This window comes from Rhipicephalus microplus, chromosome 10, assembly GCF_043290135.1.
Source record: "Rhipicephalus microplus isolate Deutch F79 chromosome 10, USDA_Rmic, whole genome shotgun sequence".
Lineage (NCBI taxonomy): Eukaryota > Metazoa > Arthropoda > Arachnida > Ixodida > Ixodidae > Rhipicephalus > Rhipicephalus microplus.
The window spans coordinates 103,773,412-103,845,500 of record NC_134709.1 but is presented as its reverse complement, the minus strand read 5'-3'; the positions used below and the strand labels follow the sequence as shown (position 1 = coordinate 103,845,500).

The 72,089-nt window shown below is 46.1% G+C and overlaps 1 protein-coding gene, 1 long non-coding RNA gene and 1 pseudogene across 2 annotated transcripts; 1 reads left to right on the top strand and 2 right to left on the bottom strand.

The window, feature by feature from the left end:
- Positions 1-41,800: 41,800 nt before the first annotated feature.
- On the top strand, positions 41,801-45,011 carry LOC119161646 (uncharacterized; annotated as a pseudogene).
- A 10,159-nt stretch (positions 45,012-55,170) lies between these two features.
- On the bottom strand, positions 55,171-55,757 carry LOC142774498 (uncharacterized). The gene is made up of 3 exons (XR_012886418.1): positions 55,687-55,757; positions 55,518-55,631; positions 55,171-55,222 (listed from the first exon to the last, which is right to left on the bottom strand). It is a non-coding gene; the product is annotated as an uncharacterized LOC142774498 (long non-coding RNA).
- Positions 55,758-69,920: 14,163 nt separating this feature from the next.
- On the bottom strand, positions 69,921-70,469 carry LOC142774350 (uncharacterized). Its single transcript, XM_075874740.1, has one exon. The coding sequence runs from the start codon at positions 70,467-70,469 to the stop codon at positions 69,921-69,923; it is 549 nt and encodes a 182-aa protein (XP_075730855.1).
- Between the last annotated feature and the right edge of the window lie 1,620 nt (positions 70,470-72,089).

Here is a 72,089-nt window from a genome sequence, read left to right as displayed (position 1 = left end):
ATATACCTTTTTTGTAGTTAGTATTCATTACTCAGACATTCATAGAAACGGCAGCATTACAATAGAAAAATGCAAATATAACACATTTTGGCTAAGTTCTTGAAGAGGTGGTAGACGAAGAAAGTGCTTAACAGCGCAAACGACAAGAAGGGAAAGAAGAGACGAGAACAGAGCCCTGAACAAACAACCAAAGTTTATTGCAAACCAGCTGCAATATATAGAAAACAGAATCTGCGCATAATAAGGAGAATTGCACGTACATGCATCATATACGGCCTACCTTATCAACAACCGGTCATATAAGTGGAACCCAGACAACTTACTTCACAGCAGTTAAGCAAAATCGAGGGTACGCTAACACAGGAAGCACCAAGTTGTTGAATATAGAAGGGTTCACTAATCTCGTGCTAGCACCGATTTTTATATCCCCCGTGATGAAACACTTGTCAAAAATTGGCTGACAACAAGACTTATTTCTATGGTCTGCCAAGTGGCCGGGAAGGAAACCTTTTAGAGAGTTAGTGTGCTCCCTCAACCGATGATTCATGCATCACCCTGTTTCGCCAATGTCCACAAGTAAATAATATCTTGTAGAAAATTGCTAAAACACATTCAACATGGCACATAGCGTGTTTCTTAGTGCCTGCTTCTTTTTTAGCTTCTTCACTGTTGACCCTGCGACATAGGCTAGCGAGCTTGTCGCGTGCGCAGAACGCAACTCATACACTATTTCGTAGCGTTAGCTACACTGACCTCGCTGAGCCAATTTCGCGTGACACTGGTCTGCGCATGCGCAATGATACTCCGCCGCCGCGCGCGGCTCGCCGCTGGTGTGCGCGCAATTCGATGCGCTGCGCAGACGATCAGTAGTGTCACGCATCGGAGCCGGCACCTTTTCCAGCGACCTACTTTAGCCTATGGGAAACTGCGTGTACGTAGGGAATAAAGCCTTGCTAGAATGAGGCTTGTTGTGTTAGCTGTTGCTTTGTGTCTTATCAGGCAATTTTAGTGACGTTAGGAGATTCTAGGCACTAGAGGTTAGCAGGGGATTATAAAAGCCTGCTTGTTGAAGGCGGTGAACTTAGAGCAAGAAACTGCACTCAATCTGGTGGTGACAAGAGCCAGTAGGAATTGCCTTTAGGAAGGAAAAAGTGATGCTTCACTTGACTAGCTTAGAATGGGTGAACGTAAAAAGAAGGTTTTTGCTTGAGCAAGGTTCGTACCGCCAATATACATGGTCAACCAAAAAAAGCATTTCCAAGTCAAGACATCGTAACTTGTCGTCATAAATTAAACTCATTTGTTGGCTCATTTCACGACGAAAAACGTCAAATATCTCACTGGTGCAGATGTGTGCATTGGCTTATGTTTAGCACCGGTTCTTTGTGAACTTTTACTCGCGTGGTATGAAAGAAATCTCATGGCTAACTTTGATCACACGAGTACAGGTAAAGTGTTCGGCTGCGTTGACGACTTTTTAGTGTTTTACCGCATCGATCCATCTGACCCTCGGTGAACTACCGATGAGTTATTTGACGTATCAGGCGTGAAATGAAGAAACTAGAAATAACGTAGGAGTCTATTTCTGACGACAACCTACGATGTCTACAATTAGAAATGCTTTTTTTGTTGATCATGTATATTGGCGGTACAAGCCATGCTTAAGAAAGAATCTCCTTTTTACGTCCGCCCTTTCTAAGCTAGTCAAGTGAAGCATCGCTTCTTACTACCTAAAGGCAAGTCTAACTGGCTCTTGTCACCACTAGATAGAGTGCAGTTTCTCACTCTAAGTTCACCGCTTTCAACAAGCAGGCTTTTCTAATCCCGAGCTAACTTCCATTGCCGAGACTTTCCTAACGTCACTAACAGTGCCTGATAAGAGACAAAGCAACAGCTAACTCAACAAGCCTCATTCTAGCAAGGCTGTTATTCCCTACGTACACGAAGTTTCCCAAAGGCTAAAGAAGGTCACTAGCAAAATAGTTGTAAGAGTTTTGTTCTGCGCACGCGATAAACTCGCTGGGCTATGTCACAGGGTCAACAGCGAAGGACCTAAGAAAGAAGCATGCACTAAGAAGCACGCTATATACCATGTTAAATGTGTTTTAGCGATTCTCTACAAGATATTCTTTCTAACTTTTCGGCACGGTTACATTGGCAAAACAGGGCGATGCATAATTGATCGGTCGAGGGAGCACACTAACTCTCTAAAAGGTTCTCTTCCTGGCCACTTGGTAGACCATTGTAATAAGTCTTGTTGTCGGCCAATTCTTGAAAAGTGTTCGATCATGGGGGGATATAAAAACTGGCGTGATCACAAGATTAGTGAAGCCGTCCACATTCAACAACTTCGTGCTTCCTGTGTTTGCGTAGCCTGAATTTTTCTTAACTGCTGTGAAGTTAGTTATCTGGGGTCCATTTATATGACCGGCTGTTGATAAGGGACGCTGTATTTTGCCTGTATATGCGATTCTGCTTATGGTGCGTGGATATGCGCAGATTCTGTTTTCTATATATTGCAGTAGGTTTGCAATAAACTTTGGTTGTTTGTTCAGGGCTCTGTTCTCGTCTCTTCTTTCCCTTCTTGTCGTTTGCGCTGTTAAGCACTTTCTTTGTCTATCATACAGCACCAACCAGCCGTATCAAGAAATTTGTTAGACTTGGAGGCGCATGTGCCAGTGAAATTGCACTAATATTACTGCGCTTTAAACATTTTACACATGAACGTGTACTTAACATGTAGACAAATTTTGGTATAGAAGTAAGCAGCAGTACTTTTAAAATTAAATTTTGCACAACCAAGAATAAAACGACATTCCGGTAAGTTCATGAGGCAACTACGTGACCAAAAATGTTTTCTTTCGGAAATATTTTACTGTTCCACTGTTTTCAATGCAGTAAATCATCACAATTTTTAGAATACATTGGAGATGGTCACTAAAAGAGCTGGCATGTTTGACGTGGAATGACCCATTTGTGAATGAACCTTTTAAGCTGGAGACATCTAGGCCGTCTCCAGTTTATCATAGAGCTCTAACATAATGCATCGTGCACAGTTTTCTACACGCACTGCTGTTAATCTGGTGGCAAACTGATACTCATATTGGAAAAATAAATAGGTATATAGGACACATAGCTTGAATTGAAGCCTTCCCATCAGCGGCATGTTCCAAAAATATACAAGATAGTTGGTGGACCCTATGAGTAGCGTCCACGACTTCTACAACCTTTTGAGTGAGGTCGTGAGCCCGGAACAGCTGCTTTCATGTTGTGATGAAGAGTGCACTGCATCGTCAGCACCCAGTCTATCGTTGAAGACGTAGTGTGCTTTCCTCTCAACATTCTGCATGTAAGAGATGCACAACATTCAACTAAGCATTTAAAAATACTGGGAACAGTCAGAACCGCATTACGATGTGTCATATAATAAAAAGCTCAGGCTTCCCTACTTTCAGCTTTACCACTATTCACGTTGACGTTTACAAGCATCTGTGCATATTACTGTACGAATGCAAGTGCCATGTTTGAGCCTACATCATGGTGGTGGTAAAAAAGTGCTTCTCTCTTGAATAATTCATTTACCAAGAAGTTCGAAATATACTGGGATGCTCAAATTTCAGCGTTTTTGCCAATTTTTCTTGCTTAGCTATAATACCCTAACCTGTAGGCCACTACGATGGGTGATACAAAAAATTATATAAACCAATTCAGACAGAAAAGTATCAATATTTATCATTTTCTTTGAAGGATCGTTTTGTAGACATGTACACATCACAGATGTACAATCTACTGTGTGAAACTAGTCTAAAATATCAAGCGAGCCCCAATCTGAAAGCATCAACAGCACTTATTAAATGACAACTGCTGCTGGAAACACAGCATTGTGTATTTGTGGAAGCTCACCTCTAAATTTCTTCTCCAGTTACATAAATTTGGTGTACTGGATAAATTTATAATATGTCTTTCACAGCTTGCTTATTGGTCAACAAAATGATTACTTAGGCCTTGAGTAAAACTGACTACTTTCAAAAATGAATAAGACGTGCTAATCTTATTCTTCGAGTGCAGGCGTAAGCAGCTCATTTGCAGTTGATTTTTTTTTAATTCATAAAAACAGCCATGCAACAGATAATGTATCACAAGTAAGTTAAATATATGCTCAATAAGGTCTGAGCTGCTGGACTATAAATATGTATAATTAAAAAAATGCACGACTATTGGAGAAGTAGCTAACAAAAATATATGCATGAAGGGCTTATTAGTTGGATCAGTGTGTTTGCATTCGTAAGGATGAAACCTGCACAGACAAAATGCATCAAGCAGACGAGAACTGTTAGGTCTGCCTTCTTTCATTTACAGCCACCTGAGTTGCCATCCTCATTTCGTTTTTCGCGAGCGTGTTCTTTAGTGGCTAACTATGCCTACACCATTATCATCTGTACTGTATCAGCTCAACTGAAAGTTTTGTGTGGGTGTTTGTTGGTATAGTTTGGCTAAGCTTTGATATATAACCACAGCGCCAAAACCTTACACCAAAATATACTGAAGTATTCTATTCTACAATATTCTATGGGCCGCACTACAATGGTGCAAAAATGCAAAATGATGTGTGCAATTGAGTGTGGCTGTTCAATACCTTATTAAAGCACATAAATATTTCTATATCCTGATTATCTACGATATACTAGTATAAATATAAACAAACCTAACAAGGCATGAAAGGCGCAAATCGCTGACCAAACAAGGTATATCTAAATTTTTTGGTTATCTGCACGATTTTTAACAAAACACATGTCACGCCGCTGCAAAGCCCAGGCATCAAAGGGGTACTGATACAGATTTTATGTATTTTTGAATTGTTGCTTTAAATGGCGTATTTACTCGCAATTAAACGCACCCCTATCTTCAGTCATTGAAATCTGTTTTTTTTCCCGCGTAATAAACGCGCCCCATTTGTCCACTGCAGTCCCGCTAACTGACAACTGGCGCTTCCTTTACCGTGGATCTGCTTCGTTTTATAATTATTATTATTATTGTTGTTGTTCCTATTATTATTACTATATTATTATTATTATTATTATTATTATTATTATTATTTCTTTCGCCCACCTCGGCTCGCTCAACCTCCCACCCCTTTTTCTTTTCCTCACCCGCTGCCGCATGCCGTAAGGTCTATCTGTGCGCGGCACATCCCCTGTTTTCTTTAACCATGTGCCACAGCGATGTTCACGAACACTGCGACTGTTGAGACATTGCAGCTGATAAGCACACAGCGAGCGAAGGTCACGAAGCTACCGGCGCCAAGGGAAGGTCGCATCCTGCAATTACGAGTATCGCGGGCAAATCGGGCGTTGGCTGGCAGGCACGCACTTCTGCACTTCGTTGTTCACATGCACAAAAGCTTACCTTTTCAGCAATAGCACGAAATCCAAAAGCATTCTCCATATGTAGCTTCCAGCGTACACTCCGTTGATTGCTTGATCAGAAACACTCTGCTTGCGACGTGCACAAGCTTCAACAAAAGCCTTTACTCGAGCTACGGGTTCAGAAACCCAAAGAAATGGTCGCAATGTTCGCTGAGGACATGGCCCGTCTCTTCCGTAAAGCTGACCCGCACATGACCGACGACAAAAAGTTGCGCTACTTCTTGCGCGGCGTTAAAGAGCAATTGTTCGCCGGACTTTTGCGGAACCCGCCAAGCACCGTGACAGACTTTATCAAAGAAGCTACGGCTATCGAACGGGCGCTTCACCTACGATGCCAACAATATGATCGCTTGTCCAGCAGCGCCGACATGCAAGTCGCCGCTACGACTTCTGACAATCAAAGCTCGTTGCGCCATTTAATAAGAGATTGTTCGCGAAGAGCTGCTGAAGGTGCGGAATCTTGTCACGGAACCACCCACGGCGTCTGTCACTGAAGTCGTCTGCGAAGAAATACGCCAAGCGTTTTCAACAACTGATCCTACTGACGATCAGCGACCTATGAGCTACGCAGCCGCGCTTCGCCGCCCACCGCCCGTTGCGCCGTCGTACCGCCAGCCATCGGCAGCCGTTCCTTGGTCGCCACAGCAAGAACAGACACCGTGGCACCCTGGCGTCGTGCCGCCGTACGAAATGTCGCCGTACCAGGAGCCGTCTCCCAACGATACACGGCACTTGCCACATTACGAGCTATTGCGGCGTCCACAGCTTCGTAAAACATACGCCTGACGCACTGTTGATGCGCGTCCGCTTTGTATTACCTGCGGAGGTGTGGGCCACATTTCGCGCCAATGCTGTCCCCCCAGGTAGATATGTTTCGACCTCTTCGGCAATGGTCTGACGATCGACGCGCCAACGACGGCTCTGCACCACGCTGGGACGCTAATTCTGAAGGACCCTCCTTGTCTCAGTCCCATTTTGACAACTGTCGTGCCAATAATGACGACAGTGTGCCTGATTACCAGCCAGGTTTGGGACGTCGACCACGCTCTCTGTCTCCGACATATTCGCCTTCGTCGCGCCACCGAACTACAGCCGACGTCAGTGGAAGGAGGTCACCAAGTCTACGCCGGGGAAACTGAAGGCGGCGACCTCCGGGGGTGAGGTTGCAGGCCGGCAAGGCGACAAAAAAAAAGCCACCGATACTTGTATCACAAGACGCCATAAAGCCGAGAAGTTGTAACACCGACGAAACTGTGACCACAGATCTTACCATTTCGGTAGACGGACAGCAAGTAACAGCCTTACTTGACACCGGCGCTGACTTTTTTTATCATAAGTGAAAACCTTGCCGTACGCCTCAAAAAAGTGAAGACTACGTGGACGGGACATCACCTGAGGACAGCAGGCGGCCAGCTCTTGATGCCTGTCGGAAGGTGTACAGCAAGACTCGACATCGGTGGCTCTACTTTCGTGGCAACGTTCGTCTTCTTCACCTCATGTTGCAAGGACTTGATCATAGGGATGGACTTCTTAAGAGAATATGGTGCCGTCATCAACATCCCGGACCGTTCAATTACATTCCGCAACAGCCCTGGTTTAGTTGACTGTTCAGACGCAATACGTAACACTTAACGTATATTTGATGATAGTGTGGTCGTCCCGCCCCGGTCATGCACTCTTGTTTCGGTAGAAGGCCACGAAGCGTTTGATGGCGAAGGCATTGCTGACCTAATTCGCTCACTGCTATTCAGCCAGGGCATTTCGGTTGCACGAGGTATTGTCCGTCTCACTGGTGGACGCACGAATTCACTTCTGACGAACTTTAGTGCTGAGCGCCGTCACCTTCCGAAGGGCACAGCTATCGCTTCGTAGGACAATATTGTAGCAATGCGAGGCAGTTTATGTTTATCGGTATTGGACGAAGCGCCTAATCAAGAACCATAACCCGTTCTCGATGTTGGCACCACTCTGTCAAAGGACGAGCGACAGAGACTTCTTCAGCTGCTAGCCTAATTCCGCGACTGCTTTTCAACGACATCACGAGTGGGTCGAACATCTTTGACAAAGCACCGAATAATCACCGAGGACACAGTGAGACCTATCCACCAGAACCCTTTTCGTGTAGCTTCGAAGGAAGGCGAAGGCATACAACAACAAGTCGCGAATATGCTTGCAGATGACGTCATTCAACCGTCAAAGAGCAACTAGGCATCGCCTGTAGTGCTAGTAAAGAAAAAGGACGGCACCCTGCGTTTTCGCGTAGACTACAGGAAGCTGAATCGGGTAACCAAGAAAGATGTGTACCCGCTCCCACGTATTGATGACTCTTTTGACAGACTTTGGCACGCTCGCTACTTTTCTTTCATGGACTTGAGGAGAGGATACTGTCAGATCGAGGTAGACCCAAGAGACCGAGAGAAAACCGCTTTTGTGACGCCAGATGGTTTATACGAATTTAAAGTCTTGGCTTTTGGTTTGTGCTCCGCGCACGCGACTTTTCAAAGGCTTATGGACACGGTACTTTCGGGATTGAGGTTGAAGACGTGCCTAGTCTATCTGGACCACGTTATAGTGTTTTCGACCACTTTTGACGAGCATCTCAAAATGCTGGAAGCTGTTTTACGTGCCATACGGTTCGCGGGCCTAACATTGAAACCAGAAAAGTGCCATTTCTGTTTTCATGAACTTCAGTTTCTCGGTCACGTCGTCAGCAACGCACGCGTCCGGCCCGATCCTGGAAAAATTGCCGCCGTCGCACAGTTCCCAGTACCCTCCAATAAGAAGGCTGTCAGACGCTTCCTGGGCCTTTGTGCCTATTATCGCCGGTTTATCGCAGACTTCGCCCGCATAGCGTCGCCACTAACTCGTCTCACAAGAGACGATGTTGCCTTTGAGTGGAAAGAAGAACAGGAGGCTGCCTTTAATGACCTGCGTCAACGTCTTCAAACGCCTCCGGTGCTTGCCCACTTCGACGAAGAAGCCCCGACGATGCTTCACACAGACGCTAGCAATGTAGGTCTTGGGGCTGTGCTTGTGCAACGGCAAGAGGGCACAGAAAGAGTGATCGCCAACGCAAGCCGAACGCTAACACGCGCAGAGGCTAACTATTCAACAACAGAGAAAGAATGCCTCACCGTAGTATGGGCAGTAATGAAATTTCTCCCGTACTTGTATGGCCGGCACTTCAAAGTTATCAGTGACCATCACTTCCTTTGCTTGTTAACTAATCTGAAAGGTCCCACTAGCCGATTAGCGCGTTGGAGCCTAAAACTGCAAGAGTGTGACATGACGGTCGTGCACAAGTCAGGCAAGCCACATATGAACGCTGTCTGTCCCGTTCACCTATTGAGTCGGCAACCCTACCTGAGGAGGAGAAAACGGCATTTCTCGGTGTCCTTGACACGACAGCCATTGCGCAGCAACAACGTGACGACACTGAGTTGCTTGGCTTAATTAACTACTTGGAAGGCAGATCTCAGAAGGCGCCAAGAGTTTTCGCAAGAGTGTTGTCATCGTTTTGTTTGCGGGGCCAGGTACTCTACGAAAGAAACTTTTCGTCGACAGGATCACCTATCTGCTCGTCATACCAGCAGCCCTTCGTACCGAAGTACTCAAAGCATGCCACAACGAGGTGACCTCTGGCCATTTGGTTACATGAGAACGTTGACCAGAGTACAGCAAAAGTAGTACTGGCCGAGACTAACCACAGCCGTGAAGCACCACGTTCGCACCTGTCTCGACTGCCAGCGACGCAAGTCACCACCGACTAAACCAGCTGGCCTCCTGCAACCCGTGCAGGTCCAAACAGCTCCATTCTACCAGATAGGCATGGACATTTTGGGCCCACTTCCTCTTTCTACTGCAGGGAACCGCTGGGTTATCATCGCGATGGATTATCTGACCCGTTATGCCAAGACAAAGGCTATCCAGAGAGGTACAGCAGCGAAGGTGGCAAGATTTTTCATCGAAAATATTGTACTGAGCCATGGTGCACCAACCGTCGAGATCACAGACACAGAAACCGCATTTACGGCAGCTATTTTGGATCACGTCCTGATGCTGAGTGGAACAACGCATCGTAAGACCACTGCCTACCACCCAAAAACGAACGGGCTGACGGAGCGTCTCAACAGAACCATTGAAGACATGCTTTCGATGTACGTAGACATTGAACACAAAAATTGGGATGAAATCTTGCCATAACGTTTGCGTACAACACGGCCAAGCAACAAACGATCCGCATGACCTCGTTCAGCCTCGTTCATGGACGAGAAGTACGAACTATGTTAGATGCGATGCTACCGTACGAAAGTGAAGACATTGACTCAGACGCCAACACGTTTACGGAACGCGCGGAAGAAGCTAGACAACTGGCACGTTTACGGATCCGCCAGCAGCAAGAGTACGATGCAGGCTGTTACAATGCTCACCGCAGAGCAGTTGTCTACGAAACTGGCGCCAAAGTATGGGTTTGGACACCCGTACGGAAATGAGGACTATCAGAAAAGCTCTTAAGAAGATACTTTGGGCCATACCGAGTGCTGCGACAACTGAGTGACGTCACTTACGAAGTCGTTCCCGACAATTCGTGTAGTACCAAGCGTCGCCAGCACCATCCTGAACTCGTTCAGGTAGTGCGCATGAAGCCTTACGTAAGCGAGTGATTGCTTGAGACTTATCTTTTAACAAAAACTGCATTATTGACTTCGCATCGGGTCGATGCTCTTTGAGAGGGAGGCAAATGACCCGTGTCTACATGTGGACAAAAACGATGTTGGGGGGATTTAGCGGACACCAGGTAGTAGGCCTCTGGCTAGACTCGAGAACGAAGAAGAAAATCTTGCAGCTGAGCTGTTGAGAACTCGCTGCTTTTGCTGTCTCAAGGCGTACTTGTGCTTTGTTCGCGTTGTACTGCGACAACATCAAATTTCTCACGAACGGTTTCATTTACGTTTGTACATATCCACCGAGAGCTTGGTATTTAATTACTCCCAAGACGATGCCGCTATGGCGCGGCTGTAGTAGTGACCTGAGATAGCGATTTTTTAAGACGTAGTAGAAAAATAAAAACAACACTAGCAACAAGAAAACTTTATTGGCGCAAAACACAACAGTGTCTTTAAAGTACATGGCTGCAACGAGAGAGGCATTAAGAGCAACGGCTGATCTTCGCATGCAATTTTTTTACGCCATTCATGTCGCATTTGTTGAGCCCTTTTACATGAAAATGCAGCATGGTCAGCACATTGAATTTAGTCAACTCTCTCGTGAGCGCGTCTGGATGCTGGCTGCAACCCAGGGCATTAGAAAAGTTCTCATTCACCAGCAACATGACGTCCACTGTGCTGTCCTTGCAGAGTTTCTCTCGGCTGTAAATCACAGTGAAGACGTCTTAGGTTCCCTAAAAAGCTCCTGTGAACGACAAAACAAGCCTCCCTTGTCACATATCCTAGTGAACTCAGTGTTTCAGCTTTCTGTATTAGGGGCTTCTAAAACAAGCGTCTAGGGCATGAAGTCATAATCCTTCACAAACTTAATTTCGAGCAACATAACCTGCCATATAATTTATTAGACGGTCATCGCTGTTCTGCTCTACCAACTCTCTGTGCTCTGCAGGAATACTACGAAACATGCGTTCAGCTGATACTAGGGCTCCTTTCTCAATCATATGGTCCCGCACTCAGGAGAGAGCTAGTTTTGCACTAGCTCCATTAAGGTCAACTTTGGCCGAGCTTACGGTATGAGCAAGGTTATAAATCTACAGGCAATTATTGGCTACTAGAAAATGTGTAGGTCTAGGTTGATTGCTGGGTGCACTCATCTGTCTGTGCTTGCGGCTGTTTCAACAAGCGTGCGAACCACCGGCGGCAGCCACGACAGCCAGCCCACGCGACTACAGCGCCGCCACCAGCATCTGAGTCTCGTCCGCTTTCACCGCCTCGCTTTAATGCGTAGGGCGCTCCGGCTGCTGATCCCACTACCCCCTTTTAGAACACTGTAATACTACCACCCAATTCAAAGTCTGCCTTTTGACGATGGCGATGCGTAGTTGCCCCGAGACCTCAAAACCGAAACCGAAATTCATAGCAGCACCGTTTTATGATATAATTTCCAAGCTATGTCAAGCCTCTGAGATATAGTGTAAATTTTATGCTTAACAACATATTTATTTGCTAGCAAAGCTTCAAAGTCGTTTTTTTTTTTGCCACTGACGTGTGCAGGCGCTAAATGCGTAGCCTTCGTAATGCACATTTTTCTTTTCCCGAGTGAGGCATGATTGTGGCGTTGTTTCGACATTTTGGAGTCAAAATTTGTTACTTGTGCAACATAGATATAAATAAAAAGTTAGGGAAGGGCGGCCGGGAGATTGTTCCATATTTGACACATTTCCACCCCTTTCTTATGTTCGTTTGAGGAGCTTTTTTTATTCAAAATGGGGCAAATCTAGAACCGAAGAAAGCTCCACTAACGCTGCCTTGGCATACACATGCTATCAACGTTTTTCTAGAACAGTGATAAGTATGAATAATGTTTTAATATTGCTGTTTTAGAGGAAGGTGAACGTATGGATGAGCCAATTGAGTGTCATTTGAGCTTCTTTCGGGTCAGGATTCGACCCATTTCGCACAAAAAATGAAAGCTCCCGATTTGGTTTCTCAAGTATGCAACCACAGGCAAAAATGTACATGCAATTGGGTCAGGCCTTTTTTTTTCTTTTTCTATCCCCTTGGATATCCTAGCTACACCCCCGCTTTGCTATTAGCTTCTTTTAAATAACACTCTGCCATTCAGCAAGAACCTCGGGACTATGCTTTTTTTACCGACAAAGTATGAATGACGCTTGCTTTTATTTCAAGTCTTAAATTGTGTGTGAGCATATCAATGTGTGATTATCAGTGCATTGTAACGCCACAATAACAACTATCAATTACAATGCTGCAACTAGTCAACTAATCGCCATTCTTGTGGCACGGGTACATTGCGCTGGTGTTGTCTACGATCATTCACGTGTATATTAAGTGACACGCAAGCGTTCATATCAAGGACGTAAAAAAGAACAGTAAGTGCCCACAGAGTGGTGCATGTCATTGGACGAGTTCAGCCGTGCTTAGCGGATGTGCTATAAGCTTGTCCTGCGGCACGGCATGCGTGCGCAGCAGCTGCATTAGAGTAAGCTTAGCCTGTTATTTGTAAACATGCCTAGTTTCATGGCAATGCGAATGCTGAAAACAATCAATTTGAACTCATCTATGTTTATTAATCTAAATATAACTCACTGAATAAACTGGGACTTGAGTATTGATGCGAAATACTTCAGTGTGAGGAAATATGTCGACCCTCATTGAAAGAAATGGCCCCGTATCTCCATGTTTCTGCAAATGTCGTCGAAAGACGATAGCGTGTGGACAGAGTGAACAGGACATATATTTGGTGTTCTGCGCAAGAAAATCGGTGAGTGGTATTCTGGAGGCACTGTGTTTGAGTGCCTCGAGCGTGCAGCGGAGGCGAACGAGCGCATCAAGTCACGTCACACATGAGAGATGAGCGTCATCTGGCAGTTTTCTGAAAAAAACAAAGCGCATGGCTGTGAGACAGGTGTGCGTGCCCATCTCAGAGTTCATAACGTGTAGAACGCAAGGCGACGGTAGGTGTCACCACCGTCTCGTCTTAGCAAAGCGTTGGAAACACTACTCGTTCCGTGCAATCATTGCATGGTCAGCGCAGCGTGATAAACGCTACGGTCCTTAAAATCACCTATGTATGCTTTTTTCTAGTAAAATACGCACATGCAGAATATATACGTGTTTTTATGGTGCTGCAGACATGCGTAATAATTGATTTTTAATTGACGATTGCACAAGCATGAACGCTCAATCTTGAGCAACATTGGTGGGCGCTGCGGATGGGGTCGGTCGTTTCAAGTACCAGATGCCGTATAGAGTGGACAAAGAGACAAATATGCAGGCGGACCGACAGAGAGACCAAAATTTTGGTGTCGAAGGTTCCTAACAAAGACTATCGTTTTTAATAGACCAGGAGCTCTGGTACAAAAAACTTAGTGTGATTTCAAATGAGAAAGCACGCGCGATAGCCTGTCGAAAAGCTTGTGTAATCGTTTCATGTTATGTTTAAGCGCAACATAATCTCTTTTACCGATGTGTGTGTGAGAATTAGGGAAGAATGGACATGAGCGGCAGCAAAATACTTTTGTAAGAATCCCCAAAACGTAACCCATGAATTAAGTCGTTGAACATGTGAGAAATATTCTGAATAATGTAAATATGGGGTGTATAATAGATATAATACATAGCACGATAACTTTTGGCTAATGAGACGGGAAATGAAAACAAAGACCGAAACATCAATATTTTCACTAGGACTTTGGCATGCGGTTTGATTGCATCCGTTGAGTAGTGGTATGTATTGATTCTCTAAACTATATGCATATATGATAGGTGTAACATTCAAGGAAACACCCTTTGGTGTAATTTGCGAACATACAACCATAGCACACCTAAAAATGACAAATGGGTGTTCAAAAGTTGGAATTGCAGAAATTACACCCGTGCAGATGAGTTTGGCAGAAATAATAGGTGTAAGATGGATGATTTATTTAACAATTCACCCTTAAGGGTGTGAAATGATTTGCAGTGTAACCCGCTCGTAAACAGTTGTCTCACAATTGCCTTTGCGAAGCTTCTCTTCGCAGTGCAAGTACATTATTTGGCTAATAAAACAACTTTGCTTCATAATCTAAGTTGTTTTTGTTTCTTGTTTCTCTCGCATGCAATTAGCGAGTCACAATTGAGGTGCAAAAAATCACGTAATCCTAAAGGCAGGTAGCAGGCTAGCAATTCACAAAAAGTTGATTTTGTGCCTTGTAGGGCGAATTTGCGACGTCACTAGCGCTTCCAGTAGTTACGTCATATTTCATGTTTTTGTTTCTTTTCTTTTACTTGCCTTCTCCTCACCTAGATGGTGCCGGTGGCAACGACCCGCCGACTCCGGGATCCATGGGCTTTGATGAAATTTACGCTACCAGTTTACATATACCTTCGAGTGCTCGTATTGCAGCGCTATGTGAGGAGTTGCGCTGCTCGTGTCACACGTGATTCCCAGCACTTTCCCCCTCAGATGTGACAGACTCGTTTTCCTCTCTAATATCACTCGTCTACCAGAATTGTTTCTACGGAATCCTTCTTTGTGGATCGAAGCAAGGCTACCGCAGCGTCACAGTTTTCTAGAATTCGGCACATAGAGTGCCGACTTCTAGAGGCACATGCATCCGTTGCAGTGATGTATTCTCCATTGGTTGCCCACATAGGGCCCTGAACGGAGACATGCTATGTCAAAACACCTTATTACTTATTGACTCAGTGTGGTCATCAACATTGTGATCATGAGCACTCCAAGACGCCTATCTATGAATCTGTACACGACTGAACGAAAAATTTCTTTATATTAATGCCGTCGTGAAGCACTGCATGAGGGGTCGTCCTCCCAATGACCGCAAAGCACACGTGAAGGTTGGAGATGGGCGAGAGCAGGAAAGAAGTTAGAGGCGAGGCTGGTGAATGGCTAGATCAGGCGCATCTGACTGGCAACAATAAAATAGAGGAGGTGCTGCCTACGGAGACATTAAAGAGCTTGAGAATTGGGGGCCCAAGGTAATGAGTTCCAAGCTTCGTTTCATAGGAAGCTCTTGTGTTCGCAAGATCAGAAGAGGTTTAGAACTCGTTCCAACGCAAGCAGCATTGGGTCAAATGCACGGAGTAGGATGAAACATATTGATGGCGAATTTTAGCATTCATTTGTTGCCGTCAGCGCAGTGAGCGTGAGCAAGAGCAAATTCGAATCGAAGCGAGCAGCCCGTTCGGAATGGATGCTCCCATGTTGATTTGCAAACGCAGTTACCGGGGGTAATAAACAAAAATAATTTAATGCGTATGAACTAAATGCGAAGAAGAAACGTATCACACAATGATGTGGCATAACGTACATCAAACAAATGCCAATTTTAATCAACCCGGTAAATTTTAAGGCTTTTAGTATATCACGGACTATGTTTTTCTGCGCAACTGTGTGGCTTTCTTCCACCACATAGCTTTTTTTTATTTATTTATTTATTTGTACCCTCAAGGCCTACAGGCATTTCAGAGGGGAGTGGGTTACAAGGTTTTACAAAAAACTAAAAAGCAGCAACAAAAGTAGTAAGCAGATAAGTACAAACATAATGGGCCCTAATCATACAATGTTAGCTAGTGCTGCACGAAACTGATGGTTGTCTTCGATTGCGGCGGTCAGTCCGGGAAGGCGGTTCCAATCTTGTGACGTCCGAGGAATAAATGACTGAAAGAAGGCATTGGTGTTGCATGGTATTGTTCCTACTTTGTGTCGGTGATCCATACGAGATGAAATATATGAAGGAGGAGTAATTAACTCACTGAATAGGGGCGAATTATGGTAGTAAATTTTGTGAAAGAGACAGAGGCGAGAGTGTTTGCGGCACGAAGTTAGAGTGGGTAATTGAAGCAAGTTTTTCATGGACGTGACACTTCCCGCACGAGTGAAATTACCGAGAATGAAACGTGCTGCGTTGTTCTGCACGAGCTCAAGTGATGTCACCAGATAGTCATGGCTCGGGTCCCAAATGGATGATGCATATTCGAGTTTAGAACGAACCAATGATTTATACAAAAGTGTTTTTAAAGAGGTAGGTGCAGAAAAGAAGTTGCGGCGAAGGTAGCCAAGCAGGCGATTAGCATTAATAATAACGGTATTAATATGAAGCGACCAGGTAAGATCAGTTGTTATGTGAATTCCCAGGTATCGGTACGACGTCACAGGTTCAAAAAGTGTGTTGTTAAGGTAATAGGAACCCGTCGAAAGGGCTGTTCTTGAAATGCGTAAGACTTTGCATTTAGTTGTATTAAGTTCCATTAACCATTGCTCACACCAGTTAGAAATTGCATTAATGTCCGATTGCAGTGCCGTAACGTCGTTATCGTTGTTAATTTCTCGAAAAATAACACAGTCATCTGCAAACAAGTGAATATTAGAGAGAACACAGCTAGGTAGGTCATTAATGTATATCAAAAACAAAAGTGGTCCCAAGACAGAGCCCTGGGGAACGCCGGAATGAACAGAAATGGGTGAAGAGTCATAGTTATTGACTGTGACGAACTGGAAACGATTAGAAAGGAAATACTCAATCCATGCAAACAACTTAGGATCTAGATTTAACTTGCTTAGTTTGTAAAGGAGTAGTTTGTGAGACACTTTGTCAAAAGCCTTGGAGAAGTCGAGGAAGATACAATCAGCGGATGAACGGCGATCTAAAATTAAGTGTAGCTTGTGGGTTAATGAAAGCAATTCAGCTTTGGTAGTGCTGAACTAAAATTTTTGAGCTTTGGGCCAGCACGAACTCCAGGGCACAAGCTTGGCTTGGGTTCGCGCATGCGCCCTGACACGTCGCAAGCGTTTTGGATTCCAGAGCTCTGTGGAGCCCCAATGCTCAAACTCTCTATTATCGTTGCGAACGCGTGCGCTTGGGTCGGCTCGGAGCTTCCACTCCTTTTTCGCGATCGTGATAAGAGCTCCATACTTCATTATCAGCGCCCAGGTTTTATTAATTGTGTGCACGAGATTCATATGCTGCTGGATTGTTCACACTGAATCTTCTTGGAAATTGCCCTTGAATGAGATATTACAAATGTGTTCTGTAAAAAGGCAACGTTATCTAGTGTTTTGTGCATCTCCCCTCTTTCCCACTGGTCACTCTTCCGACTTCTTTACTGTCTTGTTCCTTTGTGAGAATAAATTTCCCACTTCGGCCCGGTAGCTAAAAATAATGCGAGACCCCTGACGTAAAGATTGAGCGAGAAAGCGACAAGGGCATGACTATCACATGTGTTTATTGTAAAAAGTCTGTTCATTTAAAAATATATAGAGATGTTCAACATTTCTGGAGTCCTCTAGCACAGTCTTGCTCATATTCATATTGTCGATCGGGATGTCAAGCTGCAACAAATATTATCAGTATTGTAAACTCAAGACTGAAAGCGAAACCCAAACTACCGGCTACATTAGAGACCATAGTAACATACATCAGCAGCGACGGCAACCTTGAAGTCGTGGCTTGCCTACTGCCCGATGCTTCCTTTCTAAAAAAAGCTCCACACATAGTTTGGCACCTTTGTTTCATAAGAAAACAAGAATTACAGTTTAGGCGGTCTTTGAAAGTTTTACAATTCGTTCACGTCGCAGTATCACGATCTTTAGAGCTGCTCATGTTTGCTGGTGCTATTGAGAGTGTATATTACTTCCTGAATGTGTTATTACCGGTCTTCTCTTTTCGTGACATCACTTGCCCTAATTGTGCAGAATAATTATTGCTGTGTACTTTCTTTGGTGCATATTATGTAACCTTTGCTTGGGCTATCATTACATGTGCAAGAATGATTTTATTGCTGATTTCAAAAGTCTCTAGGGGCAAAATGCGCTCTTGTGAGATATTTAGCCGCACAGCAGAAACGAATTGTAGTGAAATAAAGAAACAAAGATACTAGAAATAAAAGCGTATCTTTATCCTGCATTGTGTGCCTATTCAAAATACTGCAGCAGCGCAATATATAGATACCTATTCATACCATATCCTTGATATTTTTATTCTTATTTGCAAAGAGAAAACAAGCAAATATAGATATGATCACCCAAAAGGGAAATTAAAGAGTTAACAATACATACCATTGTTTTCGCAATAAATGAATAAACTTTCCTGTTATGGCCTAATGAAAGTACCTGAAGTTCCAGATATCCTTCCTTCATATATTCATTATTTACGACAGCGCCTAATAAAAAGTGAACAAATCGCCTGTGAGGGCCCTTGGCATTGTGGCAACACCATTCTTATGCTGTGACGCCGGCAAGCCTCTCATTGTAGTATTCTTTGGGATGTCCACAAGATTATGTGCAAATAAAAGCTTCTTGCTCATCACTTCAAAATAAGAAATAAAACGTGCTACTATACTCAGTGCAGAGGCAAATTCAAATGGAAATGAACAAGGGTAACATAAAATTGCTTTGATTGTTTCAGTGTCTGAAGTCACACCTTTTGCTTACCTAATATATAATATATTAGGCAATTCCTTCTGCGAAAGGAAAAATTCAGGATTGTTTGGGACCTGAATTTTCTACATTCAACTACATTTGTGGAGAGTTTCTATTTGGAATGAAAAGACAGAATAAAAAGGTGTAGCTTTTCCACGTGTACTCCTATGCCGAGTAGTTCATTTTGGCGACCATCTCGCGCCCCTGTGGCAATTTGGGCTTCATAAAACGAGATTATATTTGAAGCTCAACCTGCTTAACGTTCCAGGTATACTTAAAAAGATCAGCAGCATCCTCACACATGCGAAAACGCAGACACAACTTATAAAGTGAACAGAAACAACACTCTCACTTTTTTAAGCTAGTTTCTGTTCAAAGAACTCAACGCGCATAATTAACAAGTAACTTTTGTGTCCCAGAAAAATTGCGTACATGATTGGGGGACGCTGCTCCGCAAGTGGAAGCAATCGCGCTATTCGGTTCAGCAGTCATCGTATAATTCCCAAGAATATTGATCCGCAAAAACTGTATATAGTACTGCAGAAGAAAACACAACACTGAATAGTAATTTTTGTGTTTCTACAGTCATTTTTATTACCAGAAGAAAGAGAGAAAACCTTAATAGGATCAATCTTTCTCGTTGGGAGGATACATCAGTTTATAGAGGGGTATGGTCTTTCAAAGCCACTTACGGGAAGGGAGGGGGGAGGCGTAGGTAAGCATGATTTCGCTTATAAGCTTTCAGTTAGCTGTGCATCTCTTAATAATCTTTTCTTTACAATACCACCATTTGGTCAAGCTGACTTTCACGGCAATGATTACAATTATTTTGCAGAAAACCATTCTATCAACAGGACAGTGAAAAGAGGTCGTAGCGAAGAAACTTGGTGTTGCAATCGCCTTCGTTCTCTCTGGGCAAAAATTATCTGGTTCATGACCAACAGATTGAGACCAGTGAAATAAGGTAAACAATAAAATTTTTGGTGTACGAGTGCTCATCAAAGCCATAATGAATGCCAAGATTTGTTCACATAGTTTTGGAAAAAACGCTCATGAGGAATGAATTTTATGGAATGAAATCTCCTAAAAACGGAATTACTCTGCCAATAGCGTGCCGGCACCGGGTCATTTCAACAGGAACATATATCAGGTGGTATATAATTATATGAGAGAATCAAAGCGACTACTGTGCTAGTATTACAAATTTAATTGTAATTTATTTTCCAGTTAATTTACAGTTATTACAGTTAATTTACAGGTAATTTAATCGTACTTTATTTGAAGTAGTGTAGATCAGCTACTTTCATTCTTGTTATTTGTTTGTTTTCTATGAAACTCATAGAACTTTGGTAAACAATAATCATCGTTTACCGAAAAACATTCTTTCTAGGTCGGCCCCTTTGTGCTTTATTTGATTTATGTACTTCTTTATTTTTCAAAATCTCACTGCCGCATCATTTGTGACCAATCCACCGTGGTGGGTTCTGCCACTCCTCTAGGACCCAATCGCACAAATCAGTACTAGCGTTCCATGCCATACCGAATTAGAAGATGAATATCGCGCTGGATACTCGGATGCTGGAGCACAGCTGGTAATTTTTTCATCCACTTTTCTTTCTTCTTTCTTCTTATTTACATTCCATTGGTTCTAATAACTTCCCCTGTACATTCCTTGGCATTACTGTCTGTTATATATCATTAATATTGTGTTAAAACACGGAAATACGAGCCCTTAGGTATACACTTCTCTCCCTTATTTCATTGAACGAGGGTCTCGTACTGGCAGACTTGGTGTGTTTAGGTTGTATAAGAGGGACAATTAATCAGCTGCCCGCTTATAATAAGTTCACATGCTACGTGACGCCAAACATGCGAATAAGAGTGTTTTCACACTCGTTGTTTGGCTTATAGATGGCGCTGACTGTCACTCCTACTTCTATATTCACATATAAACCCCAAAAAGTGGATGGAGGGACGGCCGCTGTGATAGCTCAGTGGTTAGAGCATCGAACGCGTTATTCGAAAGTCGTAGGTTCGATTCCTGCTCACAGCTGGTAATTTTTTCATCCACTTTTCTTTCTTCTTTCTTCTTATTTACATTCCATTGGTTCTAATAACTTCCCCTGTACATTCCTTGGCATTACTGTCTGTTATATCTCATTAATATTGTGAAACACGGAAATACGAGCCCTTAGGAATACACTTCTCTCCCTTATTTTATATATATATATATATATATATATATATATATATATATATATATATATATATATATTGTACAGAAGCCGCCGAACACTGAAGTGGGTCGAACTCTTATGTGCTTTCTAGTGGGTCTGCCCAAGGAGAACGCCGCTCGCGCGGAGACCCCGTGTTTTGGCCGTTACTGTCGCCATTGTGTAGACTCGCTGTGTGCCGGCTAATAAACGCCATAACAAATTGGTGGAGAGTGCTACGATCCCCTTCGATGCCCTTGGAACAACGCTCACGTACGCTGCAATCTACCATGTCCCACGACGCCTCTCAGCAAACGCCTCCTCCCATGCCACCCCCATGTCCCGGTGTCCACAGGATCCGCGATCCACCCATCTTCACGGGCGCCGATGGCACTGACGTGGAGGACTGGCTCGCCATTTACGAGCGCGTGAGCGTCCCCAACAAATGGGACGAGGACGGCAAGTTGACAAACTTGGTGTTCTACCTTGCGGGCGTTGCAAGTTTGTGGTACACCAACCACACGTCAGAGTTTGCAACCTGGTCTGGTTTCAAGACTGCTATCACCAACGTTTTTGGCCGCCCTGCCGTTCGCAAGCTGCAAGCCGAGCAGCGCTTACGCGAACGCGCTCAGCAGGCCGGTGAGTCATTCACCAGTTACATTGAAGATGTCCTGGACTTGTGCAAGAAGTCGAACGACAGCATGTCCGAATCAGACAAGATCCGGAACGTCATGAAGGGCATTGACGATGATGCCTTCACGATGCTGCTTGCCAAAAACCCAGGCACAGTAGCTGAGGTCATCACGCTGTGCCAGAGCTACGAGGAGCTCCGCCGGCAGCGTTCGATGACCCGTCGCTCCACACCACGAGATGCAGGGCTTGCAGGCTTGGAAGCGAGCTGTGATCAGGTGGCACTGCTGGCAGATCTCAAGTCCTTCATACGTGAGGAAATCGCGCGGCAGTTCTCTCTCCTGCCCTTTGCCCACCCACCGGCTGCTCAACAATCGGCCACTACCATTCTTCCACCCATCCGCCGAGCGATTGAGCAGGAAATAGCGGAGGTCATGCCTGCGTACCACCCACAACAACTTCCGGCCCCTGCACCCCCAAGTTACGCCCAAGTGGTCGCAAGGCCGCCTCCAGTCGTTCAAGCGCCTGCACCAGTGACTTACGCCGAAGCTGCCGCACGACCTCCGTCCTTTGCAGCGGGTATGCCGGCTGCATATGTTGGCGCAACCCCTCAGCCTCATTTTCAGCCCACCATGCAGCCTTTCCAGACACCGTTCCGGGCGAGACCCACCCCGGCAAACCGATGGCGCACACCCGACAACCGGCCCATCTGCTTTGCTTGTGGTTACGCCGGTCACGTAGCCCGTTATTGCTCTCGACTACAGCCGGCTCCCACTTCTCCTGTTGCTGGCCACCTTAGCCGTTCGTATAACGAGGAACTGCCGTCTGTGCCACTGTCGTCTCGCCCAGGTCCGTCTGCTCGAAGGTCGCCGTCTCCACGACGTCGGTCTCTGTCCCCCATGCGGCCAAGTTCTTCTGCTCATGAGCGGGAAAACTAGTCGTCGCAGTCCCAGAGGCAAGGACTGCGACGCTATCGCATTGTGAAAGCCCTCAGAGCCGCCCATCTAATGTCATTGACGTGCTTGTGGACGGTGTTCATGCATCTGCTCTTATTGACACTGGAGCTGCGGTATCAGTTATGAGCGGAAACCTTTGCCGCTTGCTTCGAAAAGTGACGGCGCCGATTTCTGGACTGTCCCTTCGTACCGCTAGCTCACATCGTATTAATCCTACAGCAGGCTGCACAGCTCGCGTTGTCGTTCAGGACGTTCTGTATGTCGCCCAATTCATCATCATTCCTGCATGCTCTCATGACGTCATCTTGGGATGGGATTTTCTCTCCCGCAACGACGCCGTCATTCATTGTGCCGCCGCCGAAATTGAACTCTCGCCCTTCTCGCATTTGACGCCAGAAGACGGTCCCTCGACACTGAACAAGATTCTTGTGAAAGACGATACTATAGTGCCTCCAAGCTCGACGATGGGCGTATCGGTCTACTGCACCGGTCTCTCCGACACAATTGCACTTGTTTCGCCATCCTACCGTGCTTCCAGGAGGAAAGGGTTGCTAGTACCTTTCGCGACCGTGCAAATCACCCTAGGCAACGCCGCTATTTTTGTGACTAACCCATCCCCGTACACTGTTACCTTGGTTCAAGGGGAATGTCTCGGCAGAGTGGAAGCAGTCGACGACGCACAAGTCCTGGACGTACCCGAAGACTCGCGTTGTCCCGATTCACGTACCATCAGTGCTGTTTCTACTTCTGACCCATCATCTCCTGATGTATTTGGCCCATTCATTGATGACAACCTTACGTCAGTGCAGCGTTCCCAGCTTCTAGACCTGTTGCAAGAATACCGTTCTTCTTTCGATGTCGGGTGAAGTTCTCTCGGTCGCGCGTCCACTGTTACGCATCGTATTGACACTGGTGCCCATCCACCATTACGGCAACGTCCATACCGCGTGTCGCCTGCTGAACGCCGGCAAATTAACGAGCAGGTTGACGATATGCTCCGACGCGACGTCATTCGGCCCTCGGACAGTCCATGGGCGTCTCCTGTTGTTCTTGTAGCGAAGAAAGATGGTTCTGTGCGGTTCTGTGTGGACTACAGACGGCTCAATAAGATCACTCGCAAGGATGTCTACCCACTGCCGCGCATCGACGACGCAATTGACAGCCTTCACGGAGCCCAGTTTTTTTCTTCTCTCGATCTGCGCTCGGGGTACTAGCAAGTACCCCTGGCTGATGACGCTCGACCGAAGACTGCCTTCATCACACCCGACGGCTTGTACGAATTCAACGTCATGCTTTTGGTCTGTGTAATGCACCTGCGACATTTGAGCGCATGATGGACACCGTACTGCGCAACTTGAAATGGCACACGTGCTTGTGTTACCTCGATGACGTTGTTGTCTTCGCTCCAGATTTCTCCACCCATCTCCAACGTCTAAAAGAAGTTTTCGCACGTGTGAGCAATGCCGGCTTGCAACTAAATCTGAAAAAGTGCCGCTTTCCAGCACGCCAACTCACCATCCTAGGGTACGTCGTGTCCAAGGATGGCATTCTTCCTGACCCAGCCAAGCTTCGGGCCGTGGCCGAATTCCCAAAACCTGCGTCCGTCAAAGAACTGCGTAGTTTCGTGGGCCTGTGCTCATACTTCCGACGCTTTATACGAAACTTCGCCACGATTATATCACCGCTGACGAAGCTCCTCGGAAGTAACGGGCCCCTCAATTCGTGGTCGTCAGAGTGCGACAACGCGTTCTTGAAGCTCCGCCACTTGTTGACGTCTCCTCCCATTCTCCGCCACTATGACCCTACGGCCCCAACAGAAGTGCACACGGACGCCAGCGGTGTAGGCCTCGGCGCTGTCCTGGCGCAGCGCAAACCCGGGTTCCCTGATTATGTTGTGGCATATGCAAGCCGTACGCTCACAAGAGCCGAGACAAACTACACCGTCACGGAAAAAGAGTGCCTGGCGATCGTCTGGGCTCTTACAAAGTTTCGACCTTATTTGTATGGTCGCCCATTCGATGTCGTCACTGACCATCATGCACTATGCTGGCTGTCATCATTGAAGGATCCCTCAGGCCGCCTCGCCCGTTGGGCTCTTCGCTTACAAGACTACGACATCCGCGTCCTCTACCGCAACGGACGCCAGCATGCTGACGCCGACGCCCTCTCGCGCTCCCCTCTGCCTGAAGCTAACGTGCTCTGCTCAGTATCCTCGGTTGTTGTTTCTGCCATTGATGTTGACATCATCGCTACCGAACAGCGAAAGGATAATTGGATCGCCCAACTGATCGACTTGCTCTCTGATCCGTCCGCAACGCCATCCACGCGTGCCTTGCGTCGTCGAGCTCACCATTTCGCCATTCGTGACGGCCTCCTACACCGACGCAATTACGACGCCGATGGCCGGCAGTGGCTACTCGTGATACCCCGCAGTCTGCGGTCGGAGATATGTGAATCCTTCCATTCTGATCCACAGTGCGCGCACTTTGGGGTATTCAAAACCTACCATCGCATTAGACAACGCTACTTCTGGCGCGGGATGTACCGCTACGTCCAACAGTTCGTTCGCTCCTGTCTCGCTTGCCAACGCCGCAAACCGTCCGCACACATGTCACCAGCCGGTCTGCAACCGCTACCTTGCCCTGACCGTCCGTTTGGGCGCATAGGTATCGATTTGTACGGACCACTTCCTCTGACGTCCACAGGCAACCGCTGGGCCATCGTCGCCGTAGATCATTTAACGCGATACGCCGAAACCGCCGCTCTCCCTGCGGCTACTGCGCGTGATGTTGCGTCCTTCCTACTACATCGATTTATATTGCGCCACGGTCCACCCCAGGAGCTTCTCAGCGATCGAGGCCGTGTCTTCTTGTCAGAAGTCGTCGAAGCCATTCTCACGGAGTGCCATTCTGTCCACCGCAAAACTACTGCTTACCACCCGCAGACGAATGGTCTGACCGAACGCTTTAACCGCACCCTCGGCGACATGCTGTCGATGTACGTCGCCGCCAACCACACGAATTGGGATACCATACTGCCCTTCGTCACTTACGCCTACAACACCGCCCCTCAGTGCACGACTGGTTTTTCACCTTTCTTTTTGCTGTACGGAAGGCACCCGTCACACACCATCGACACGATACTCCCGTACACGCCGGATCCATCTGAGTGTACACCTATTTCCGAGACCGCCAGGCTTGCTGAAGAGTGTCGCGAGCTTGCCAAGACTTTTACGACGCATAAGCAAAAGCGGCAGAAGAGTATTCGTGATGGCTCCGCCACTTCTGAGCCCACCTTCCTTCCTGGTTCCCTTGTATGGCTCTCAATCCCAACCTCTGTAGCTGGCCTTTCTTCCAAACTACTCCCGAAATATGAAGGTCCCTACCGTGTGATCGAGCGCACATCTCCGGTCAACTATCTTATCGAGCCAATTGAACAATCTTCGGACATGCGCCGCCGCGGGCGCGACATAGTCAACGTGGAGCGTCTGAAGGCTTACTATGACCCGCTCGTAGTGACAAGCTGTTAGGTCGCCAGGCGGCTCCCTCTTCGACCCCGGGGTAATTGTACAGAAGCCGCCGAACACTGAAGTGGGTCGAACTCTTATGTGCTTTCTAGTGGGTCTGCCCAAGGAGAACGCCGCTCGCGCGGAGACCCCGTGTTTTGGCCGTTACTGTCGCCATTGTGTAGACTCGCTGTGTGCCGGCTAATAAACGCCATAACAATATATATATATATATATATCTTGGCATTATTGTCTGTTAGATGGTAATATTGTGTAAAACACGAAAAACGAGCCCTTAAGTATACAGTTGTTTGCCATATATATATATATATATATATATATATATATATATATATATAGAGAGAGAGAGAGAGAGAGAGAGAGAGAGAGAAAGACCGTCCTCGCATAATAAAAAGAAGTAAACAATTCTGAGGTAGAAACAAGGCTATCAAAATATATGTACTTTTGTTTAGTGAACATGCTACAGCAACAGTTTCGTGAATACGTCGTATATTACAGAAGTTACAGTGGTGAAAGCATCAGTTTTAGCTCGTTTTAAGTCATTGCGTGGCTTCCCTATTGGTCGAATCAAGCCACGACGATGGGGTGCGCCTTCTCCTTCCTGTGAGGGTGACGGATCACGTCACCTCGGGAGCCTTCACACAGAAAGTGAAAGGCGTATCCCGTCGTCGTGACAGGTTTAGACCTATCGACCAGCTGCATGCTACATCAAGCCGCCTATCAACGAGTTTGTCTCACTGCACGTGAAAGGAGGATTGAGGCGGCGTAGAAAAGTAGCGCGGAATTCATTTATTTTTTTAACTGGAGGCTCTGAGCGGTGTGAAATGGTGTAGTATTCGGGAAACCTGATTGCTGCGGTCTACTGTACGACTTGCCGAACATCTTTGATGGTGTAAAAAAAAGTTGGAGCCTGTTGACTGGTTCTTCACCAGGTATTGCTGTGACTGCGCCAGGCCTGAGGTTCCACTCAGGTTTGGCGTTTTGTTTTCTTTCACCGTTTTGACCTTCTTAACAATTTGATAGTTACTCTGTCAAATTATTTTATGTTAACAGTATTTACCTATTCAAGACAACCATGACCACTTACGAAAAATGTTGAACCTAAAATAAAAAGAATGAGTAAGCCATGAGAATCAAGATGAAAGACGCAGCCTTAAACTACCAGAACAGTACACAGTGAGTCTAGAAAGAAGACCTAGTAATTGACTCTTCGGCCGAAGCGAAAGGTACGACGATGTATGGGTGATGAATATAGAGCGTAGGCAAGGCATTCACTGTTCTTCAAGAGTAACATGCTGCCTTTTCAGAGAAGGCGATCTCGCAAGTGGCAGGCAGAAACTTTGGTACGCGTAAATTAATGAAAGGACAGAGTGATAATGCGGTCACGGGAACCACAGAAATGGGTTACATGGAGAAATATGGGAGCAACTCTTGCACTGCGCAGCAAGTGGTGTGTTAAGAAATAATATTTCAGCAGCCACAGCCAGCTATACACTGCCCTCGGTTCTCATGATTAGGCGAGTTGGCCGTTATGCGTCGAGAAGGTCAGGACAAGAATAAAAAGAAGAAGAACTAATCGAAAAGGAAAGCAAACGTGGTACACTTATACCGTACATTCATGCCTTTTCTCATAGCTTGAGAAAACGAGGTTCCATGGTTGGAGTGTTTTTTTACGGTACGTACAAAGCTAATTAGAGGCGATTTGAGAACGTGTAGGTATACAGCCAGAGGTCAACAAATGAAACGGGTTGAAGGTTGTGGAGTCAACCACAGGAATAAGGCTATGAGTTGAATCACGATTGTCGATGACGCTTTGGTGATGAAGTGTTTATATTGTTCAGATGGGCAGACGTGTAAACAAGTGATTACAAAAAAAATTTGACAAATTTGTGTCGTGGTAGTTGATCGCACAATTTTCACCATTGTTAGAAGTGTGATACGCTCATCAGTTTGACCTCACAAGCATAATTTTAAGGCATCATGATAAAGCGAGTTGGAATTGATGAAACATAAAAAAATCAAAATAAAAATAGTAATGCGTCAGTTGTACCTCAGTGTCGCTACAGGGTGAATGAATAACCTTAGTGGCACCTGAATTGTTAGCTTCCTTGGACTTTTCTACCTCCTTTGGCCTTTAGCCAAGTGTGTAAAAAAGGATGTCACAATTACTACACAGCGCAAATAAAAAAACTAAAACGACTATACGATAAGTAAACTGAAAGCATATTGTTCACAGACTATTGTAGTAGGCATTAAATATTGGCTCATTGTTGAAGAATAAATAAACCATTACAATTATATTTGTAATTTCAAAAGTACTCACTTTATTCTCGACGTGTCAATAAGGTTGATGTAGCAGTTTGAAATGACATCCAAAGGTGCTGATTTCAACGAAGGGATTATTAATTGCTCAGTTTTCCTGTTGATAAGGAAAACTCACAAAATGTGAAATGTTACACGTGAATTGACTGCTGCACACACTACGGTGCATTGGAATTGCGCTGCCCTCAAACAGACTCACTTTGAGGTAGGTAGTATCAATGAAAAAAATGTAGATGGAACAAACATACGGATATTGCTAATATGGATAACACAGATAAAGATATAGATAACAACAGCAATGTACAATCAGTGAAATGAATCCCGGCAAAATGGTGAGACAAATTGCTGGCGCCCACTTTATGCCCTTGTCAATGTGCGGAACGCTGCCTCTCGCAATGAAAAACTATCAATGTGGTCATTCGCAGAAGTCCTATTTGCATGCACTGTTTCCTTTTGCGCTTGAGCGTGGAGTCATGTGACATTCTTTCATATTTCGCGGGCTTCTCATGTCTATAAGAAAAATGAGCGTGCAATTGGTGAAGTATTACAGAGAAATTTCGTTTCAACGTGTGTACACTTCATTTCCGTTTTGATAATTATGTTAGTATTGTCTGAATTACAAATATAAATATACTTAATCTGTACTTCGAACTCACAAAACACCGACTGGTCTGCAAGGTACATGCAGCGCAGTCACAAAAAAAACTCAAGAGAGCAGCCTCTCTAGAGAGCCTTTTGTAAACACGATTTGTGGGACTGCTGCTACCACGCTTACAGGGTACGCATGACGGGATAAAACATCATGCTCTTTGTATTGTGAGGAGGTAATCTTTTTTTTGTTCACGTTCTCCCTTTTCCTATACCCGCGGTTAGGGATTGGCCAACAGTATAGTGGTCTTAAAATAAGGTATAAAAATATAAAGTAATGAAGGTTATAAATCAGAACAATACAAATACATGAAAAATTTTGATTCTAACTTAATGTACACGATATATGTTCCCAGTTATAGCTTAATAACTTAAACAATACCTAAATAATAAAATTAAAGTTAGTCATCATTTGACACAGAAAGGTAATAAATTATATTTGTTTGTTTGTCGTTTGGTTTCATTCAGCTAAATCAAGACAGTCACGTAAATATTTGCACTGGCGAACACAGAAATAGATGCTTCAAAAGGCAAAATTACAGGAAGAGAGAATTTATTTTAATAGCGCTAAAGAACTCTTTAACTTTACCAGAACTCTTTATCGAGCTCTGGTAAATTGCCTACTGGTCAAAAAGAAGCGTTCTGTAGTTTCTAGCTTCATACAGAAGTGCACATTAGATAGAGAGGGTGATCAGACTTGCGTTGGTAGAAATTGTGTTTCGGCACCCGAAAACGCAGCCTCGTAACTGCTGCTTCTAGTTCATGTGTTTAATGAAATAACCGGTGCTTTTGATATCAGTGCTGATAGTTGGTGTAATTAGTCAGTGCTGTAACTACAAAGTTTTGAATGTGAAGCGTTTCTTAGCGAACTTTGGCGACTTTGAGCGTATCTATCTATCTATCTATCTATCTATCTATTTATCTATCTATCTATCTATCTATCTTTCTAGCCACCTATGACTTTTAGCTCTCCTGGCTGTTTGGATCGTGGTATTGATATGAAACTTGGTATGACAAAACATGACTGTATGCCGTGCATATTTCACTATTCATAACATGAAAATCATGACATTTTTGTCGACATGATTTAGATGTCATGGACTTGCTGCTATTGTGGTAGTCTCGTTCACATGACGTGTTGCAAAACTGGTATGGTATGGCATAATTGCTTGGCGAACGCAAGCCACGGACCCCAACATGAAAGTTATGACATGCGTGTCTTGTAAGAACATGACTACATACCACGCTCATGATGCGCTCGCGGCCATTTCGCTAGCGTCACAGATACCAAATTTGGTGATACGGTACGTGAATGAATGACAAACGTATGAGGCTGGTGCAAACATGATAAGCGTGACATGCGTGTCATGTAACAGTATGGCTACGTGCTGCGCTTATGATGCGCTCGCGGCTGTTTCGCTAGCTTTACATGTACGACATTCGATGATACGACACGCGAAGGAACGACATGGGTCAATTACACATCCAAACATAATAATCATGACATGCGCGTCATGTAACAACATGACTACATGCCACATTCATGATGAGCTCGCGGCCGTATCGCTACCTTCAGGTATGCCCGATTTGGTATTACGTGACGTCAATTGATGGCAAAGGTATGTGACTGGTACAAACATGATAATCAAGAGATGCGTCTCATGTGACAAGAGTACAAGCTACAGACAAGGCGCCAATACACTTCGACGTGACACGGTGCGCGTGCGCGCCGGCGTTAGTCTCATCGCGTAACGCTGGCGTACCCACGCCAAGCCGCATTTCGCGCTGGTTGCCATCGGGCCGCATCAATGGGCTCTGGTCGCGCCGGTTGGGCCCCGCGGAAGACTATAGAGTTCTCGCGTTCAGCTAACGTATTGCGTCGCTAGGCTCAGCGTGCGCGTGCGTCAGTATCACGCTGGATATATTGGGCCCTCTATGATGCACTCGCGGCCGTTTCGCTAGCTCCACATATACCAAATTTGGTGTTACGCGACTTCAATGGATGATGAAGGTATATCACTGGTGCAATTATGAGAATTATGACACGCGTGTCATGCTAGAACATTACAACCTGCCAAGTTCATAGCATGCTGGCAGCCGTTTTGCTGGCTTCACATACACTAAGTTTGGTATCACAAGACGCGAATAGATGACGAAGGTAAATGACACATCCAAACTTAATATTCACGACACAGAAGTCGTGAACGGCATAATTTACTTCCGCCTCGTAAAGTTGTGCTGATTTGAAAGTGAAATAACAACCTTTCTTGTGCTTCGCATATAATTTGTCTTGTGCTTCGCATTATTTGTGCTTCGCATATAATCGATTCCCACTGTACTTGGCATCTGCCTATATTTTTTTTCATAATGTTACGCCTATGGAACCGCCGTCACATAGGAGAGTCGAGGAAAAAAAGGCCAAGGTGGCCCACTTATTAATGACTTCAATAAAATATGAGTCAATTCACTTAAAAGCAGCCCATTATGACCAGGTGCCCAAGCTTATGGAACTTCCCTCAAATGTAGTTGTATTGATGCACGAAACAGATTCAAAATGTTAGAGTCAGCAGAAAGGGCTGCGCAAACAGACAGAGAATCTGTTATTACAAAAGTAGTTGTATTTGCGTGCCACACGTTAAGTAATTTGCATTGTGTGATGCGAAATAGTTCGTTTGCTGTTCTAAACTGCTTTTTTTTACCCTTAAAAATGAATTTCCTTCCAGACGTGGAGCTGGTTTAGGGTCCGTTTGCAACAGAGTGATTAATTCTAAAAACTCTCTGATATGCCTTTTATAAATGCAATGATATACCAGTTGAGATGCTCTTGTGAATGGGCATGAAGGCTAAGAAAAAATTAACATTTTAGATAGGCTTGCAGAAAAAATGGCGTCTTTGCGATCACACTTTGCACAATTGACTGTACAGACATTTAGGAACTGTGAAGACTGTGAAGACTTTGATGAAGAACAGCAGTTGCAGTCAGACTGGTATCCAGAGTTCTTGAAGGGCACTGCTAGAATACCGTTTCAGAACGCGGTGTTTTACGTATTTGTTTTGTAATGCCCATAACACTTGCCGAGGCGCCTTTCGGTATTTCGTTTTCTATGTGATGCTTAAAGCTCATTTTTAATAGAAGATAAAAAATTGGCAGAATCTACATACAGTGGAAATTGATGCGAAGCACGAATGAGAGAGGTAGATAAGTCACCTGTGCAACGAGGTGGATGTAAATAATGCCGTATAAGACTTTCGTGTCATGATTATCATGTTTTAATGTGTCGTTTACATTCGCCATATATTCACGTCACGTGATACCAACTTTAGTATATGTGGAGCTAGCGAAACGGCAATGAACGTGCTGTGAGGGTGGTATGTTGTCAAGTCAATAAATGACGCGTGTGTCAGGATTATTATCTTTGCACCAGTCATATAGATTATCATTCGTTGATGTCGCGTAACACCAAATTTGGTATATGTGGAGCTAGAAAAATGACTGCAAGCACATCATGGAAGGCCTAATATACTCCTATGTAGCTTTGACGAGCGCGCACGCTAGGCACATTGACGCTACGTTAGAAAAACACGAGCAATCAGTAGTCTGGCGCCAGGCGTGACCACCGCAAAAGGCGCGAAATGCGACATGCTGCATTTTGCGCTTGTGCGTTACGCAGACAACAATGCGTCTCCTTCTTTACGTGACGGAGGGACGCCGGACGCACTGAAAAGCGCATGCGTCAAGGCAACGCAGCACGGCATGTGCCTGCGAGTGTATGGCAGGACCAGCGCCTGGCGTGGCAACGCCGGCGTGACGCGACAAAATTAACGCCGGCGAGCACGCGCACTGCGTCACGTTGAAATGTATTGGCGCCTTGATTGTGGAATGTAGTCAAGTTCTCACATGACATGCATACTACGATCTTCATGTTTGCACCAGTCACATACCTTCGACATCAATTGACGTCACGTAATACCAAATTTGGCATAAATGAAGCTAGCGAAAAGGCCGCGAGGGCATCATGAGTGTGGCATGTAGTCATGTTGTTAAATGACATGCATGTCGTGATTATCATGCTTAGATACGTCAATTACTTATGTCGTCCGTTCGCGTTGCGTAATACCGAGTTTAGTACATGTGAAGCTAGTGAAACGGCCGCGAGCGCATCATCAGCGTAGCAAGTAGTCATGTTGTTACATTACACGCATCGCATGTTTATAATGTTTGCACCAGTCACATACCTTCCTCATCTATTCACGTACCGTAATACCAAGTTTGATATACGTTACGCTAGTGAAGCTGCCGCGCGCACATCATGAGCGTGGCATGTAGTCATGTTACATGACACGCATGTCATGATTTTTATGTTAGGGTCTGTCGCTTGTGTTTGCCATTCAATCATGCCATACCATACCAGTTTTGCAACATGCCATGTGAACGAAACCACCGTAAGAGCTGCAGGATCATGAAATTTAAACTATGACATTTATGACATACATGTCATTATATTCATGTTTTGACTTGTCAAATACGTTCTTTATAAAGTCATCCTATGCCTTACCAAGTGTGGTATCGATATCATTATCAAAACGGCCAGGAAAGCTAAAAGTCGTAGGTGGCTAGATAGATAGATACGCTCAAAGTCGCCAAAAATTGCTAAGAAATGCTTCGTATTAAAAAAAACGGCATGGCTCAGTGTTAAAGCATTGGAGTGGCACGAAGAGGTGCCTGGTTCGAATCCCATGAGTCCTGTTTTTCATTTATTTTGTTAATTTTTTTTACTTGACGCGATAATGATTACAGGCACTGGCGGCGACGGACAACTACGGTGTTAAAAACAATCCTTGCTGTGGTCTCATGCCAGATTCCGCTGTAAAAATTTGCCGTGGCTACTACAACATACCAGAATCAATATACACTAGGTTGGTTTGCGTAAAGCCAGTCCTCCCTTTTTTAATGATGCTGAATATTTAGCGCTGGACCTGTATATTTGCTCTGCGCTACTGAATACGCGTTATAATGAGTAGACGTTTGTGTTTGTGAGATAACTTCGTCTATTGTTCAGCCATTGTCTGCACTGCTGGTATTACGTAGGGCAAATCTATATACAGAACTATAGAATGCAAAAAATTCAGCGCTTTGAAGCCCTTAAACTCCTTCATCAAAATGCTCTTTTTATCGGTGTTTAAAGACTTCTACGGGAGTGTACGCATGCTTCTTGCAATTGCAACAAAAGTTCAGCCAATTTTAAGCCACTTCTTGCCGGTTAAGTGACCAATATAGCTCCTTTGTGTGGCAGAGTCTTAGTTTTCAGGAATTACTGAGAAGCACGAAGTTGCGTGTAGCCGACTAGAACAATACTGTATCGCGACACCAACGCATACTTTAGAATAACGTAAATTTTTACAATTACTTGTGCGTCTTTAAAAAATGTTTCCCCACAAGCGGGAAGTGATCGCATCGCAAGACGTTGAAAAACACTCAGCCAGCTCCGCGTCGTGAATACCATTTACAAAACGATGCTGGTGCAATTCCATTCAAGATCTGCTCTCAACAGGAGATATCAATACAGTTGATAAGTGGGGCTCAGCGTTCCCAAACCACCATATGATTATGAGAGATGCTGTAGATCTCAATACAATCATTGAATCTGCAACCTCCTTATGAACACCAACATATGCAACATTCTTGTATTTTAATCAATAAGAAATTCTAAAAAATTTACTGCCACAATTCCAAGTTTTGCAAGCTTTGCAAATATCTTGTAACGTCACTTTATATCAAACCCTGAGTGTTAAGCAATGAGGTGGCAGTATAGCTTTATTAGGTCCTGCCACACCACTTTCATGCAGAGGCTTACAATGAAGCCTTCAGTTAGGTTGATCCGATATGATGTACCACCGCTTTTCATTAAACATTGTTTGTAAGCTGGTACTATACTTTTAGTACAGTCGTACCATACCTCTTTTGTACCGTTGGTTCACAAGGAGGCCTTCAATTGGGATGACCTGGTATGTTGTACCACTGGTCTTATGAGCGCTCTTTGTTTTGTAGCTTTAGGTTGGTAGTGTAGTTTTATTGCATGCTGACTATGCCAATAGCAAAACCCTGTTCCACCGGCACCAGCGTCCAAAGCCTTGTCCAGTTTAGACCCAGTAATGCGTTGGATGATGGGACGCTGTACCAGGATGTTACTGGGAGGTGCTGGGTACACATGAACATTCCGTACAACTTTATATTTAGAAGTCACGCAGTCAACACAGACTCGATCCTTCTTTCTAAATAACAATTGCATCTTTATTCAATACTAACCGACGGCTTGCAGGACCCGAATGAAATGCGCATATTGGCAAGGGCACAAAGTTTATTTGAGGAATTTACATCTTACCTCCGGAAAATACCAAATGAATAGGAGCACCGCAGATGTTCGGCTGTTACTGCTAAGTTTTTTTTATGTTATAGCCGTTTTTTTGCTCTTGCTACTGATCAACATATATAGAGGTATCATGATTACTTGCTCATCATATATGTGCGTAAATGCTTAATAATAAGGTAGTATTCTCGCGCATTTGTCCATTTGGGAGTATACAGCAGACGTGCTTCTGTACAGACTTGCAGTTAGATTGATACCTACAACTAAAGGACCGCCAAAAAATGCTAATGCAATCAGCTGAAAAAATATGCCGGTGTGTAAGTTAACCAAGGCGCACCAATTTACCCACTGAAATTGCGTGTTCTTACATACGAGTGAGAGAAATACCAGCTACTGAACCCGGCAGCTTTCGCTGACAGCCTGCGTTGCTGAAAGCACGATGCATCGATTGTCGTCGCTCCTTGTGCGGACTCCGCACACAAGAAAAATGGTTGACTTAGGTTGAATTTTTTCTAAAATATACTTTGCGGCTGCTCTTACACTTTATACTTGCGTTTATTCAAAGGAAAAATCGCACGTAACATGTAAACCGATGCGGCCCGCACGATAGCGTAATGCTCGCTGTTGGGCACTTGGTAAGACTGGTATTATATCAGATGAGTTGCGACGCTTGAAGTTTCTGAATTTGAGCTCCGAAACATTTCTAACTGTTAGCTGAAGTAAGTAGAAGGACATACATTGCGGTAAAATAATTTCCGGTGTAACAATAACTAACGACAGATGTTTTTCACTCATCTGTTGAGAAAGCTTCGGAAGCGTGGAGAGATCTCAATTACGTCTCGCAAACTTTACGGTGTAAACAATTTGTCGTTTGTGTAAGTACTGATGATAAGCGCTGGATTATGAGCAATGCAACACGGAATTTTTACAACAATACATCACTGATGCGAAATTGGTATGGCAATACGCGGGGGACATGCAAAAAACATGCGTTAATTGCTGCAAGACACGTTCACTGCAACAATTAACGCTGTTATTTACACTGCGTAATTTACAAATTTAAATATTTCTAGTAAGCAAAAACCTTCAGTCTCGGCTGCTTCAAATTATTAACAAATTTTTCTCCTTACTTCAAGGAAAAACATTAAAAAACAGCGATTTAACATATCACAGGCCATCATCACAATGTATGATACGCAAAATAGTGAGGAATGCTCGGGATATGTTGGGTCAGCGTCTGTTCGTGCCACCGAATCAAGCGTTTTATGGTCACCAATAACGAAACGTACCACTGCACACGCTACATAAACGTGCACGTGGCTCTGGTAGAAACAGTGTGTGCTCCACTATGCTCCAGCAAACTCCAGTGTAAATGCCAGTGTTTCCAGCGCTTCCCAGTGTGCACCAAAGTCACAACGGTCAATCCAGCGTCCCTACTAGTTCAACCCAGCTGTTTCTCAGAGTGCCAGTAAATACCAGCGTGTAGCAGTGCCACAAAACGTACTGGCATCATGGTGGGGACGCTGCTTTTTGCAATAGAGATGCCGCTTTTATACACAGGTTTACAAACAGCCCTTCAACTAAGAAGATTTGGTACGTTTTACAACTCATCTTATGCAAGTGTTAGTCGGACACTGGGGTGGTATATAATTGAGTCAACGCTTTATAGCTCCCTATAACAGCGTCGTTCTCTTCTAGAATTGTGCCCACGTTCGCTTGTGATGGTGAAGCGCATGACTATTGTGCACGGGGCACGAGAAAGTGGGTGGACCTGCGAGGCTTCGAAGATGACAAGCATCGGTGAAAGGAAAGTTCACCATATCAAATGCCGCGAAAAACCAACGCTGTAGTCACCCATCGGGGCCGCGCCGCGTCCCCTTTACAAATGCGAAGCGCCCTAGTTGAAACATATGTCCCCCCGGATCTACATATAGATAGATAGATAGATAGATAGATAGATAGATAGATAGATAGATAGATAGATAGATAGATAGATAGATAGATAGATAGATAGATAGATAGATATATAGATAGATAGATAGATAGATAGATAGATAGATAGATAGATAGATAGATAGATAGATAGATAGATAGATAGATGGACGTACGGACGGACGGATGAACGGACGGACGGACGGACGGACGGACGGACGGACCGACAGACAGACAGACAGACAGACAGACAGAATGACAGACAGACAGACAGACAGACAGACAGATAGATAGATAGATAGATAGATAGATAGATAGATAGATAGATAGATAGATAGATAGATAGATAGATAGATAGATAGATAGATAGATAGATAGTTTTGCAATAAAAACGACAAGGCTCAGAAAACAAATCGATAGGAAACAGCGCTAGTTGTTTTCTGCGCGTCGTGTTCTTTTTTTTTTTTTTTTGGCGCCCGACTTCTATGTTTATACATGCACCAACTCACTCAGCAACGCAATTTAAACGTAGGTCCTATATTTTTGGTGCCTTATAGAAGCAACCTCAGTTTACCCCCGTATTTACAAATGATTCTTCACTAAAAGACTCTCCTCGAATGGACAAATGGTGTCACCCATTGGCAGATTCAGAGTACTTCGGGTAATAATGCTTCATCTGCTGCATGGGAAGCAAGACTATTCTATTGGCAGAATGGTAGAGCTCCCTGTATGTTGCACTGGCATATCTGGAGCAGCTCCATAGGCACCACACACTTACCAGAGGGAGCTGCGTTGCTCAGTTTGAGGACGCTACCTCAGAAACAAGTTTCTGAGGTAGCGTCCCTCATTGTTCTCGAGCCGTCTTCCTCACTCTCTCGCTTATCGCTCCTTTTCTCAGCCCTACCCGCTGCTGTAATTGGTGCATTCCTTGCATGTGATCTTGCAAAATGCTAGTTGTGTCATTTATTCTTATGCAAAATGTTCAAAACGAGTACGCATGTGCATATGGCTCCAGCCGGATTCTCGCCGTGAACAAAGACGAATCGTAGCCAGGACATAAACTGAACAGGAGGAGCGTTTCAGTGTGCGCCAAGTCAGCCAAGATTGTTTCGCGGTGCTCGTTCAATCCAAATCATGACAAAAGTATTTCTTGTTCCACTATTAACTGTGGCGCATACCCACTTCCGTCATAATTCATCGTGTTAGCCACTGCATGCATGGGCAATTGGCAGAAAATTATTAGCTAGTGCTCAGCGGATACCGCGCTTCTCAGAAGAATGACGAAAAATACCGTAGCGAATGCCAGCCTACTACCCAAAAGTTTATCAATAATGCCTTAGTAGGTACTGAGCAAGTGTGCTATCTGTAGCTATCCAATGAGTGTTTTGAAAAGGTTCTGAAAAGCCGCTCTTCTAGCTTTCGCCGTGACAGTGCTGCGCCTACCGTGCAGGCCTGGTTTTTTTTTTTTTCAGGAATGCTGTCCCACCGAAAAACAACAGCAAATGATTTCGCTTTTTTCAGCTTATTTTGTGCTGTCCGAGATGAAGCACGCCGTGAAGTCTAGAGAGATAGAGAAGAAACTTTATTGAAGTGTCCCTGCTGGGGTCAAAAGTGGCGGGGGGGGGGGGACACGGGCCCCTCTGTTACCCCCTTCCTCAAGCAGTGGCCAGGAGTTGAATCCCGGCGGCGTCTTCGGCCAGCCGGACAGCCCAGAGCTGGTCCTCCGGGCAGGTGCTTAGCAGCGAAGCCTCCCACTGCTCGGACGTAGTGATTGTGAATGTAGGGTTCGTGCTGTGTTTACCTGAGTGAGTAGCTGCAGGGCAGGCCCATATAATATGGTCGAGCACGGAGTTAGGAGCACCGCACACTTTGCATTGTGGCGTGTGAATAGCGGGGTAAATACGCCTGTACAGTGACGGACAGCGGAAAGTGCGTGTCTGTAATAGACGCCAGGTAGTGAACTGCTGCTTACTAAGACACTTGTCTGATTGTGGGTATGTAAGTTTGGCTTTGCGGTAATAATTAGGATTTCTCCAAAGGTAACCATTCTGTCCCTCGCATTGTCGAGAAACGAGAAGACCATCATCTCTCGCTCAGCCGCCTCAGGTCACGAGGTGTGATGCTCTGTGGGATAATGCGCCTTGTGGACGAGAGCTCGGGCGGTGTCATGAGAGTGTCCGTTCCCCGCGAGCCCCGAGTGGCCCGGAGTCTAGATGATCTCAACGCGGCCGCGATGTAACAGAGGTGCACTTTTGAGAATTCCGAGCACCGGTTGGGTGATCACACTTTTGGTAAAGTTGTGAATGGCAGTCTTGGAGTCGCTGATGATGCAGGATGCTTGGGTTGAAGCACAGGCTAAAGTGATGGTTGCTTCTTGGCCTTCGGGTTTGTCCGCGCGAATGGTGCCAGTTGCGGTAGTTATGTACTGCGACCCGGTGGCGACACCGTGGGCCACGGCCCGATGCGTAGGATATTCTGCTGTGTCTACATACGCCACGTGCGCGGCTTTCGCGTAGCGTTTACCTAATTGCTTGGTGCGGTGTACTCGTCTTTCCGGGTTATATTCAGGGTGAATATTGCGTGTTATAGATGGAATCACGAAGGTGTTGCGAATGTCCGAAGAAATTGGGAGTTTCTGGCCAAACTGGAAGACGTAATGTATGCCGAGTGCGCACATGAGATGATGTCCTGTAGGGGTTTGGCGTAATTGTTCGTAGTGCGATATACGTTGGACTTCAATGAATTTGTTTATAGTATTGTGGAGTCCTAGGTCATGTAGTTTCACATTGGGCATAGACGTGGGGAGATGCAGCGCGCACTTGTAGCAGTGCCTGATCATTATGTTTAGTTTTTTCTTGTCAGTGAGCGTAAGTTTCATAATTGAAGCAACGTAAAAGACTCTGCTTATGAAGAAGGCAGTCACCAGTCGTATGAGATTGGCCTCTTTTATTCCGTGCTGTTTATTGGCGATGCTGGAGATGAGCCTAGTAGTCTGATAGACATGATTGTGCAGCAGTTGCATTGTTTCCGAATTGCCGCCATTCTGCTGAATGCGGAAGCCCAATGCGTTTGCGTAATGAGCGGTTCCATTTGTTGGAGTTATAGCGCTTGCACAGACCAGTGAGGGCCTTTCACATGTGCACCTTGGTGTCTACCGTGTGGCCTATGGCGTCATCTGAGGTAGTCTTGGTAGCACGCTTAACGTCTCGTAGTAAGGAAGCTGTTCGTTGGTTGATCGAGGTGGCAGATTCCGGAGAGGCCGTTGCCCGCAATAGAAGACATCCCAGTCAACCAGGGCAGGCTGTTTGAATTGTCTTTGTCTGGTGTCGTGGATGTAACCTCAAGCGGGTGAGCGAGCGTTGACATCCCCTACCAAGTGAAGGGGAGAAATTCTTGCGAACTTCTTGACATAAAAGAGGAGCTTGTGGAAGCGAGGGGGTTGTCGTGGGCTGCTGTAAATATAGACCTTGAACATACTGGTGGGTGTCCGGCAAGCGGAAGAGAGGATTTCCAAAATAATGTATGACACTGTAGCACAGAGTGAAGATTGTTGAATAACAGGGATATTTCGTTTCACGAGGGTGGTAAGGACTTCGCGACTGTCAGGAGCTTGAGCAGCCGTGAAGGGGGCGTATCCGACCAGCTTAGCCTGCCGCCCTATTCTTGTAAAGCAATCATATCTGGTGTATCTGTTTCTTTGAGTGTCATTAGAAATTGTAGCACGCTCCTCTTACGGCGGTAGCCACGGCAGTTCCACTGCCAGATACTGTACGGAATGTGTGGATTACTCAGGACTATCTTGGTTACTGCAGTCATAACGCTTCTGATGCGAGTGTGAGAGAGAGTGATGTGTACACCGCTCCAGCTCCATGACTCAGCTATTGTAGCTGGCGAGAAGACTCGAAAGAGTGCCTTCAAGGTTGTGCTGGTTACATGTCGCTCGGGCTTCCCGCTTTCCGTCGAGAATTAAGGGGAGGTAGTGCTCTAACTTTGCTGTGAGGATTGAATCGATGGATTGCTCTAGTGTTTGCGCAATGGTTTGTTCAAGCATTAGTGGTAACTGCTGTTCAAGTACAGTTTGAATCGTCTCATGAAGTTGGTGCTGCGGCACAGATTCTACAGGCAAAGTGGGTGCTGTGGCGGTAGGTGGTTGCGACGATGGTGTGGTTGATTTTCTGTGTCTGGAGCCTTTCGTTAAGGTGGGGGGGCGGAATTGGCGTGGAGGCGTAGAGGATGGAGGCTGCTGGGCAAGTTCTTTCCGAACAGCAGCGTTTTCAACGCGAAGTTCTTGTACTAACGTACGGAGTGAACGCAGCTCTAGTGCGATAGTGTTTAACATGGTTTCCTTATTAGGTGTGGTCGTGTGTGTGGTTGTAGGCGCTGTAATATGTATAGGAGTAGGTTGGGAGGCAATGCTAGCCCAGTTTACCGTAGGGGTGGCGAGGGTGAGACCATGTTATCGTGGCTGAAGGGGGGGGGGGGCGGACATCCGAAGCCTCGGGCGCCGAAGATCCCAATACACTCCGTTCGCTGCGAGTGACACGCCACCGCGCGGCCGTCAGAGAAGGCAGTCGGTGAGACCCCGAGCAGACGCGAACGCTTTCCCGTGCCCGCTAGCACCACTTCCTCCATGGCTTGCATGTAGTTGTAGGGGTTCATTGACGCAGTCATGAACTGCTGTGTTGTCGGTTGTACGAGCAGGTACACGTCGTGCCCTGCGGGAACGACGATTTATCGTTTCTCTACTCTTTTGTGCTTTATTGGGCAGCGGCAGAAGTGAATTGCGGCTGTGCGAAGAAAAAAGTAGGCTTGGTTCCCGCTCCCTTCGCCGTTTCGCGTTTTGTGATTTTGTTTTTCTTGTATTGCTAGAATTTGTGTACATTTCAGCGCTGACGGAACAAACTGGGAGCCCTCTCAGCACTATGTGATATGCAGTGCACATTTCGTTGGAGGTGCGCCGTCGAAGGATGTCTCGTCCCCGTCGTACGTGCCAAAACTATTTCCTGACGAGTATCTTTAGCTGTCCGTGCTTGCAGGAGATAAGCTTGGACGCTATGACAGATGAGAACTGCACAAAATGAACTTTCTCTATTTTTTTCTGGCTGTCAGCTAGTCGCATTATGATTAGCCATTAGATTTTCGACGACCCTTCAGCCTATATTCCGTCATGTTGGTGTGCTCGACGGCTCGTGTTACCAGTTAGATTTTAGTAGTGTAGCTTGCTAGGCAAGTAGGTGAATAAAGACTGCAGGAACAGCGCGATCGGTAAGCACAGGACGAAAAAGAAACGCACACAACGACACGAGCACTGACTATCAACTTTGTATTTCCTGTTAGGTCACAAACGCAGCATATAAACAATTCATAGTCAGCGCTCGTGTCCTCATATGCGTTTGTTTTACGTCCCGTGCTTTGCGTTCACGCTGTTCCTGCAGTCATGCTTTTAGTGCTGGCGGAAGCGCAGCTGATCAAGTAGAGATACGCTAACTAGAGTCGATCCCCTTCCCCCGAGATGCTGAGCGATAAGAATGTCAGGTCGTCGCGGCTATTTGAAAAGATCATAAGATTAAAAAAGAAAGACTATAGCTGGATTAGCCCTATGGCACTTGGAAGCTTCAAGAGGTCTTGGTGCCCGAAATTTTAAAAATAGATTTAAAACAAGCAACACTGATATACACAGGACACAGTGAGAGTAAACGACGGGACACTCATTGTGCCTTTGCTTACCACTGGGTTTTTTTTTTAAATCAGTTACGGCAATGTACCAACTAGCCCAGTTTATTGCCTTGGCTCAAAAATATTTGCGCACCTCTGCGCTAGAACGTAGCTTAGGTGAATTTAGAGTTTGGGTGAATCATAAAAGTGTAGTGAGTTCACACAGACGTTAAAGCCAAGTGCGCAAGCACATTTAGTGATTGATACTTTTAGTAAACAGCTGACCCTGTAATCATTCAATGTTGATGAATGAGCAAAGCGTGCAGCATACAGGCAATCGCGCGCACGGAACTAAAATCAAGGCTGTTTCTTTTCATCCTAGATCTAGCCGTCATTGCAGTTTTTGTTTTGTTGTTACTCTGGATCCTGACGGGGAGTGAGACAAGGAGAAGCAGATCTGCGGCACCTATTGGCTGCAAACAAGATAACAAGGCTGCTAAAATTTGAAGCAGTTCTACTGCTGCACCTCAGTCGGTTCATGTTATGTCAGCTCGAACCAAACAGTACGTAAACTGTTGAAAAATTGCAGTAATTGCTCCTCCCTTCTCCTTGCTCTCATATTTTTTCGTTCATTTCTACCTTCCATTGAATTGATGATTTAGATAAGTTACAGGACACATTTTTCACTTCAGGATTAAGAAGAGGACAGCCATTACAGCTGTTGCCAATATCGCCGAATCTTCACAGAATGTGTTGCACGCTGCACCAACTACAGACACCATGGATTCACCAGCCACTTCAGCACCACTGAGGGGGGAACCTGAAGACAATGATGGAAATAATGAATCCGAATAGCTGCAAGGCGTAAAGATTGGTGCTGTTTTAATATTGCCAGGCACAGAGCAACTGTCCATTCAAAATGTGGAGATTACCGAAAATGCAAAGTGGGTGCTTAGGTTTCGAAAGTTAATGAGCAGAAGAAACATGTTGTTACAAATGACAAAAATGCAGCAATAAATAACTTAAACAACATTTATTGAAGCAGACGTGAACCAAAAAGAAACAAGTAGAGCTCTGATGTCACAGGCATTAGCAACAATGTAAAAGGAGGATCACACAATTTGTTAGCTGCAAACATAGCACTAGGACTAATTCGCATGTGTGTATTTCACCTCACTGTGTGACATCAACTTGCCAATGTAACGGTGCATCCGGGCACCGAGCGAAAGTGCGTCTATGTCAGCATGCGACTCCTTGCATATAGCCAATGGATAGCAAAAAGCAGAGCCTTTTGCTAGAGATTTGCTTTAGCTCAGCTACAAGTACATAGTGGTCTGAACTGCTACAAGGTCCCAGTTTCACATTACCTTATTGTGCAATGTAACCCCAAATGTAGTCAAATAATCCTTGGAGCATCTGAGGTACGTCACACTTGGTTAATGAGGACTGTAATCCATGCTCAACTGTTGCCATTTTTCAAGATTTGCAGAAGGAAGCAGTGACAAAGGGCTTGGAGCTTGTTCCTCACAACGTTGCTTGCCTTTGGATATTGCATGGCTTTTTATTGAGTGTCAGTGACTGCGTTTTAATGCATCACTATTTCCCTAGCACAAGCTGATCAGCGATACACTAATGTGTGAAGTAGCCTACACTGCCTCCTTCAAAAAGTGACTCCCCTGAAACTCAAAACAAAGAATGGTGCGCTGAAAGGTAGTCTGGAACACAGAAGCAAGTACAGTAGTACTGGGTGTAAAATGACTGGAGATGAACGAGGTGAAACAGCTCAGGCGTAGCGAATTGCGGTATGAAGGAGGCTTGCACACACAGGTGCTACTTAATTCCTCAGGCAGTGAACAGACTTGTAGAATGTAGTTCTGGCCGTCAAATTTTTCTTGCTAAAAAGTCTACGATGGTTGTTTTTGTTGGTCGCAATACATGTTCCATACCACCAAGTCTCTCGAGTGCACTCTACCTGTATGAAAACCTTGAGAAGGCTATTTGCTTTGTTTGCCTGTCTAGCGATCTTAGATGGGGCATACAGTTGGCGTTGTAGTGCAAAATTAAGCTAGGAAGCACCTTGTTCTCTTATATGAAAATCATAACACACCTCTTTTATGCAGGTTTCAACGCAGAAGGTTGAGACACCGTAGGCCCACCGTAAAGGTGCCCTTATGATTGCGTGCACCCTGTTTGCTGATGCATGCGAGGCGCCCGTCCAGGTTTAAATCCTGGAAGACGAACACACGCGAACGAATTAAGGGGCAAACTGAATTACGTGTTAGCGGCCCGGCAGCTCTTCGCACACTCGGTAGGATCATTCTAGGACGCAGAGAGTAACGCAACTGCAGAGTATCCATGAAAAAAAACGAAGCTTTGCGAACTTCTCTTGCGACGGAAGCACAATGTTTCTTTTCCAGCGCAGCATAAACAACAACAGAGCTTGTACCGAATGAGAAAGACTCATGATGGCCGAAGTGACCATGCCGCCGTCGTTATCTGCGCCACATCAGTGGAAGCGAAAGACGAAAAGGGCCCGGTCGTAACAAGTTTATTTCTCGCCCGCACCTCAAGTTCTTGGCATGAGCCGCGCGAGTGTGCGATGTTAAAGCGATCATTATGAGTGATGATTCTGCATCGTCGCTACAATCGACAATTTTAAATAAAATACTCAAAATACTTGGTGGCTGCGAATCGACATGGCACGAAGCCGCGAAGAAATAATAATGCCGCCAAGCCACTCGCCGAAGTTTCAATAGCGAATGGCTGTGGAGCCGTTGATTATTCCAATGGTTTTGAGCATTTTGTATACACATGTATAGTGGTGATCCACCAATAATATTCTAATCGTGAAAGAAGGAGAGCTTGTCTTGATAGCCATGAAGTAAGCCTATTGGGTGACACACGCCTGGCGCACACATTTAGCCGTTAGTACTGACGATGCCGTATGAAAGCGTTCACTCGCTTCAAAAACGTGGCGGCTCTCGTGCAGGTTTTTCCTTTTTTAATGGTGCCATTATGGAAGAACGATCCCACAACAATATGTCTAAATCCAGCTCGAAGCACTAACGTGCCAGCCATGGGTGCTTGAACCGCCTTAGCTGTCAAAGCAGTGAGACACTATCGTTTGCTAAGGCTCGCTTCGTTGCACGCTCACCGCACCACAAATGGCACAGCGTGCGTTTTTCAAACTGCCCTCTATAGCTTCTACACGTAGTGTAAAAGAGCTCCTGGGGTTGATTCTTGCGCCGCTGCTTTGATCGGCTGCGTGAGCCGCGACGTCTTCAGGTTGAACGTGGACTGCGGGAGCGGGTGTCGCTAGGCTTCACCTCCCGGCGTTCCGGATGAGCATCTTGCGTGGAAATCGTGGTTCAGACGTACTGTTGTTGCTGAAGCTTGGCTTTTTTTGGCAATGATAATTAAGAAGGCGAGGTGCCTGGTAGCGTTGAGGACAGGTGTCACCTGTCTGGTGGGCTTGGCCGCACGAAAGACAATCGAGGATTCATGGATGAGCAGTAGCATGGTTGGAAGTGTCAAACAGCGCACAGATTACGGCATTCGGTTTGGGGCAGACATCTGAACGGTGACCGACTGCCCCCCATTTGTCGCAGACTTTGGTGTGCTTCTTATGTGGGTAACACTTGCATTCGGCTCCTCGATAGTAGGCATCAAAAGGGACTTGGTCGCCATAGAATACAATGGGTACAGCGTTTGTCCTTCGCATTCGTCGAGCTTGTACTATCGTGGGGTTGCCATCATTATCAAGACTTGCTGAGATGTATTCAGGAGAGTCGTAGGGAGGATTATTGTCGATCACTCTATTTGCTGTGTTCTCAGGGGAAGTAACGTAGGCTCGAACGTCATAGCTTTCAGTTTCCACCTGTAGTTCGGAGATCCGACTGTAGATTTCTGCGTTGGATAGATTAAATGTGCTTACTACGATGAGATTAGCTTCAACGCGTGTGCGGTAAATGTCTAAATAAGTAGCGTTGCACGCAGATCTACTTTGCGTTGAATAGCATCACGCAGTTGTGCTTCCCCACTTTGGAAAGGTTGAGGCCGTCCCTCGGGCGAATCACAACTTTGACGTGATCATCTGGCAAACTCGGTTGCCTGGGTTTGCGAGGGTGACGCTGGGCCGATCCATTCAGAATTGGGGTTTCGGACGCACTTCCCTGGCCAGTTGCCGATGCCGGAGCATTCGATGCATGCTTGCGTTGCTTGTTTCAAAGGCTAGAGGTTCATCCGGCTTCGAGGGTGGCGTCTTCAGGACTGATCTCAGTTCCTTCGACTGTGAACACTTCCATGGTTAACACGGCAGCCATTTCTGAAGATAGGGCTCAACGTGGGCGAGCCAGATGAATCTGGGTGGCACCGGCGTCACGGCAAGGAGCTGTTGTAGCAGCCGCCACACCAGCGTCTGGCGGCGCGAGCAGTGCGAGTTCTTCATTAGGGTGAGCATCTGTATCACCTAGGTCGGGAAAAGCTCGCTCACCAAAAATCTTCCGTGTACTGTGGTCGGGGGCTGGTTGTATTGGGTGCTGGGTGGTTCCAATCATCGACAAGGGCGATTGAAGATATCCATTAGTAGGGGCTTAACGCTGCCTCTTCCACATGCAGGAGCGAATGGGTATGCTGCTGCTCTGCATCACGTCCAAGGGTTCTCCCTGTGAAGTGTAGCTATGAGTCATTTCACGCGAACGCTTTCATGCAACTCCGTTCATGCGGATCTGCGGAGTGACTTCATGTGTCGGTTTTTTATTGAAACGACCGTAGCGCGTCTAATGCGTGTGTAGTGCAGGCCAGTTGTTACACATATTTGGGCATATGTATCTATACAGAACACATGGAGCATGTAATCAACATACATTCAGAAACATTTCCTGCTTCAGCAGTTGACCAGAACGCGGCGCAAAATGGTCGAAACACGCTGCTTCGGGACACCTCACCAGTAGAACTCTCAATTTTCAGAAAGTTTCGCGCACCGCACCAGACATCACGATTGTCTAATTGGGCACATTTAAAAAACTGTTATCGCAGTGCTGCTAGTCAAGCGTTCGTGCCAGTCTGGTCATTGTTTTTTTCTTTTGTGTGCAGAAGCCGGCTGTAACCACTCGTCATAACGTCATGCCCTGTGGTCACTGACAGGATCCAGCAAGAAACGCGTTCACTGTGTCACAGCACGAACAAAACACATTCAGAAAGCTGGACTACTTCTAACTGGACGAACTACATTGTACGACGCGAGCCCATGGCTAGTTGTGTAAAATATAGAACTGCACAATGTTTCCAGTTCAGTAACGCACATCCTGCTTCCTTTTGTGTTGTACCATTTATGTTCATATAGGTAACCGCTTATTCTACGCCTCATTTTCTTCTACTTTGTTGAATTTACATTCATTCACCGTAGCAACTGAACCCACACAAGCACTTTTAGGGACGTTTTGAACATCTTAAGGGGCGCTTCAGGAACATAAGCAGGGAGGAAAGGGGAAGGTGTTGCTACCTTGGAAACTTGTTTCATCTAGGCACCTTACACTACCTCGCCTGAGCCATCGGGCGCAGACCCGGTCTCTATACCTACGAATTTATTTCGACTATTTCTCATCAAACTACTGCCGAAAACATGTTTGCAGAACACCGCGATGGTAGGCGGCGAGCACGAGCCCAAGCCTTACATGACGACTATGCCTCGCGGCTTGATGTGGCCTACGTGGACGCGGCCCGCTACCCCTCCCAACCAAGCGCGTAGGCACTTAGCGTAATAACTACTCGCACCCCCGTCAACACTGACGCAATCTTGAGAGTAGCCGGTCCTGTCCGTGCCCTCCACCTCATCGAAGCCGAGGAAGCGGCCGTAGCTCTCGCGGCCTCTTACGGGTTCACTATGATCTTCAGCGACTCGAAAACCGCTATCTCACATTTCGCTCGCGAGGACTCGCTTGCTCGATTCTGTGCCGACCGGTTGTGCCCTCGAGATATCCGATGAAAGCGCAGCTCTGACCTACTGGTTTGGTCCTACGCCACCTCCTGACGCCGGTTCCCGACAATGACGACAGCGTAGCTCCAGTCGACTGGATTAGCCCTACGTCATCTCCCTTTTGCCGACAACAGCTCTTGCAAGTGGTGCCCCGTGCTCACACTCCTGCGACCGTGTTCATCTTTTTTCTTCTCTTTACTTCTACAGCTTTCTGTCCCTGTGCCTCTCTCTATATATATATATTTATATATACTTTTATTCCTATCCTCCTAATCCCTTCTTACCCCCATCACTTGTGAACTACTGTTGAGGTGTAACACCAGATGCAGACGGTTACGGGGCTCAAATTTCTATTCTTTTCCTTTTTATAACCATATAAGAAAAAAATTCGCTCGTGGCATCGTTGCTCCTGGTGCCTTACGGCTCCTTGAGTCCCTCGCCTACCTCGAAGACAAGGATCCACCTCCCATATCTCTTATCTAGGTCCCGGCCCCGGCGCACGCAGAAAACCCGGGGAACGAAGCCGCCCACCGACAAGCTCGACAATTCGTCAACCGAGTGGTGGGCCCTGCGATGAGTCCAGAGAACACCGGCGAGCTTCTATCACGAAATTGCTCAGCACTTTTGCCTCGCACGTCGAACAAAATCCCCGCCGCATACCAAACTAATGAAACCACAAGAAATCACAGGGCGCCACCTTCAAATGATCTCGTTCCTGGGCCCGCAGGTATACGCACACTTTAACCCGATCTGTTCAGTCCGCATTGCTCAAAATGTAGCTTCGTCGCCTCCCTCTCTCATATACTATGGGACTACAGCGAGGACCCACCGCCGCCTGAGCTCCTGACTACTCCCTCGTGCGAGGCATAAGAAAGAGTACTCCGAGATACAAACCTAGAAGTACAGCTCTGGGCCATACAGTGAGCAGAGGAGTTGGCGGCCAGGCATGTCCTATTCGCGATTCCTCTGTGATTTTTTTCCACTTGAATAAGGTTGTTTCTCACTCTCTCTCACTCTCTGCCTCGTCTTAAAGTCCTGGAAATTCGCCTTTAGGGGCACGCGGTATATAGGCGCATGCGCGCGTCTCTCATGTATCTCGGCCACACTCCGCCGACTAATGCTCGGTGCGAGACGCGCATGCCACGTTCTATTTTTAATAAGGCCTTCTCGAGGTTTCCTTTTTATCCACTAGGCTATGTATTTTGGCACTGCATTCAGACTTTCAAACCCGTTTGAACAGTGCCTATCGCGAAATCTACTCCATGGAGCAACGTTTAGGGGCGGAGCTCCCAAAGCCGTGGGACATGCGTCCGCAATATACGTAGTAGTAGTAGCTGTAGTTGTAGGTAGCCACCTCCACAGCTGGACTAGAAGAGCGACGCGCGCACTCTTTAGAATTACGTGCGTTATTTACGTACGTTAATTACGTACTATATTTTGAATTACGTACGTCATTCATATATAAAAAGATAGTTGTCTCCGACAAACTAACCTACATAGACGAGTATTAATGACTTATACTTCAATGCAATTTGCTTTGAATTTGAGGCTTACCAAAACAAATTGGCAGTATATCCACGGAGTGAAGGATGGAGAGTGGAGCGAAGCATTGATCCATCAATTCGTTCTTGCTTCCTTCCGTCTGTGCGACCGTTCATGCGTTCATCCGCCCGTCCGTGCGTGCGTCCGTTCCTGCGTTCGTCCATTCATCCGCCCCTGCGTCCGTTCATGCGTCCATTCATGCATCTGTCTGTCTGTCCGTTTGTGCATCTATTCAACACTCCAAGTACCACCATCTCGAATCTTTTCATCATATATTCCCAATATAGAAACACCGCCTTCCAGCGGACATTCCAATGACTAAACGAGAGGTGGCACACGCACACCTTCTAATAGCTTGCGCTTCGGGTCTACTTCCCACCTTTAACCACCTCGAGTTCATGGTATATACTAGTTCACTGCATTCATGGCACTGCGGCCCAACACTCGCTAAACCTTTCTAAAACCAAGGAGGTTACGCCCAGCGAGTATAACGTAGCAACCTTTTCCTGGCAGATAGAGCTCAATGTACATGCCAATGACTGCATGGGAAATGAGAGACAGGAGAACTCGGCTTTTACTTTCTTACGGCTTGCACTTCGTACCTACTTCCCACCTTTAACTACCTCGAGTTCATTCATGGTATATACTAGTTCATTGTATTCATGGCACTGCGGCTCAACGCTCGCTAAACCTTTCTAAAACTAAGGTGGTTACATCCAGCGCGTATAACGTAGCAACCCTTTCCGTACAGATAGTGCTCAATGTACATGCAATGGCTGCTAATGCGGATCGCAGCGTGCACGTTAACTAAAAGCCGAATGCTCCTGTCTCTCATACCCCATTATCAGCTATTGGAATGTACATTCAGCACTATTTTTGTTGTTCAACAACGCACAGAAGGAATCTCTCCCCGGCACCACCTTGGAGGTCAAAATGTTTGCAGGTCAAAGCGTAAGACTGGTTACATACTACGCGGGACGAACGGGTGCCGCTATAAGGAGCTTCGCCCCTAAAAGTAGTAACAGAAGGACGCACTTTGAGCATTATTTGACCAGTAAATCATAGAGAAATAAAGGTTAAGAGTGGACACTCCCGTAGACCCCAGCGGCCCAATCGACCCTAGCACACCTAGTGGTTGGTGAGAGCAAGTGGCGTGAGCTTCCTGTTTCGGTTTCACTGGCGCAAATTTTGAATTACTTTGCATAACCGACGTTTGGCTATGACGAAAGTTCATGATTTCAGACCACTATTCATCGCCCAAATGGATAGTTTTTGTAGGTCGTTTTGATTTAGCGATTCCCTGTTTTGTTTTGTTCAGTGGTTCGTGCGAATCGGTCGTGACGTAATTTTTATTTCGATTAAGTTATAATAAAAAGAGATGCAGGTAATGATAATTCACTACAGTTTTATTCATCGCGCTTGTGTTTTTCTTTTGGAACGAGTGATCAATGTATATATCAGTCAAAGAGACAGAGTATCCGTAATGTTTTATTCAAAGGCAAGGTAGCGTCTGAGAATATAAAAAGCGCAATATGACAAAGGTAGACAACAAATGTATCTCGCCTTACAAATAAATTGTAACAAATACAGAGAGAAGACAGACAACGCACAAATCGCTAGAGTTGGCAGAAGCCGAAAAGCTGGTGAAGTATGACACACCGGGCCAGTGGGTAAGTAAGAATCTATGGCAAAAACACAGCGCACAATGCTGATGAAGAAGGAAGAAGTGACATATACACAGCAATGACGTCGCGAATCACGCCTGGGGTTAACCGAAATAATGCATATAAAAAAGAGCACACAGAAACCACACGACACAATATAGCAGAAAGGCAAAGGTGCAGTGTGCTGGCTGTGCTTAAGAACAGCTAGTCCAAAATGAAAAAAAGCAGACTTGATGCCTGCTTGTCCTCAGAAAGGTAGGGCTTTGCAGCTTGCTCACTACGCGAAAGACAAACTTTATGCTACAAAACTGGCAGGTTTTGTGGCTTTTGTTATGCGTCGCCTTCATAAAAAAATTAAGATCCCAAGTGATTTGCGTATGGGTGATGCTGTGACGCTTGCGAGCTAAAATAGATTGTAGTCATCACTTATCCAGAATTGTGGACCCTAATTGGTGCTACGAGAGCGGTATTACAGGGCTAATAAATAGCAGGAGGAAACTACTTTGGCTCATTATTTTTCACAAAGGCTCTACATCGTACGTTATCACTCAAAAGCTATATAAAAATAAAATGGCAGCGTCCGCAGCCCCATCAAACGCTACAAGTTTGAGTATTCTTTTGAAAATTTTGATGGGCAAGATGAGGAGGTTGATGAGAAGCTAAAATACGAAAAGCGTGATAACGTGAACCGTGCCCACTTCATACTGTGTTCCTTAGCCACTCGAAGACATTTCAACAAGCGGTTTTGTTATCGATATATTACTTGAGCTGGAGAGATAAAGCATACACAGTGACCAAGCGAGCCACAGTAAAGTGTACAGTTCACCCGCATTTGCTACAAAAATACAGACAGGATACCCAACATTCTTTTTAAGGTTACGCAAATCACTTCGAGCGAATACACAGTGTCCCTACTTCTCATAGCGGGTAACCTAAACAATGTATGCAACGAAGGAGTGGCTAGCCCAGTTGAGCTGAATATAAGCATATAAGACCATAATGAAGTCTGCTGTAACGAAGTAATAACATAACAAAGCTATTGCAGGATTCGGCTCAACTCGAATACTTTAGTGTAAACCCGCCGCTAATTGCTAAGCTTTGAACTTATCAAGCTGTATGCCTGAGATTGAAGACTGGAACGTAACCCTATCTAAGTTTCGGTTCACAAAACGCACATGCCAATATAAACGAACCCGGCAAAACATTTTCAGAAACTTCGCGCGACACCCAGCAGAGCAGAAATGAAAATCGCCAACACTTGACAGATGGTGATACAAAACATCGCACACTTTCAGGTGATGTGCAGTGGCCTCAATTATGGCAAGAAAGTGAGATTCAAGTTGTTGTACGTATGCAAAAGCTGCTTCTGATGGCACAGTGAGATTCCCAAAAAGTTTCCTGGGAACGTGGTATGCTTTGAGCATTGTGAAATACTGGTGGGTACCCTTAAGCGTCTCACTGTCGTCTTTCAGTAACTGTGGGCAACTGCAACCGTCACATGCATTCCGAAGGAAGTGTTTGATGAGAAAACCAGCTACATATTATGCAGCGGAGTCATCGATAATATGGGAGTGAACGTTTGTCGCAAGTTCAGAGAGATCGTCTAGAGCGGGAAAGTCGTCAGGCTGTGGCTGTGCACACTCCTCATTATCCACAAGAGACGCACTGGTGAGGGAGAATAGCGAGAGCTGCTCTTGGAAGAGGTCACATTCATCATCCTCGACATTTCTGTATTCTGACAGCTTGAAGAGTTTTCTTATGCAGATGTGCTTCAGGCCACAAATATATTGTGCTACATTGGGGTTGGTGTTGCAACCCTGTTTTTGCCTAATGTGGCCAAATATGTTCTCTAGAGGATCCTGTTGAAGCCTGCGTGTTAACAGGTATTCAAAATTGTAATTTTTGGAGAGGTCGTCCCATAGTTGACAAATTGCCTGAATTGTAATTTGCCAACCTACGATGGTTTGTGGTTGACGTCTGCCAACAAACTGCCATGATGCAATCCAGGGAAGCTGGCCTCGGAGGAAGTCAATCAGCTCTGAATCATTTTTCATGATTGCATGCCGCAGCTTTTGCGAAGTTCTTTTTTTACTCGAGCTGTTCAAGGCATCGAAAATCCTGTCCATACGATCACAAAATTGAGCTGTAGTGATGGCCGAGGCAGGCAGCACCTTCGCATACACCAATGCCGTGATAGCATTCCAAACTGATGCACTGAGGACCTGAGTTGCTCTGCTGACCTTCATATCAGAAAAAGGTTTCTGATGAACGTGCCATTCAGTCAACTCTGGAGCCAATCGCAACCGCAACTCATGTGAGGATTGGTAAAGGCTTACAATGTGCGACCAGTTAACGATGTCATCCCCAATGTATGACTTGTGTGCTTGGACATTATTGCGCGTTGTTTTAATTAAATGCGGAACATCAAAAATGTAATATACCCGCTCACCATTAACTTCAAAAAAAGGCTTTGCTACAGTCACTCTTAGTTCGTTAGCGAGACTTACATTTGAACTGCCCTGGTCACAAATTACTGCTTTCACTGCAATATTAATGCTCCTAAGCTCCAAAATGAGTGACACCAGCACGTTATACATAACAGATGATGGTGTTGATGTGTGCCCTATAGCAAAAGCAACCGGTTGAACCCACTTTCTCGAAACGCCAACAATAAGAAAAACCAGTGCTCGATCAGCGATGGTTGAAGTGCGATGAGTGCCATCATCCGTAAAACCCTGGACAACGTCTCTTGCAGCATCATAGTACAAATTCTTTTTGAGTGCTATTTCTTCGAAAACTGAAGCGCACACTCGGTCCCGTTCATTCCAAGCTTGAGTATTTGTTGCAATGGAAGGAAGGATTCCTGGAATTATGATTGGAGTCATCTTTACATTAGCTAGCCACCTCCTTAATGAACGACGGGAGGGCAAAGAAAAATATGGAGCCAGAAATCAGTATGCTCGCGGACCTCGGAAGTTTAAGTGAAGAGCAAATTTCTTGAACCACGCGGGAAACCGCTTGCCCTTGCGTTTGGGCCTCAAGCGAACATGTGCAGAAAGAAGTTTAAAAACCTCCTCGGTGACGTGCGGTCGGATAACTTCAAGGGCCTTTGAAGTCGATGACGGTGCTTGGTGAGGCTGTCTCCTAAGTCTTTTGATAGTTTTCCGCTGTGCTGCTACTTTGGCTTGCAGATGTTTAGTGGTTTGCTTGTACTTCATTGATGGAGACATTGCCGCTGGCACACAGGAACGCACTGCAATAAACAAAAAAATGGATGTAAAAGCGAAGAACAACTAATCCCATACGAGCACTTTCCTCGCTCTTTCAGACCCAATGTGCACAACTTTCTGTGGTGCAAAGTTTTCGATTCCACTACCTAAAAACAAACCATTCACAATGTTGAGAATGCACAAAAAAATAAAAATCACTGAGAGCCCACCCTTACATTTTGTAAGTGCACACGTAGTGTCCTTTTAAGGATAGTTTCCTCAGAATGTCCTAAACATAAAATAGCACATTAAAAACAGCTGCAATGAAAGCATAGTCACCATTTTCTCTAGGGCACTCAGGCGTGGAGCTGTTGGCGGAGACGTCTTCTGGAGGGTTTTGTGAAGCTTGTTCAGTGCCTCGGACAGTGCTGTCGGAACAATCTTGCGAGCGGCCTGCGGAAGTCTCTATATCAATCCACTCTGGTGTTGAAGTGAACATACAACTTACCGGTCACACAAGTTCCTTTTGTGACAGCTGAATGACTGGTTAAGGTTTTCTCCGGCAAGATGAAGTCAGCGGAAATTCTTTCACCAGCTACAAGGGAGATGCCACCTGCAGAGGTTTGGTCAACAGTCAATTTCGGTAAAAAAAAGAAATCGCGACACTGAACGCACCCTTTTCATCGGGGCACCTCAATGTGTGGGAGCCGCTTTTTGAAGCCTCTACCGCAGGTCCGGAAGAAATGAAATTACGACAATGTATCAGTAAGAAGCTTAAAATAACACAAACTGAAGCTCATCCGCACCTTGCAGTGCAGCTTCTGCAGCCATGTCACAGTCACTACTTGAAGCGACGCTCAGAGAACCTGCATATATGTGCAGTTGGTACAAGTTACAAAGCTTGTAGCATGGGGAAACTTAAACAGCTCTTTCAAACGCATAAATTGGTCGAACGTGGAAGAAAAGAGAAGGCACCAACTAGGAAACAAGTAATTTGTGATTTTTGGAATTATCAACACTGGCAGCTTTCACTGATGAAAGGTATACGTACATGTGCACTCAGGCTTGAAGATAACGTGAAATAGCCCTTTAAAGTCTTTCAAAACAAGTTGCGCAGGTCAACAGCATCAAAAAACGACAGAAATGTAAAGCTGCTGTTAGGAAGGTAATAGCCCACAATTCACAAAATTTACGACTTTCCAAGTGTTACTTCTATAGTGAGGCTTCTCTATCGGCTACAAAGATCTTCACGGTTAACTGTCGCCACTGATTCAATACAAGTGGCTGCTATTGCACATATTTGAGTTTCAGTCAATCACCTACATGGTGCAGCTGGTTGCACACTGGGAACAGCCATTCTTGTAAGCCTTGTGTGCCCAGGGTTCATGAAACTTTAGCAGTAAAATGGTCGCTACAAACCCTGTACGTTGCGTACAGTAGGCTGGCCGGCTTACTAAGGAGATCATCGCGTCCAGCATACTGCATCCATGCTGTCATCCTGCATTGGCAATGAACTATCAGCTGAAAGGGGAAGTGCTTGAATAGTGATTTTTTATTGTTACCCTCACTGAGCAAGTACGAACAGTAAGACTAAAGACATGCGAACCATACAAAAGCTTTAACACACCTGCCGTCCCGTGGTATGTGGAAGAAACTCGTCCCAGGCTTCTTGTGGGTTCTGCCATTGTTGAAGCACCACGATACACAGCAGTAGCTGCCGTAGCTTTGACCGCCGGATGGCATGGCGTCAGCGCGGTCTGAAAATGTTAGTAAGTAAATGCTTCGCTGTCAAATTACGAAAAAGATATGTGCACGTCATAAGTGTACCAACAAACCCCTTTGAATGATTAGCTAATCGATGCACAATACAAAACCAGTGATACATCTCTGACCCATAAAACTCTGACTTGCAAAGATATACGTCAAGACCACGTACAAAGATCTTCAGAAGTTTCCAGGCTGCTATCCCTTGTAATGCAATGGTATCGTGGCCTGGGAACTTTAGAACACCTTCGTACGTACGCAGCATCAGCAGTACCCTGGGAAGAAAAATCGTAGTTGAAATTTATGCGGTAAAATTATATTGGAAACGTCAAAAAAATTTGTGAGCAGCTTGCACTAGTGGCACAAGGCTAGCGAAAAAACGAAGATGATGGCCACTTGGCTAGTCCAGATTTGCCTCCGGCACACCAAGAATTATTCGTGTTCCGAGCCTTCGGGAAACGCGTCATGAAGCATGCGAGGCCCAGCGAATGCTTCTCAATATTTTGCACCGAGCCTATGACCTAGCTGCCCAGCTACGCTCAGCGCACAGACGCTCGCGTCCGTGGCAGACGCAGCACGCGTCGCCTCGGCTTGACGCCGTGCCGCCTTTGCTATACTACATACGTTGCACAATGTTCCCGTCTAGCCGCCGCATAGAGCCACAAACTTTCTTTTTAGCGAACCTCCCAGTCCTTACAAGCTTCAGAAAAAGGTTACAACTGCGTGAATGAGACGCCACGTAAGAAACAAACTCGCACACTCGAAGCGCAACGTGTGTGTGTGCATCTTTCTATGTTTGTTGCATGGTGTCTTATTCGCGCAAGTGTAACCGTTTTCTGAAAAAATGACCCAACAGGACCAACAACATGTCAGTCAACAAGCTTCGCTTGAAAACGTGCCTCACCTGTTATCTCACGCACGAAAACGCCGACGCAGCCGACGTTGACAAAAGTGACGAAAGCTTCTCGCTGTCAGTCATGCATGGGCTTGTCGCTGGGTATATGGTGTTTATGACAGTACGACTGAAGAAAAATAATCGCGTAAGGTGTGTTGAATAAGTTGTTTTTATGTAAAAAGAACATACCAAATTTGGGCATATAATTATTATTTTGTAAAAACATTTCTGTTGCATTGATTATAACTGTTTTTTGCGCTTGCGCCCTCTGACGTTTGGTGAGAGCACTAGTTCGTTACGTAGTCGTGACGCACTTCCTGAGGCCAGGTTTCGCGGAGTGTCCGCTCTTGTCTTCTTCTTTCTCTATGAGTAAATGTCGCCACATTAAACATGCTTGGCGTAACCTCCCTGGTTTCTGCAAGGTTCAGCGAGATTCGGCCTCAGTGCCACGAACTAGTGGCGGCGAAAGGTGGCAAGTAGACACGAAGCGCAGGTCGTAGGAGAGTGCGTGAGTGCCACTCCTCTAGTTCAGTTGTGCCACCTCTCGCTTAGTCCTTGAATTGTCCGCTGGATGACGGTACTTCGTTATGATGAACATATGATGAAAAGATGCGAAGTGGTGGTACTTGGAGTGTTCACTAGATGGGCGGATGGATGGAGAGACGCGCGGACAGACGGATGGACGGTCACACGGATTGACGCACCGATGGACGTGAAAACGGACGCACAATCGTACGCGAAGACGGATGCACGGATGAACGCAGGGACGCACGGACGGATGGACGGACGGATGAACGCTTGAGCGCACGGATGCAGAAAAGCGTGGACAGACCGCAGACGCTTCGACTCACTCTTCAATATGAACTCCGTGAATATGCTGTGGTTTTTTAGATGCGGAGCATCTAATACTCGAGGCTTGTAGTGCGGCGCCGTCCGCAAGCTTCCTCCTCCTTCCTCCACCATCTGTGCATCCCTTCCTCCTCTACACACCGCGCGCGCTTCACTCCTCCACCATCTGTGCAACCTTCCTCCTCTACACACCGCGTGCGCTTCTCCTCTTCACGAACATTCGCTAGCTGTATAATGTAGCGCGCATGCACCGTCACGCTTCGAGAACATCGGCAGCTGACAAGCGCGCATGCGCCGTCGCGCTTCGAGAACATCGGCAGCTGACAAGCGCGCATGCGCCGTTGCGCTTCTCCCCCTTCTCGAACATTCGACAGCTGACAGTGCATGCGCCGTCGCGCTGTATATATACTCAAGGTCGGCGCTCGCTCGCTCAGTTGCCGCTCGTCGGTTGGTTTGTACGGCGCGTCGACGTCCAAGGTCGCGGTGAAATGAATTCCAACGAATCCACAAACACAATGATCGACGTCCCTTCGACCAGCGCCGCCCTTTCGCATACGTGTGTACGTTTTCACTCATTTAACACCCCCTCCTACAACCACGTTAACCAATTTAGCCATCGACCCAAGTAAGTCGCAATTTAACACCCCATTTCACACACAACCACGTTAACCAATTTAGCCATCGACCCAAGTAAGTCGCACTTTAACACCCCGTTAACCAATTATATGCTCCGCATCCTCCTCAGTGTTCCCCCGAGGGAAGCTGCGGGCAATTTTTTTGCACTCCATAAAAATCGGCGGATTCAACTGGAAGTCGCAAGCACCCTATGCCTCTAAACAGTGTTAACTTTGGGCGCGCCAACGGACGCTGGTCGCTTCAGTTGCACCTGAGCGTAGCGTCACTGTGGGCAGCGTGACTACTGAGAAGGAACGCTACGAGCGCGCGACGAGAGCAGACGCGCATCGCATTGGCTGCCGCTCTATTGGTGAAGACTGGTGAAACCCTGCTTCACACTTCATCAAGATTAATCTTATCTCCCTCGTAACATCATTTTGCACTGGAAGACACCTCTTTCATCCAGGGGAGCCAATTGGGGAATTTATGTCCACTTGGTGACCTGACCTCATGGGAGCTATGCTCGCCCGACCAAGCGCTGCACCGAACACTGACTGCATCAGAACTTCTCCGCGGCCGCAGCCACAGATAGCGGCCACCGCTCTCCGTGGATATGATCCCACGACATTGGCGCGGAAAAAAATTTCTACCCCAGGGCCCGAAAACTCCGTTCCACCGATGGATATCGTGGATGAGAGACTGTTCACTGTGGTGGCCCTCCGCAAGCGTCACCAGCAATTACAAGATACCAAGGGCTCGGCTACCAATAAGACCGCGCCCGCGATCATATTTCCCAAGAAGAAGACATCCCGTGTATCGTGGCGGCCTACCGCTATGACCCGCACTGCTGCATAGAACTTCACCATCGTGCTGAAGCCTCGGGTCATGGTGGATCTCAAAGGTACTTTTCAACGAGGTGAACTAGGCGCCAAGCTCACCTCATACGTGAACGCTACCTCGAGTGACTCTATCAGTCTGTGGCCAATGTGGGAGCAAAATGTCATTGTTCTCTCAACCGAAGACATCAACTCTGCGAACCTTGTCTCTCGAGAATTCTTACTCGAAACATCACAAGGTCCCGTACCAATGATCGGCCACACCAAGATCAGTGGGCAAGTGTGCCGTGGCGTCATTACGGTGCACGAGCAAGAGATTTCCACCTCCTTGAAAGCAAACATCCATTGGCGTGGCGGAAGCATCGCTTTCTTAAGAAAGCTTGGCAAGACTTTGGTGGCTCTTATAACTTTTGAAGGCTGCCGCGGGCCACGTTTCGTGCACTACAACAGCGTTGTAACACAAGTACGTGAATATAAATGCACCATTCAAGCATGCTACCGCTGTGACATGGTGAGCCACCGGGTGGAGTTGGGTCCTCACCAGAACGACCAACGCTGTGGCCATTGTGGTCAAGTTTCGGGTGCTTCTGAGTTGGACATGGCGCAACACGAGTGCAAGCCATCGTGCCTTGTGTGTGGTGAGGGACACCTCAACGGATCCCCGGCCTGCAAAGGAAGATTTCGCCACCTGCAGCAGCTGGGTGGGCATGATGGCAGTCGCGGCTCGTCGAAGCAGCTTTCCACGACCAAGGATGTCAGCCGGGAGCTACCAACCACTCCACGAAGAATCCTGCTACTGGAGGGACCAGTCCACAAGCACCACCTCCACCTAAGACACCGTCACAGCATCATCCAAAGCACCTTACCATGATGCCCCCGTGCTCCAATCTGGGGACGTTCCACCTCTGACTGATCCCGGCGCCTGTAAGCGGCCGAACAAGTAAACTGCTTCTCAGGTAGGTAACAGGGCTCGCACTGCCTTCTCCTCCTCTTCCTTATTCTCCTCTTCCTCTTGATCTTCCTTCCGCACCTCCTCCCCCGGATTCCTCGAGCTTTAACAGGAGCTTGCTGCGCTGCGGGCACAGAACGCGCAGCTTCCAGCCAAAACTGCCGCCTTGGAGACAAGTAGTCCACCAGTCCCCCCACGTCACTCCCCGCCAATATTATCATTCCCGCTCCAGAACAGATGCCCATGTGCACCATTCCTTCCGTCTCGGAGCCTTCTTACACTGAAAAGCGATTTAGGGCTATTGAAAGTACTATGACCGCTTTAATGACACAATTCACTGCCCATAGCAAAAGCCTGGAAATTCTTTCCAACACTGTTACCCAACAGGTGACGAGTAACACTAAAACAAGTCTCCATGGCGTAAAACCTCGAAGCCGAAGGGCTAATCGTCTGATTGCCGTTAATCGTCACATTAGGTTTCCACACGCCATCAGCCTCGCTGAAACCTCCGAGGACATCCAGCTCTCACTTGCACTGGACGCCGAAATAGGTGGTGAGTCATTTCCAGCCATCCGAAATTTTCAATAAGGTGACTCATCTTAACTGCTCCACATCACCTCAGTTACTCTCTCCACCTCAGTTACTCAGTTCCTCTCTTTGATTCAATGGAACTGTAGAGGCTACAAAGATAGTGCCAAACGGGCCATTGCCACCTCTATCTTTAAACATTTGAGCACCTGTGCGCCGTCATTGCCCTTCAAGAGCCCGGCGATGCCGTGCGCCTCTCAGGTTATAACACTTTTAAACGGGACCCATTCACCTGCCTTCTTGTACATAAAACCTTAATTACGCACAGGTCGACCTCGAAAGTTCTATACCGTATTCGTACACTGTGGTCGTGGTTCTTCCCCTGCGCAGAACCGACCCCCTAGTGCACATTTTCATTATTTATTGCAAACATAAACTCAAAACTATGACGTTCGCTGACATAGTCAGCAGGTCACTGAAGCTCGCCAGGCATGACCCCATTTTAATAGTGGGTGAATTCAACGCCCCAAGCAGGCTTTGGGGCTATCGCAAGGAAGAGGCGCGTGGAAGGAAACTTGCGGAGCTAACTTCCACGCTGCGCATCGCTCTTCAAACAGCCCCCGCGCAACCAACTCGTGTAGGTAACTCTGTCAGCCGAGACACCTGCCCCGACATAACATTCACAAAAACATCAGACACTCAGACTGGTTCAATACCGAGGAGACCTTTGGTAGAGACCACTGCACTCTCAACACCACATTTTCTACACCACTCCTACAGCGCCCCATCGCACAGGCACACCTACCAAACTGTGAAGCCTTCTGGCAGTCCTTACCTGACTCTCCCATCATGGAGATAAGTTATACACAGTGGGCTCACTCTATGCTCGGAACACTAAGAAACCAAAACACCAAAATACAACTCACGGATAATCATCCGGATGTAGATAATCATCTTTTTTATCTTTGGGAGGTCCTTTGCAGCCTCACAAAGAGATGGCACTGACAAAAACACTACCGCAAACTCTGCAAGCAGATACTCGATCTCACCAAGAAAGCGGCCGAGTACGCTGCCCAGTTCGCTGACCCAAAATGATTAGATCGATCTAACACTGTCAGCAGGCAAATGTCACGTCGCAATACATCGAAACTCTTCCGCAGTATGATTTACCCCACTCAAACTGGAGGTGAAACACAAAAACAACTGGACCAAGCCTTTCACAATTTCCACGGCTCCACAAAAGAACTAGCCCTATACCTGCGAGACCAATATCTTTGCACTCAGCAGGACACGCGAGGCTCCGCGTATCACTATGCAGGCAGAGAGAACTCCGCACTAGATGCTCCTTTCCAGTTACACGACCTTCGCGCCGCTCTAGTCAAATTAAGGCGAGGTGCAGCTTCCAAACGCGACAAAATTACTCTAAAAATGCTGGCAAATGTACCCGATGCAGCGCACCAGTCACTTCTTGACTATAATAATGCGATCTGGTTCGGAAAAACGCCCATCTCACTAGACTGAAAAATGTCTGTAGTAACCTTTATTCCAAAGCCAGGACAACCGATCAGTAGTGAGAATCTCAGACCCATTTCTCATACTTCTTGTGCAGGAAAGCTAATGGAAACTATGATCAGGGATCATGTCTCTCCCTTCATGGAAGAGTGCCTCATTTTCGCCGATTTCATGTATGCCTTCAGGTCCAAGAAATCTTCGCAGGAGAAACTATTACAACTACACCGCGAAGTACTTCGTCCCGTAGAACATCCCCACAACGACAAAAATATCCTGGCACTGGACCTTAAAGAAGCCCTCGATAACGTCAAGTTCGAAGTCATCTTAGCTCACCTAAGTGCCACCCACTGCGGCGAGCGCACCTTCAACTACATCTGAAACTTTCTTACTGACAGAGCTGCGTTCATTCGCATCCAAGATCAGGAATACGGCCCCTGTCCCCTGGGCACGCGAGGCACACCACAGGGCACTGTGTTGTTGCCTCTGCTGTTCAACTTAGCTAAGGCACAACTCCTGGCCCGCTTGGCTGCAGTCGATGGTGTAAAGCATGCGCTTTGTGCCGATGACATCACTCTGTGGGCCACAGAGGGATGCCTGGGCAGCATAGGGGACAGCCTGCAAACCGCATCCCATATAAAGGACAAATATGCGGCGCACTGTGGCCTCCAGTGTTCGCTGCAGAAGTATGAATTTGTGCTCCTTCGGCCATCGGTGAAATGCACTTCGTCCATCAACCTTACACGGCATAGTGGACTTATTAATGAGGCACAGATGATCCGCGTCCTTAGACTAAATAATCACAAACGCCGAATGGTCAAAACAACACTTCACAAGCTGCGTAAGTTTGGAGAACAGGTGGGCCGCATGGTGCGCCAAGTCTCCAACAATTGGGGAGGTCTCAAAAGCAAGGATCTGCTTCGTCTGGCACATTCTTTTGTCACTAGTCGCATCTTGTAAGTCACTCCGTAGCTACACTTACGGAAGCACAATCAAAATTCCTTGGAGGTCACTCTTCGCAAAATCGCCAAGAGATCCCTAGACATCCCGATCACTACTTCCAATGCAAAACTTCTTGCGTTGGGAGTGGTAAACACCTATCAGGGAGCTCGGGGAGGCTCACCTAACAAATCAGTACACGCGTCTGCCGCAGACCCTGTCAGGCAGACGACTCCTGGATCGCCTACACATTCGGCATAAATTCCACACAGAGAAGCGGGTACGAGTGCCCGAACATGGGAAATACGCGATTCATATTTGACCCCTTCCCACCAATATGTCACTTGAGTCGCAAGCTGGCCGTCGAGTGGCACGGGATCTTGCTCTCTGGCGCCAATTCAGCTCTAAACAAAACATATTTTACACGGACATCGCCTGCCCTTACCGCGGGGCTTGGTATACGATCGCCGTGGTCCACCAAGACAGGCAGGTGGATGATCTGTCCTTCCGCGCAACGAATCCTGCCCATGCTGAAGAGGTGGCCATAGCTGTGGCTATATCACACGACACTTCTCAAATTATATTATCAGACTCCAAAGGAGCTTGCCAAAATTTTCAACTGGAATGGGTCACGCCCCTAGCTGCTGAAATTTCTAAATCTTTTGCGCAAGTAAGTTACCCCTCTCCGCATTCAATAATCTGTATTCCTGGTCATCAGGACTCGCAGGCAATGAGGCAGCTTACGCTGCCACCGGCACACTAATTGCCCGGGTAACAGCCTCGCCAACAGGTGACCCCTGTGTTCCAGATGAAAACGCTCTTCTCCGAACCTATAGAGAGATAATTACCCATTACCGTGACTCCCATCGCCATTTTCTTCCGCCCTGCAAAGGACTCAGGAAGGTGGACGAGAGAATTCTTCTCCGGCTATTTACAAATACTTTACTGTGCCCGGCAGTGCTCAAACACTTTGACTCTTCTTTTTTCGGCCTCTGCCAGTACTGTGCGGAGGTGGCTGATACCTACCGCAAGGTAAGGGCATGCCAGCTCAAGTTTTCTTCACCCCCGAACACCAAACTAACACGAGAGAACTGGAACGCGGCCCTGCTCAGTTGCCAGGACCTTGCGGCCCAACAAACCATGGTCCAGCGTGCCAGGACAGGGGCCATGACCAATGGGGTCCCTGATTAAGGACTTCACCAAGTGTGGCAGCGAGGCTGACTCACTAGGGGCTGGTCTCCCTAGCAACCTCTGTTTTTTTCTAAATAAATGTTTACTACTACTACTACTTTTACTACTACTACTGCCCGCTGATTCAAGAAGAGAGACGCACGCACCGCAATCGATTCAGACCCTGCCGTTTGCTCCAGAAAGAGCACGTGGGTTCTACTGATAGATTCGTTGCCTCCTGTTGCCCTCCGCCAGAGTAAAGTGCTCCGGCGCACAGTTCGTCCGCCACTGCGAGTCTGCCAATCGATGTCACATTAAATCGAGGCAGCGCGTGCTCCTCCAGACAAGAGGCCACTGACTGTCTTGAATGCTACCCTCCACATTTCTTTCACCAATGCAGGCCTTTGGAATTTTTTCTTCACTACACCGGATGGATGGATGAATGCATGGATGAATATGGCTGTATTATTTAGATCGGACGGTGGCTAGCGCCACCAAGCCGTAATATCTAATGAACCAAACACTAGATCTATTTTTTTTCCTTAAATAGCGTGGTTGCGGATTTCTACTTTGCAGCGAAGGATTCAATTTTCGCTCATGCCTTGGTTTGAGCCACCAATCAGATAACCTCCTTCTAGTTCATTCTACGCGCTCCAAGTCTAGTTTGCCTTCACTGTCCCTGAACTCCAGTGCTTTGAAAAACTCTGCGCCATCAACCTGAACTATAGGGTGAAGCCCTTTACAGAACATTATAAAGTGTTCGGCAGTTTCCTTTTCCTCTCCACACGCACTGCATACCGTGTCTACCCCTTCGTATTTGGCCCGATATGTCTTTGTTCGCAATTCTCCCGTCCTGCCTTCAAACAGTAGAGAACTACCCAGAGTATTATCATATATCCTTTCCTTGGCTATTTCCTGCTTAAAAGTTCCATAGATCTCCAGTGCGGACTTCTTAATCATGCCGATTCTCCACATATCGGTCTCAGATTCCTTCACATTCTTCTTAACCAATAATTTTTTTTGGTTTGGCCCTCCGCTGTTTTTCAAGTATTTACCAGTTAATTTTCTGATTCACTTCCGCCATTTTGTATCGACATTCTTCATGTACAAGAAACTGAATACCTTCCTAGCCCAACGCTCCTCCCCCATTTCTCTCAATCGCTTCTCAAATTTTTTCTTGCTGCTAGATTCCCTGCCCTCAAATGATGTGCGTTCCATATCACCTTGTACTCCCTGATTTGGAGTATTCCCGTGAGCTCCTAAGGCAAGCCTACCTATTCCACATTGCTTAATTTCTTATCTTGCTTGAACTTCTGATCTCATGCAGAAGACTGCATTGCCGAACGTCAGATCAGGAACCCTGACCCCTTTTTATATTCCTCTCACAACCTCATACCTATTGTTTTCCACAGTGCCCTGTTTTTTATTACCACTGCATTCCTGTTATTTTTAGTCGACACGTATATTTCGTGTTCCCTTAAGTACTCGGCCCCATTGCTCATTCATAAGCCCAGATATTTGTATTTATCTGTTATCTCTAGCGCAACCTCCTGTATTCTAAGCTCAGTACCTTCATTGTCATTAAAAATTGTGACTGCTGATTTTTTCTTACTGAATCTGAAATCTAACCTATCTCCCTATTTACCGCAGATGTCCACTAATCTCTGCAAATCTTCCTTGTTGTCGGCCATTAGCACTATATCATCTGCGTACATCAATGCTGGTAGCGCCTGCTCAATGAGTTTTCCTTCTTTGACGAAATAGAGGTTGAATCCCAGTCCACTTCCCTCTAATTTGGCCTCTAATCCTTGTAGGTACACCATGAATAACAAGGGGGACGGAGAGTACCCCTGCCTCAGCCCCCGTTTCACCTCTGTGGGCTTAGATACCTGTTTTTCCCACTTTATAACTACCTTGCTACTTTTATAGATCTCCTTTAAAAAATTAGTGACTACATCTTCCACGCCTAGTGCGTCCAGTATTCCCCACAATTTCTCTTGAACCCCGCTGTCGTACGCTCCCTTGATATCAAAAAATGCTAGCCACAAGGGTCTGTGTTCCGTTTTTGCTATTTCGATGCACTGCGTCAGTGAGAAAAGATTGTCTTCCAACCTCCTGTGTTTCCGAAACCCATTGTGCAGTTCGCCCAGCACCCCCTCATCCTCTATCGAATATTTGCAGTCTTTCCTTTATAATCTGCATCGCCAGCCTGTAGACCACTGATGTCACTGTTATAGGACGGTAGTTGTTTATGTCAGCTTTGTCCCCTTTTCTTTTATAGATCATGCTCATCCTGCTAAGTTTCAATCCATCGGGAGCTTCTCCATCGATTATTATTTTGCTCACTGCCTCTTTTAAAGTCTGCTTAGACTTCGGACCTAAAGTCATTATCAGCATGATTGGTATGCCATCTGGGCCTGTTGATGTACTACTAGGAACCCTTTTATTAGCCCTTTCCCACTCTTTTTGTGAAAATGGAGCCTTTGCGCCACTTGATTCATCCTTGTCTATTGTGGTGCATAAAGCACTACTGCGTTGAAGTTTTTCTGTCACTCTGTTCTTATATATTCAATAGCTTCGTCCCCTTCTAGCCTAGCACCTTGAGCTGTAGTTATAAACCTCTGCTCTAGGCTCATCTCATTTCTTAGGGAGTTCAGATGGTTCCAAAATTTCGCAGATCTCTTTCTATCTTTTTTATGTACTTCTGCCAGCCACTGGGATCCTTTTCTTCTAATCTTTTCATTGATCAGAAGGGATGCATCCCTTTTACAGCTTAGAAAGATTTCCCACTTTCTTCAATATCATCTGTCGGTTCACCCCGCTGCTTATCATGTCTGTGTTCCCTAGAGGCTTCCTGGCGTTTTGCTATGGCTCTCTTAACTTCCTCATCCCACCAACTTTTGGGTTTGTGTCTTCTTTTGCGGGGTGACTTGTCACGTGCCTTAGCGAATTCTAGCTCAAACAGTCTAATTAGATTCGTGTATGTCCACACTGTTTTATTATCCTCAGTGATTACTTTCTCAATTTGTTAGTGGCTATTTCAATTTGCCTTTCTGAATAAAAATTTTCCTGCAGTTGCTCATCTTGTCTCCTTCCCACTTTCACTGCTCTTCCAAAACTTAGCTTGATACGTTTGTGATCCCTACCTATACTCCGTTTCATACATCAGGTGCAACGCTGTGAAGGCTAGGCAAGTAGTCCGTAAAGAAAACACGAGGTGTTGCTCCGCGCGGTTTCGTAGCCGAGTGGTCTGACGCGTCGCTCCGGAGAGTTCACCGTAGTTTGGAAGTGCATGGGTTTGAATCCACGTGGTGCCATTTTTTATATAATTTTTGCGAGTTCAATTCGAAATCTTGTTTTTTTCAGTAACTTCAACTTACTTGCACGCGGAAGTGAACTGCACGTACCTATTCATTTGTAGCATACCGTGCTCCCTTGTGAGGGCCGGAACCTGCTGAGCTGGCACCGAGGTTTGACCATCATGGCGATTTTCTTGCGATTATACAGCATTGTCGGTTTACCTCGTTGATGTGAGCGAGTACTGCGTGTAAGATGACGTTAATTCATTGATTAGGTAGCACAGCAGCTCCAATGAGGCTGGGTTAACGACAGGTGCTCACCTTCAACTTTTGTTTTTGTCATTGCCCTGATGATCCACTTTTCTGTGCCGCTCTTTAAACACTCAGCAAGTTATTGATTATAGCGGGCCACCGGCAGAGAAACCTGTTCAGTTTTAGCAAAACAGTGCGGAATCGACCTTCCACTGCACTGTGCGGTATCCCGACGCACTTCGTGCGAGTAACGAATGATATGTTATTGAGGGAAAAGGGAAGAAAGCAAATTTGTGTAGCTCGGAATAGTGATTTTGGCACACAAACGCATAAAACATTTCCTAGACTTGGTATTCGCCCGTTTACTGTCTTAATATATGCGACATTTTTGTGAATTGTTATGCGCGATTTATTTCTTCAGTATAATTCCAACCCATCCTCCTTCCCGCAAGTAAGAGTTCCTTTTTTATCGTTCAAAAGAGAGTTTCAGCTAGGCTGTTATTCGGCACAAACTCTAAATTTTAATTTATGCGTCAGTCGTTTTTTTATAAAAGCCTGGATATGGCCTGTTTTTCTCGGTTGAGAAAATCTTTATTGTATAGGGTAATTCAGTGCCCAAAAGTTGTACTGGTTCAAAAAGTTGGAGATTTATTCCATACATACATACATCCAGGGACAATACTTATTGCGTGCGACGGACCAATATTCCAAACGGATGACGACTTTTGTGGTTTAAAAAACGCAAACTTTATTTACAGAAGAGCACCTCTGGCCGATGTCGTGGTGGGTTCCGACATCTTCTTTTTTTTCCTTTTTTATACCAAGTTTTTACAGAGGTAATGTGACCAATCCGAACGTTTGCACTTCACAACAAAACATAAATAAGGTAATTATTAGGAAGCAGTACAGTGCAGTGTCCTTCCTAGCCCGGGTCACTTGGCGACGTTAAACCCAACACACAAAATCACACGATGAGGAAGCACTCTTTGCTTTGTCATAATAACACAGCCTTCTTGGGGAATGAGCTCAGCATGAAGCAGCACGAGCAGGTTCGCTAGAAAGATGTCCACAATCCAACTCAACCAGTCGACCCTCGTGAACAAAGCCACCACTGACAGGCCGCACATTCCTCGAAAGTCAGCAAAGTTCTTCAATGCCACTCAACTCGTCATCACTGAACTGAGCACCCGGCTCATCGGAGGAGGAGTTGCACGAATCACAAATGCAAAAGACAAGTGGTTCGATTTCACTATCCACAATCATGTCCCGTTCCCATGCTTCAGCTTCAACTTGCTCTACATGAGCGCAGCAGTTTTGCCACTTTTCCTGTTTTACAGATGCCAGTGCTTCTGGCAGAAGCTTCTCTACTTCAGCCAAAGTGAAACCCGTTTTCTGTGCTGCGATATATCCCTTTACCTGGCTCCAAACAAGCTCGATTGGGTTGAACTCGCAGTGGTATGGTGGTACACGAAGCACTTCATGGCCGTGGTTAGCCGCCAGAGTGTCGATGCGGTACACAATACTGGGTGTGTTGACCTTTTGGGAAAGTTCCAGCAGTTCAGCTCTCACCATGTCCTCTGACCACAGAACACCTTTCTTTGTGAGCCAAAGCTGAATATCAGCTTTGCGCGTCGACTTGGTAGGTGCTTTCTCAAGAGCTACGCTGTGGTATGGCGCATTGTCCATGAAAATAACGCTATTAGGCGGAATGTTTGGCAAAAACTTGTCGCTGAACCACTCCTCAAAGTATCTGCCATCTATCTCAGAGTGGTAGTCAGCGCTGCCCCACTTTTTTGCTCGGAAGTAGTCAGCAGCTCCTTCGATGAAACCAGTTGCACTGCTGCCAGCATGTACGAGGATCAAACGGGCACCTCAGCCCGAGGGTGCAGCCAATCCTGTCTTCAGACCTTTGAGGAAGGCATCTTGCGATGACTTCACAGCCGTGTCCTGCCAAACGTACTCCTTCGTGTGCCCTGCGTTGACCCATGTTTCATCCAAGTAGATGATGCACCTGTACAAAGCAAAACGAACGAGCGCACGAGTTAGCGCACACAAGTAAACATACCCACAGCAGCAGCTTGAGTCTTGGCATGACCATAGTCGAAAATGCTGCAAAGGACAACTTGAGCAAAAAGTACAAAAAGCATTCATATGCATATTCTATTTTCTTTGTTACCCACTCATATGCTGACTGCTCTTACGTAAACAGCTGCTTAGCGTCAATCGAGGAAAAATACGGTCGGCGTCAGTGCTTTCTTTAGTCGGGCTTTAATTCGGCACGTAGGTGGCATTTGGCTGTCAGTTCTGATTCATGGCAAGTTCACATGTCACACATGCGGTATTCGGTAAGAATTCATTGGCCGTCGCTATCATTTTGCACGAATGGAAACAAAAAAAGACACCAAAATTCCCAACAATGCTGCCAGTAACTCGCATCTTTCATGGGAATGAGCGCTTACCGCACCAAACGGCGGATATTTAGCGAATAACTCTCACCGATTGAGGCAAATACCCCTACCCAACGAAACAAAAGTCGTGAAATGCGACCTGCAAGCTATTACCTTGCTTACCCGTTTTCTTTTTTTCCATGTTGTAATTCAGATGTAATACTCTCCATTACGATTATAAAGTTGCAATGCTAACATCAAGTGTTATATCAAGGCAATCTACATGTGCTGCGTAAGGAAATATGAAAATAACGGTTCCCACCTCACCTGTCCTCGGAATTTCTTGATCGCCCGCAAGTACCTGCGACGCCAGGCAATGATGTCACTGCGCTCGATTAGCGCAAGATTCCGTTTTCTCTTAGCAAAAGTGAAGCCGATGTCCTTCAGTAGCCTCCACAAAGTGGTTTTCGTGAAGTTCGGCAAGTCGTCGCCTTCGTTGACAGCCCTTATCACACTGTCCAGTGTTGGGATCTCCCTCTAGGCGTACATGCTGTGCACTTTCAGACGGATGGCATGGATTGTCAAGCTGTCACGTTTGACGGTTCGCGAGCTCGGAATCTTCACCTCGCGAGCTCGTTTTTTCGGTGACACCAAAGGCCCACGCAGACGCTCCACCTTCAATTTCGCCACGGTACGGGGAGATACTCTAGTGTCCTCGTTCACAACACTCAGCACTTCCCGCACAGATTTCTCCGGGAAACGCATCCTGGTACGGGCGTACACATTTGCAATTACTTGCTTGGCGTGCTTTGACAGCTTTGATGTGCGAAGCTTCGAAAAAATTCGCGCAGGAGAGGTGGTCGAGGACGCAGAGCTGGACGCCATTTTTTCGAAGCTGCCACAACAAGTAAAAAAAACG

What these genes read in the sequence shown, in the direction of transcription:
- LOC142774350 (XM_075874740.1), bottom strand. Translation starts at nt 70,469, where the DNA reads ATGGACAATGCGCCATACCACAGCGTAGCTCTTGAGAAAGCACCTACC.